Source organism: Quercus lobata, chromosome 6, assembly GCF_001633185.2.
Source record: "Quercus lobata isolate SW786 chromosome 6, ValleyOak3.0 Primary Assembly, whole genome shotgun sequence".
NCBI classification, from domain to species: domain Eukaryota; kingdom Viridiplantae; phylum Streptophyta; class Magnoliopsida; order Fagales; family Fagaceae; genus Quercus; species Quercus lobata.
In genome coordinates, this window is record NC_044909.1 from 16,422,384 (window position 1) to 16,494,472 (window position 72,089).

Genomic DNA, 72,089 nt, shown 5'->3' on the forward strand with positions numbered 1-72,089 from the left:
ACCATTAGATTACATTTTCTTCTTATATCCTTCATACTTACAAAATTTCTAAAAAATTAAAGATAAATACTATATCATCAATAAATTATTTAAATTGTAAGTTTTTGTAGTTTAAAATTATGCATAAAATATAAACTTATAGATCATATATTAAATAATATCTGATTGACACAAAATTTAACTTATATATTAAGTGTGTAAAAAATATGCAATTTAACAGTTAAATTTTCAAATATACAGTAATGTTTATTTTATTGAGTAAGGTTGTAAGTTAAGGTTACAACCAATTTTGTAACTAAATTTTGTCCATAAATAAATAGAGTCTCAACTTTTTCCATTCCATTGTCACTAAAAGGCAACTTATAAATAGAAGTTATTATTCAAATAGAGAAATGCAATATCAAGTTCTCAACAACATTTTCACAATAAATAATATGTAATAGCAAATTGTTTTGGGTTGTTATTGGTAGACAAAAAAATAATTTTAGTGGTAAGTTTAAATTACAACTAATAACAACTTACCAAATATGATTTATTATGAAAGTGTTAGAGAAATGTTGTGGACATAACACTTCTCATTCAAATAAGTTACCAAGAGTATTAGCATTGGTGTGCTAAAAAATAGTGATTTAGCACACCAAAATCTTATTTGTGCTACTTTAATACTACACAATTTCATAATTCACCCTACAGATCATTTCTTACTTTAGTACATCACCCAATAAAATGACCAAAAATAAAATCACCCGCCACCACTACTCCATTGCAACTATATTTTGAACCCAAAAATCCCACAAAAACCACAAGAAAAATGAATTCAATGGATGAGATCATCAAAACCCATATCACAATCAATATGAGAGAGAGAGAGAGAGAATACTGGTAGTAGCATATTACTATAACTAGTTGCCAAATTTTTTTAAACATACATACCAGATGTAGTAGGGTTTTTGTTGATTTGCTTGCTAAAATAGCATTTTAAGTATTTTAACACACCCAATGCTAATGCTCTAGCTCTAAAAAAGTTCATACCACCAAGTAAAAATTCCAACTTGGTCATTGTCTTGCTTATTCATAGTGTATTGAGAGTTAAATATTATAATTTTAAAGATATATTAAAAACTATTCTAACTTGGCCACTGTCTTACTTATTTATGATATGAGAATTAAATATTATAAATCTAAAAATGTATTTAGTGGTATGTTGCATATAAATCTTAACTTTGATTTCTCAACAGCAAAAATAATTCCTTAACTGTGAAACGGGTTATCTCATTCAAATAAGATGAAGAGAATTCTACTCCCGCTTGCCAACAAACAACCTAGTAGCTTTTTTTTTTTTTTTTTTTTTTTTTTTTTTTTTAAGTTTTATAACATTAAATTGTGCTATAAATGTGTTGTTGTTTCATTCTCTTGCTTGCAAGTCTAAGCGAAAATTTAAATTTAAATAACAGGATGAAAATAATAATACTAAAAAGTCTCTCTCCCTCTCGCTCTCTCTCTCTCTCTCTCTCTCTCTCTCTCTCTCTATATATATATATATATGATTTTGCCTTCAGAACAGTGTATTTTTCTAACTTCTAACTTCTAAGCCAACAAAGATTTCATAGAATTACATTTGCATATTTTTAGTATCTCTGTGATAGTTAGTACGTACACACAAAATGAAAATGAAAAGGTACATAGAGATACAGATACGTATAAGAAATCTCTATCATTGATATATTGTCCATGATTACCTATTACTGAGACTACCACGGTTTCCATGTCAATGATATATGAGTTAGGTCATTGGATGCTTTACCCAAACCCTGATGGTTTGCATGTTCCCGACAATGTGTGGGTTCCAAAGGGTATGATGGATTTTCCTTAAATGGAATGAATTTTTTTGGTCAGTTCAAAGCATTTCAGAGAACTGAGAGACCCCAAACTATTTCCCAACATAGAACTCAGTCAGGACACACTCGCATAATTACAAACCCACTACCCCACAACCCTTAACTTCCACTTTTTCTTCTTGTCTCTTTCTTTTAAATAAATCCTAATTACTACTGTACTTATAAAACTTCCAGTTTTATCGATACCATTGTGCATTTATAAAGGTTGCGATTTGGTTGTTGCACAACAGGATTGTGCAAAATTTCAAAATTTTGACTGCCATGGGATTCGATGTTGAAAGTAAGGTATAGAATTCAAAATTTTAAAATAGTGCCTAAATGATTTCGGATCTTGCACAATCAGATTCTGAATTAGCTTTAGGTTTATAGCATTCGAAATTTAAAAAATTGATAAGCACCATATATCTGATTTTTTTTTTTAATAATAATAATATGAGAATTAAGGGAGGTGGGTTTTAAATCTTGATAATCATAATTAATGACATCTCCGTGAAAAAATTAGAAGTTGTTAATTAAATTACATGGTTCTTGGTTATCGTTAAAAAGTTGGATTGTAACATGACACAACAAATCTAACGTGACAAATTGAATGCCACATATGCACTAAATTAAAGTATTTAACAACTGAATTACATGTTATTCGGTATTTCCAAGTTCCAAGTGCTCAATCTGCTGATATGCACAAAATTCGGATGTTTAGCAACTGAATTGCAAGTAATTCGGTACTTCGAAATATCAAATCTTTCAAATGTTTCAATTCTTTTAACGTCACCCTAAAAACTTAGTTTATTTCTTCTTCTTTGTATAATAAACTGCCATTTGACTTAATGAAAATAACATCGTACTTCATTTTATTGGCAAATATCAGGGTTTATAGTAAAATAATCATAATTTTTCTGCCCTCATGTGCACATTGTTATCCATACTACTCATGTATTGTATTTTATATTTTAATGTATATTCACATACGTAACTTTCTTGCATGCAGTGGTCAACTACTATAGTGATGAAATGGGCTCAAAATAGCTTACCTAAGTCTAGTTTTTCAATTCTACAATTTAAAATTGTTTAAGATTATATAAGAAAAAAATAATTCACCTAGATTATAAGAATCATTGAAATTTCAATTTGTAGCTATCATGATCAATAGTTATTTTATTGAAGACTCGATCAACGAATATGGATGAAATTATTGACCCTTGAGGTTGAAAAAGTTTAGCTCATCATCTAGTTTCAGGTACTACGGTGTGAGATAGGTCATGAAGGAGAGACTCTGTTAATTAGGTCACTGTCTCACTCAATTTTATTAGATAGTTGAGTAATTATTAGCTTTGAAAATCTTCTCTAATATGGGGGTTTTGGTCAAATGGAATGGCCATATAAGGTACCTAAAAGCTGGAAGACAATGATAAATGCAAGAGACTCGAAGGTAGAGCACATGGAAACGTTCAATTACAATCATGAAGAGTACAACAAGTTCCTCATTAAGTCAGATACTGATATGACCGTGTGCTAGAACCTTAGGAGGGGCAGTTCCCTCACTCGTATTCCCATGATACTGACTTTACCCAGGACACACACACACACACACACACACACACACACATACACATATATATATGCCATTAATAAGCTACCGACACAATATTTTTATAATAATTTCGCAACAAAACTTAAGTGATAACTTGTTAATAATAGATAAAAAAAAATGATATTAGTAATAAATTCAAATAAGAACCTATAAAACTTTACCAAATTTTGTTATAAAAATATTGTGTCAATAACATTACTCATTTGCTAATATGCTAAATTAGTCACGGTTAATAACCTTTGCTTTGGATATAATCCCCATTGCTTGCATTGTACAACTGGTCTAGCCTTATTATTTATATTTAAGACTTAAATACGCATAACCATGCCAAAAATCTTCTAATCCAATTAATTGGCAATTAATACTTTTTTGTATTACTAGCAGTAAAATTTAAAATTTAAAGTTTAAATCTTTATTTCTCCGGTTATCGAAATAAATTAAATAAATAAAATACAATATCACTTGAATCGCTTAGCATTTTTAGAGGATGGAAATTAAGTCTCTGACAGATTGTTAATTGCAAGTTGAGATTATTTATTATTTTTAGTACTTTGGCTTCACTGACCAAAATTTTGGGTAGGGCTCAAAATCTCATGAATGACCATATAGAGCTTTTGGCATACCGCATACCCAGACATAATTCGGCCTATTCTGCTACAGACTAGGGGTTTGATCAAATTGACCTTTTTTAAAATACAAGGTGACATAGCATGAAGAATAAAGTTACATTTCCAAAGAAAGTACAAATAAGTAACATCAGCATTATGCAATGTGAAACCATCTGCCACTCCTCGTCCAAATTGTCCTTATTCATAGTGTTGTTTGTCATTTTTCATCACTCCTTATTTTCGTACCCAGAACTGACAACATTGAACCATTCCTCTTGAAATCCACCCCAACCACATTGGTGCGAACCCATTAAATTAATTTAGACAATTACACTGCCCTAGTTTTTATAGCTTGAAATTTTTGAAGGTTTTCGGTTGATATATAATGTAACTATATAAATTAATCATCTATTTTAAGTAATTTTTTTATGAAAAATTAAAAAATTTGTCAAAATAAGTTAATCACTTTTTTATTTTTTCATAAATTTTTTTTTAAAATAATTTATTAATATATGTCTTAAAGACATTCGCTAATAAAACTCATTTTAAAAAGTTAGAAGAAATCTGAAAAACATTAATGTCTATAACTTATTTTAACTAGGTTGGATATATTTTCATCTCCAATGTGCGGTTTTGCTGAAGTTTCTAACTAATCAATATTTGCTCGAATGATTTATTCATAAATTATTTTTAAAATAATATTTAGGAGAAAAATACAAAGCCCTATAATGTGCTATCATGTCAACTGTCAATTGTCAAGTATAGCAATGTTGGGGAAGATAAAATTTAGGGGGGAAAAATCTTTCCTTTTTTTTGGGGGGGGGGGGGGGTGAATAAAGTCTTTGCCATTTCTTCAAATGATTAACACCCTGAAAAAAATGGGAAATTGATAAAGTAAATGGAAATTTTTGATTTTGTCTCGTATTAGTTTATTCATCAATTCAAAATTCACCTTTGCTCTTGATAGAGAAGGGAATTACTTACAGCTTTGAGTGCTTTCTTGATCACCAAGCCTTGGACTACATTACAAATAAATAAACTGGCAGTCAACTTAGTTTGTCCTGAAACTGAAAATTGTTTTTCTGCTCACAAGGCAGAGACCTTAAGATAATAAAAAACTTACCAAACAAAGATATAGTGTGTCATACACTCAAACTTGAACTAAATTTAAGAGTATGGTACATGTTGATTTCATATACTGTATATACTGAATAATTGAAAATGATGATATAGGTGGGTAATGTGGTAGGTTTAACCTTAGTTATTGAAAGGATATCTTGGACTTTTATAAATAAAAGTTAAGAAAATATAGGGCAATGAAATGATCACCATGGAAAAGGGATTCAGTAGTAGTACTGTTGGGGGTCCTTTGTCCTCAAACAATGAGTGTGAAAGTTGAGAGAAATGTTGGTAGACAAATGGAATGGAGAGGAAGGTGTGGAAGTGATAATTTTAGTGAAAGTGGATGATGAGACTGGGAAGCATGGCATAAAGGAACACAGTCGGCGCTAATTTGTAATCACCATTCAATTCTTCGCTCACATTGTGCATCATTCACTCACCCATTCCTATCTTGTGCATAGCTTTCATGAGTACTAACAAGGACCTACAGGGGGTGTTTGGCAGAGTAATTTGAGAATTGTTGTTTGTAGTTTTTTGAAATATGTGTGAGTGAAAAAATTTGTAGAAATGTGTATAATGTTGTTAAATTGTGAAAATGTGAGTTTGAGATTGATAACCAAACAAACCCTCAATTTATTACACACCAATATCTGGATGTACGAAAACAAGTCTACATAAAACTGATTTTCTTTTTCTTTTTATTTTTGAACCAGCTCAATTTGTAAAGGTTTTTTTTTCCTGGAATAAAAGATTTGTGGTTTGTACCCACTTATACCAAACCAATCAATATCTTGGTTTGATAATTGAAAAAAAAAAATCGTAGAACAAACGCTATAAATTGAAATACTATCTATTTTTTTTTAGTTTCTTTATTTTTACGGTAGAAGGTGCGGCTTTTTAATTTTTTTTTTCTTTTATTAGGTATGATTGTATTTTTATCTAATTTAATAATAATAATAATAATATTATTTATATCAAATAGGCCAGTGAATTGAAGATATCACAAAGGAACAGCAGGCATGATTATAGATGGTCCATGCTGTCCTTTGAACAAATGTATTGTTATAAATTGCTACTCAAGAAGTTCAAAACATGAAAATGCACTGATACGAATCCTTAGAATTGGTGGTAAGATCTGTGAAATTTGTCAACATTTAAGTGAATCGATTCGACATAGGATCAAACCTTACGTCCTATGTCCAAATGTTTACCTATGTGGCTATGTCAACTTTAGGCTACATATTCCTTCGTTTCGGTTTGGCTTTAACAAATTTGCTATTAATGTTACCGTTTCCTTTTGTTACAACTTTTTTTTTTCAGAGTATGAATAAGGTTGTGTCAGTTCTAAGACGTTTCTTAACGTTAGTTGTATTAACTTTTTGTTATTTTCTCAATGTTTACAATTTTTGGCGATTGTTACCATTAATTGTCGTAATTTTAATAATTATGCTTAACACCAATAAGGTTTCATGGCTATCCTAGCTATTCTCTAATGTTTTCTTATATAAGTTAGTGGTTCAATCCTTTTTCATAATAAAATTTTAGGGAGAATTTTATTTTCTTTCTTTGGTGAATGTTCAATCTTTTTTCATAGCATTAAGTATGTTTTTCTTGAGGTAGATGTTTTCTTATTAGCTGCTACGTCACATAGCCATAAGAAACCACCTTGACCACGATTTCCGTTTATCTATAACTGTTGATCAACTATGTAGTTTGTGATTATTACAGTTCAGAGCTAGAGAGAAACGACCTCCACTATCGATACCGGATTTGTTCGTCTTCGATTTTGATCATGAAAATAATCCAAGTTGAGCTCGAAAATTTTCAAAAATAATATTTGCTTTATTCTAAGGCCAAGTGAATCACATATCACAGTGATCAAATAGGTGTATCCCAATAGGATGGTGGAATAATTAATGCTATGAACTGAAAGCCAAAATTACGAAATCATCATCTTTAATCAAACTTGGCTGGATTTGACCGACGGTCAAGCAATCCAAAATTTCATCGGAATAAGAAATTCCAACTCATTACACCCAAATACATGTCATAAAATACTTTGACCTTCGCAGAGTATGACCATGGTCAACCAAAGTTTGCTCGAGAGTTGCCTAGAAATCAGACGGTTGAATCAAAACAAATATAAGATTTTATGAAAGATTATCAAATTCCCTTTGAAATGACTACTTACATGCTCAAATAGGACTTAAAACGAGTAAGATATCACAAATAAAATACTTAAAAACTGGCCATAAACTTAACCATTTTGAAAAATAAAAAATAAAATAAGATGTCATAAAACTTGATTGCGGTCAAATTGTAACCAAATGACATTGACAAAAATAAGATGTCATTGGAAACATCTCATGACAAGCTCCCGTCTAGTAGGGTCGGAGCACAAAATTTCCACGCGAGTAATGACTAAAGAGAACTCATGAAAAAAGAAATTATATATATATATATATATATATATATATGTGGGCAAAAACTTGAGTTTGATGCCATGTTCCCCTGCTTATAGGTTTCCAAATCTGAAATAAAAAACTATAGTTAAGGTCTATTTGGGATCTGCTTATTTTGCAGAAACTGAAAACTTTTTACTGAAAGTATTAGATAAAGGAAAAAGTTAGCTGAAATAGTATGGTGAGACCTATGAATAGTACCAAAAATAAGCTGAATAATAAAATAAGCTGGTAAAAATACTTTTTTACCAAACGGACACTTAGTATTTTTAGAGAATTGGCATCACAAGCTATCCGATGACACTTAATTTGAGCCAAATGGAGGTCCAGAAGGCTCAGAACCAAGTTAACAAAAGTCGAAAGAATTTTTTTGAAACCCATGAATTTTTTCGCAAGATTGGCTTAATGTAATCACTATTAGGGTACATTTTTTTACACCTATTTTGATTTAAATACCACCTATTTATTTCCAAATATCATTAACAAATTATTGGACTTCTCTAAATATTTTTGCCTATTATTATGCTAGCCCACAACTATTTTTCTTTCCACCACAAAATTGGGCTACAGATATAAAACGTTATAAGACCCAATATTTTTGTAAAGCCTATAATTTAGACTCATCCCCAAATTATTTATTTTATTGAGCAAGTTAAAATCTCATTCTTTTATTTTTTTAAGCCCAAGAATGTTTATGCTTAGCAATATTTGAAAAGCTCATGATTCAAATCCATGGCAAAACAATTTTATCAATAAAATTCAAATCCATAATCGAAACCCATGATTCAAATCCATGGCAAAACAATTTTATCAATGGAATTCAAATCCATAATCAAAGCCCATGATTCAATCTCAAGACAAATTATCAAAAAATCCAATTCTCAGTGGCAACATTAAAAGCCCAATTTTCAGTGACAACATCAAAAAGCTCAACTCATATTAATACTATTTAGTGAAAAACCCAATATTGTTAATACTTGGGAAATTACCATATGATTGAATTACCTATGCCCATAACCATAATTGTTTTGAAAAAAGTTTGAATGCTCATATGTTTCCAAATTCATGAGAAATTATGATTATTCTACGGTCATTAATCATGTCTAAATTATGACATGATTATCGAGAACCATAAACATTACTTACGATATGGAATTCATCATTTTAAAAATAGTAAATATTATTTACAAAAGCATTTTGAAATAATTAAGCTTATGTTATTATTATTACAACTCATTGTCCAAAGATCCATTACAAATATCTATCAAAACCCAAAACATTCACTAACAATAAGAGTCCATGAGGGATAAAAAAAAACCATGGCAATGTGTGTCCATATTGTAGGTCCAAACATGTTATAAAGGGAGAACAAGCCCAAATGAAAAAGGGATAAGCACAGCCTAGCCAAAGGGTCCAGCCCACATGGACAAGCCTTATCCAAAAAATTCCTACAAAGGGAAAGGACCAAACTAGACAACCAGCTTCCTTCTTATTCATCCTTAACCAAGTTACAGCTGGAGGTCTCCACAAGAAAACCAAATCTTCAAAGAATGAACTAAGAGTTGTCCCATCAACTTTCTGTCACTCTCTCCCTGACATGAACAGTGCCCAGAGGTTGTACTAGCAGATAAAGTCTAATGGGTAAATGGGACTTCATCATTTTCCTCAAGACTCTATCTCCAGCGAAAGGAAGCCAAGGACAAGTTACACAAATCTCAACAAATCAATTATATAAATGCCAAAAACATTCAAGAATAGGTTCATGTGCCAAGCCCATGAATCCTAAAGGGAAAATTTTGGGAAAAGTGGTTTAGAGGGCATAAAGGGATCTCCAGCGGAACCCTCTGAAATGGGCTTAGAATTTAACACTTGGCTTAGGGTGTTAAATCCTACTTTTTGGGGTCCAAATCTCAGTTGTAGCACCAAGACTATCCCTTAACACCTACATTAATCCCATTGGTTGAACACAGCCTTAAATATCTTGGCATTTAATGCAAGATTACACAAATATTCACCCTTGTGTCATGTTGCCCAAAGAAATAAGACACCCCCAAAAGGAGATCAACCATTTATAGCCAAATCTTAGGATGTATAGTCAGTCATTCTGCCTCTGACTAGCCCTACGTTTTTGGATTTTTTGCTAATCACCCCCTAAGCTCCACTATAAAAGGTAAATCACATCACCCCCACAAATACACACCGACCCCTCTAAAAAATCTGCTATTCTTGTCACTTTGCCATATTTTAGCTTGTAGTTTAACTCTTCCCAGCTCATAAATCACCCCTCTTAGTCCACACTCACTTAACCTCAAACATTCCCTCCCCTTTTTTTGCATATCCTAAGTTCATAAATGCTTCTGAATCAATCATAAACAACCCTTTTCCCATTGAAAACTTAGTTTTAGCATTAATTCTACCATACCATCACAAGCTTACACGCCCACTCACTCAAAAACAACCCATACTACCCCACTCATACCCCACATACATGTTCCACAAGAATCTTAGTTTAAATATCTGCTGCACTGAGTTGGAATCTCTCTCTCCCTTCACACCATGCCAAATAATCCATTTATTTTCACTATGGTGTCATTAGTTTTTACTTTTTGTTTAAAAATTGAAGGATATAATGTGTTTGTAATAATGAAATTCTTCCCTCACATTGATGTAATGATGGCTGAAAGTACCTTAGACCCTTCTGACCAAGACACACAAGGACTTCCAGAAGTGAACATCTTCCTAAATTTGTTCAATAATTGATTGTTGGTCTATAAGTATATTTTTACCCTACCACTGGAGAATTTTATTTTCTTGTATTGTTGTAATATGACCACTAATCTATTAATTAACTATTATAAAGTATTTTATTAGGCCTTAATGTTGTTCTTGCTAAAATGCAGCCTTTATTTCTTGCTTGGATAGGCTTATCACTACACCAAAAGCCTTTGCGTATCATCTTAGAACCCAACGTTGAGTTTCAGCTTGGCCTTCCCATATTTCACTCGAGTACATCAATTTCCCCCTCAACAATCACTTTGTGCACAAATTTGCCACAAAACGCACATGAGTTATGCAAACAAAAAAAAGTTTTTTAAGAAATTATGCACGTTTCTCTATGCACTGGAATAAACAGCTTCATCATATCTTTTCTAGATAATCAAAATTTGCTTTCATAACAAAATTTAAATTTGAAAATTTCTTATTTGGACCACCCTACTTCTAATTGAATATCTCTCCAATCATATCACCAAATCCTGCAAAGTTGAAACATTTTAAAAGTATATAGCCTAAGCTTTCCTTTAGTACCAATCAAGTGTGCAATATTTGCACCACAAAAATGGGAAAATGAAGGAAATTTTGAGCTACTACGTGGCCTCCATACTGTTAATGCCTCAAGCTCATACCATGAGCCTAGTTGTTACATTTGCCCTATTTTTAGTTTTCCCACTCAAATTTTATCACTAAAAGCACTAAGAAAATGCCTAGAGTTTCCAAGGCATGGCTTTAGAGTAGTGGGTGGGGAAACCAAACCTATTTTGTAGTTTTGGTGCTAGGAGTTTGGTCCAATTGCAACTAGACTAGAGCAAGATATCACCAAACTCTCAAAACTTCCAATCTAATTTGAAATGCTGACCCCCCCCCCCCCCCCGAGGGCTCTGGCATACTAGCCTTCATACCTGCCTTGTTCACTGAAGAAACTAAATACAACTTTGGGCTTTTATCTGCCAGGTCATCTACATCAATCAAACCAATTTCATTCTCCTTTTTTTCCAACATTGCATTGCATGTGTTAAAGCACCTATTGCTAGTGGTTCAAAGTTGGGCTTTTGCTAGCACTTTCTAACTCCAAGCTAAAGGCTCCATGCTTCGCGGCTTTAACCAAGGGATCCACCATGTTTGAGTTTTGTAAGCTTCTCAAATTCAAATCCGATTGGAATTTGTTTTCATTTTCATTTTCCCTTACCCATTTACCATAATTATCCAAGAATATACCTTCCTTTCAATAACCACTGATACTTGGATTCCTGTAGTTTTTCTACTCATGGCCAAGAAGCATGCAACCAAAAAAAAAACTTCTCAACTTTTCATACTTAAAAGGAATCCATAGGGCTGGTTAACTTTCCCAATCTAAAGAGAACCTGTGAAATTAGTATATGCAGCATTACCCACATAGCTTTCTATCTTGAGAAGGTAGTCCTTGGGTAATTTGTTGTGGGGAAGCCCATGGACTTGGGCCCAGAGCTATGTGAAAGAGATGTCCACTCACTCAAGCTCAACTATGGGTTATGCTTCTTGAGAATTAAGTATTCACCTTAATTGACCAAGGCCTATTGTCCAATGCCCTATGAACATTTACATCATGTTTAAAACCAAACACAAAGGTATTTCTATATGTTGTATCACCTTTAACATCATTTATTAGATTCTAGACTTTTGATACAATATCTATAACAAGCTGGTAAGAATCACTTTTGGTTAACAGAATCTTACCAGCCAACATTACTTTGGTGCTTTCTAAGGAGGAGAGGACCAGATTAGGTGCAATTTTACTCTTCTTTCAATTAAGATTCTTTGTAAGCATGGTAATCCACTCTACTCCCTCATGAATATGGTGTTCCTCCATTATACATCAGTGTCATTTAAATTAAGGATTGGGCAAATTTTGGGGCAAGGGTTTATAGGGAATATAATTGGGCAAAATGATGAGAGTTGTGTTAAGGGTGGAGAGGCAAGAAGGTTTTTTTTTTTTTTTTTTGCCGGCATTCTGCATTCTAATTTTTCAATATTCTCACCTATCCCTGCACCTATCATCTTCTTGCTACATTTAGTCCGTTTCACTACAGCCGTCATTTCCTTTTATTGTCAACCGCCTTTTATTTACTCCTTTTTGTACTTCTAAACCACCCTATGCATGTCAAAGTTGTGTCCCTATTTTTACGCTCCTAGTTTATCTGTACCTTCCTTTCTCCATGCTTTACCCATTTTTCGTCTATTTTGACTTCTTTTCCACACCTTCCTTTTGTTTCTTCCCTTTTGTACCTTTTGTTCTCAAATCTAGTCAACTTTTCCTTTCTTTTTTCATTCCTTGCATGTAACTTTCATATTCTCTTGTATCTTGTGGTCCTCATGTCTGATCCTATCAACATCAGAGAATATGGGTGGACTCAAAGCAGCGACTCAGATGTTAGTACAAAGTTGTTTGCAGAGGAAGTTCAGTCAAAGTATCGATCCAATGAGGAAGATAAATTACCTTTTGCACGCCATGGCCCCATAGTTGAAGCAAATCCAAAGGAATTAGCAAATCAAAGAGAGTTTTGGAACTCCTGTGCTATTGGTTTCATTTTAGATTATAGAAAGGTCTCGGCCAGTCACCTCCAACACATTCTTAACGCTACATGGAGGCTTCGAGAGTTAGTGACTATTGTGGATAGGGACTCCTACTTCTATCTGTTACATTTTGACTCGATTGAGGACTTGAATGATATATGTAATGATAGCCCTTGGGCTGTTGATGGTGTCCTGTTTGTACTAGAAAAGTGGCAATCTAACTTAGTGCTTGAACGCCTGCAAATGAACTTTATATCCTTGTGGGTTCAATTGCATGGACTGCCACTGGAATACCAATATCCAGAAATGGCTGAGAGAATGGGACAGATTATGGGGATTGTTGAGCAAGTGAACTAGGAAGACCTTATGCCTCAAAACGTACGCTTTATGCATATCAGAGTTAGAGTAAATCCTTGGATGCCTGTGGTTTTAGGATTTACGTTAAAGCTGGATGATGGATCGAAAACCTAAATACAATGCAAGTATGAGAGGGTTCACAAACTGTGCAACAGATGTGGGTTGATTGGTCATACACGAGGATACTACACTAGAGCATGGATGATATAGAGATGATGATATTTAGATAGCACTACCAAATTCAGAATTTACACCATGTTAAATACAATTTCGATGCACTAGAACCTTTGTTTAGTAATTATTTGAGAGCTTTTTACAATCGAAGAAGGAGATGGACTACTTGGCCTCATTTTGGTAACATGCAACAACAAACCCAGCCTCCAAATTACCCTCACCACCCACCGTATAGACCAATACATGTCCCCACCTCACCATCTAGCTCATCTAATACACTTGCAACAAGCTTTCGAAGATATCCTAGCCCTAAAAAACCCTATTTCCCCAATTCTGTTCCACCTACACCATTACAGAGGAACCCACACACTCTAAACCCTCCACATGTAGGCAAAAATCAAGACTCCACCTAAGCCACCCTTAACTACGCCATACACTCCATGCACTTGGGCAATCACCCATAACCTAATACTCCCTTTAACAATCCAGCCCCCCCCCCCCCCCCACATTCCACACCGTCACAGCCTACCCAAACCACTCAATTCCGCTACCCACCAATAATCAAACTTCATTACACATCTTCACCCAACATCCTGCAAGGTTCCCCCCAAGATCGTCGAATTTAAGATGGATCTGGATTGAAGGCGCTAGTCCATTCATCACCAATGGTGAATTGAAAGGAACAAAGTATTTAAGTTTGGACACAGAGAGTGACTCGGTCACTACGTACGGTGATGTTTAACCTAGATAACCTATATAAGGAACATCCAAAAGCGATACCAAACTCAACTTGGAATAGAGGGCAAATACCAGAATCACCCAACTCATTGATCGAGTCACTAGTTCAACGGGTGGATAGAGGTAGATTTAGGTTTGAATCAAGCAATGGGCCACAATTATTCAGAACTGAGGCCCAATCCAATAACCCAAGTAATCCACAGGATACGTCAGCCAACATCCTGAACCAACCCACACAGACCATTGACCTAATACAAGTGAGAAGCTTGGCCCATGCCTAGTCAGAGATGCAGGCATACGCACTCTAAGCAACCCAAGCCCAATATCTTTTGACTCTAGTAACCCTTCCCCCATCTCTATGAGATCAAACCCCTACCCCCTATCCTGCTTTAGTGGAGGAGAGAGATCAAAATGTGGCACTAAACAAAATCCTAGAAATAGGACACACAGGAAAAGATTAATTTCATAAGGAGATTGGTAGATTGAGGAGAAACATCCGCCGAAAATTATTGTGTGGCTTTTAACAAAAGGAATCTACCAATGACAGTCACATTGAAGATACATAAATTGGTGCAAGAGAGGTTGGTGATACATAGGTAGAGGATGAACTGCTAATAAGACAAGAAGTGTATAATGCTAAAAATGGGTTCTAGGAAGCTAACCCACATCAACTTCCCCAACAACCATGAGAGTCCTCATTTGGAACTATAGAGGTTTGGATAAACCCTCTACAGTTCTACAATGCCAGAAAATTGCCCTTAAGTTTAAGCCAGATATTCTATTTTTAATGGAAACTCGATTGAAGATGGATAAAGGCAAAGAAATTTTGGATAAGTGTGGTTTTATTGAAGGATAGGAATACCCAAGATAAGGGCTCAATGGAGGTTTAGTGCTTACTTGGATGCCCAAACAGAAATTAAACATCGTCCATACATCAAAGCATCTCGTACATACTGATTTATGGGATAATAAAAGTAATCCACTATCTATTACCTTCATCTATGGCCACCTTAAAGAGTTGAAGAGAGAGGAGGTTTGGATTAAATTGAGGAGTTTTAAGTTGTTAGCCCATTCTAATTGGTTGTGTATTGGGGACTTTAATCAAGTCCTTAATGATTATGACAAATTTTCATTCAACAGGGGCACTGTTTCAGGGGCGGATTCCTTTCAACATCTCTAACCTTGTGTGAAGTAATAGCTTCTGGACAAAAATTTACTTGGATGAATAGGAGGGATGGTGGAGATTTTGTAATGGAAAGACTTGATAGGACATTTGCTAGTATGGAATGGGTGAATACCTACCCTGGTTACTCCCTTAGAAATCTCCCTATTGTTAGATTAGACCATGGCCCTATTTTACTAGATTTTGAACTCAATCACTCCTTCATGCGCAAACCTTTTAGATTTGAGAGAATGTGGATAACACACCCTTCATGCAAAGGTGTTGTCTAGAAAGCTTGGAATTTTCAGGTAGTTTGTTCTAGGGCATACCAACTAAAGAACAAATTATTAAATGTGAGGAAAGATCTCATCAATTGGAACAAGAAATTTTTTGGTAAAGTTGAGAATGAAATTCGACTCAAACAAGCTCAATTGCAATCCATCCAAAACTCTATTCTTACAATTGATGATGTTAGGAAGGAAAAACTATTTAGGGAGGAGCTTGAAACACTTTTGCACAGAGAGGAAGTAATGTGGTCTTAGAAGGCTAAATGCAATTGGGTGATTCTAGGAGACAGAAATACGAGGTATTTCCAAACTGTGGTGAAGCAAAGAAGAGCAAGAAGTAGAATCTTACAACTTAAATCTGATGATGGTGAAGTTATTGAAGATTAGGAGGGAATTGAACAACTACTCTTACAGCATTTCAAGCAAGCTTATGAGAGAACCACTACAACTGATGTTGACCATATTCTAGAGGAGATCAAAACCTTACCTATCCCTCAGATATCCAATCAACAGAACTTGGCTCTTACCACACCAGTGACAAATGAAGAGATTGAATTCACTATCTTCCAACTTAGACCTTACAAAGCTCCAGGACTAGATGGAATTCTAGCCTTCTTCTACCAGGAGTATTGGGACTTGGTGAAATATGACATCTTTAACTATGTTCAGGCCTTCTTCCATTTAGGTTCTTTACTCAAAACACTCAACCAAACCTTCATTACTCTTATTCCTAAAAACTCTTGTCCTGATAATGTCAACGATTTTAGGCCTATTAGCTTATGCAATGTCATATTCAAAGTTATTTCTAAAATTCTAGTTAATGGGCTTATACCCTTAATGGATTGTCTCACCACCCCCTTCCAAAATGCCTTCATTGAAAGGAGAAATATTTCTGATAACATTTTAATTGCACATGAAATTTTTTACATGATGGGCAAAATGAAAGGTAGAAAAGGTTGTTTTAAGGCTCTAAAGATTGATATGAGTAAAGCCTATGATAGGCTATACTGTTGGCCATGAACTTTAGTCCTAATTGGGTTAGGTGGAATATGGAATGTGTTACAACTATGCAATACACTTTGCTGGTCAATAGGTGTATTACTCAGTCATTTACACCATCCAAAGGCTTAAGGCAGGGGTACTCCATATCCCCTTATCTCTTTCTTTTATGTGCCAATGTTCTTTCCTTTTCCTTTTTAAAAGCTGAACAAAGAAAAGAGATTTAGGGGATTAGAATAGGTAGGAATGGATGCTCCTTTACACACTTATTTTTTGATGATGATGCCATTCTATTCTTCAAAAAGCATAATAGATCTCTAAGTTGTATCCAAAATATCCTCAACTGGTACTGTGCTCTTTCAGGTCAAAGTATAAATCTAGCTAGATCTGACCTATTCTGCTCCCCCAATATGTCAAGTGATGATTAAACCTCTCTTGCCATGTCTTTACAAGTCAACTTGGTTCAAACTCCTAGTAAGGCCTAGATTTTAAATTAAGGGGGAAGAGGGTAGCTGATTTCCATTTTTTGGTGGATAAATTAACTTCTAAGTTACAAGGATGGAAAGCAAAGATACTTTCCCAAGCTGGCAGAACTACTCTTATTTCATTTTTCTTCAATTTATCCCCTTTTATACCTTTTTGTGCTTCAAAGTCCTTGACACTATTTGCAAGAAATTGGATTATGTTATCAAGGACTTTTGGTGGGGCCATGATCAAGGGGTGAAAAAAATGCATATGTTGAATTGGGACAAAGTCTGTATGAGCAAAAAAGAAGGGGGTATTGGTCTTTAAAAATTCATTTTAATTAACCAATCCATGCTTGCCACTCAGTTTTGGAGGACAAGTCACAATCCCCAGTCCTTGCTAGCAAAGACTCTTAAAGCCAAATATTTCCCTAGGTGTTCTATACATGAATGCTCTCCTAAACCCTATCATTTCTGGTCTTAGAGGAACATTATAAAACAGGAAAATTCAAAACTTAGGGAAGCTAGATGGTGGGCTGGTAAATGGATCTAACATTCCCCTAAATCTTCCTAACTAGTTCAAATGCCTTATCCAAAATCTGCAAAATCCAAACCTTGTTACTGGTTCTGTTGCAAACCTTATTAACCATAATAATGGGGTTTGGAAGGCGGATCTGGTCAGAAAAATTTATCCACCTCCTCAATGTACAGAAATACTAAGAATTCTCATCTCTAAGACAAGGATTGTCCCGGATAAGCTTCTATGGAAACATTCAAGCTTAAGGAAGTACAAGGTTAAAAATGCTTACAGGATCCTACTTAAGGACATTGCTCAAACCCCTCCCATACAACCAAGGCCATTTTTGATCCCAACAGAGGTGTGGAATCTTATTTGGAAAGTGAATGTACCTCATAAAATCAGCCTTTTTGTGTGGAAGTTAATGCACGATAGCCTCCCCACCTATCTCACCCTTAGGAATAGAGGTATTGCAACAACCAGTACATGTCCTATGTGCAAGGGAGAGGATGAATCTTCTTCTCACCTGTTTCTTTACTGTACCTTTGCTAGAGCATGCTAGCATGGATCCACACTGGCAATACACACTTCTGAATTGGGAGACTCTCCAATCCACCAATGGATTAGTAATTTATTGATTAGGCATAAAAACTTGGAGCAAGATATGATGGACTACCTACAAGTTGTCTTCACCTTTCTTTGGACTATTTGGAATTGCAGGAATCTAGTCACTCAGGAAGGCAAAAATCCTAATCCTTTGGAAGTTATTCTCACTTCTTAAAGCTTGTTTTGCAAGTTTAAGGAAGCTTTCAGCATGGAAAGGAACCAAGACAGAAAGTCTATTCAAACTAATTTAGGCAAACAGAGCATAGGAGGGCCTTGGGAGGTGATCATCAAAATCTCAAGAGCAAAAAAAAGAAGAAATGGTAAAACAACCCTGCATATGAAGCCATCAATCTCCAAGGCTTGATCATTTTCTCGGGAGGTGCCAGTAGTGCAGTAGCAACAGTAGTTGAAGCAACACAAGAAGCTCTAGTGGAGGCTGCTTTGAAAGCCAAAAGTCTTGGTTTCTACAGAATTTTGTTTCTCTGTAGTAGCAAAGGAATAATTCAGGCTTGTAACTTGAAATGTTCAAATAGATGGCAGGATAAAACTATGGTTGCAGATATTTTGACACTACAACAATAGGACATTGTGTGTAAAGCTGTTTTTGTTCCAAGGGCCATTTTGAACTCAATGTATAGTTTAGCTGTCCTAGCATCCAAAAGCCCTGGCCATCACAGTTGGGTTCACCCAGCTCTTTTGTAATCTGTCTCTGACTTTTATCTATTGGTATAAAAAAAAAAAAAAAAAAAAAGGATAATTACAATAAACCCACCTGAGGTAAGGCCCGTTTGCACTTTGCCTACTCGTGGTTTAAACTTTACACTTTACCCACCTGAACTTCAATCCGTTACCCACCTCACCCCCAGCCGTTAGAAAAACACATTTTTAAAGAAAAACAAACATAACAAAAATCAAAAAGCTAGGGTTTTGATTCCTTAAGAACTTCTATAAGAACAAAGTACATGGAGCAAGGATGACTTAGATGCCGATATAAAGTCACGAGCGTCCAATAAGAAAGGCCAGGCACGAGATTGAATGGAAAAGGGGCTCTGGAAGTTCTTACAGCACTCCAAAACCTCTTGGGGCAGACCCAACTCAGCGAAGGACTTCAAAGGAGCATACTTACCCAATTTCACATTATGCCAGCTCACCACAACCAGACCATCTTTCACAGTTTCATCCTCTTCTTTTCCTTGGTGGGTTTTGCTTTCCTTGTCATCCTCTTTCGGTTTCTTATTCTTACTCTTCTTCTCTTTGGCCTAGATTTCTTCATGCTTTCGCTTGAGATTATTAGCTTCAAGTTCTTCGGCTTTGTCCTTGTTCCTTTGCTTATTCTTCTTCTTCTTCTTCTTTATCTTACTTTCTAGGTTTTGTGGGGGTTCTGAATCACTAGGAAGAACACCGGTGGTGGTGGAGTCCTTGAGTTTCCGACCCATCAAAAAGCTAGGATTGCCCTGAGTTTAGAGTGAGAGAGAGGGCTCGATGAGATTTATTGTGGGAGCTTGAAGGGTCGGCCATGGAGGTCCAATGGAGGCTCGGCTTGGGAAAGCTTCAAAGATTGGAGTGAGAGCTCGGGATTGGTGAGGGCTTGGTAAGGTTTTTTGGTGAGGAGGAGCTCGCCGCTAAGGTGGCGTCAATGATTAAGGGAAATGAGCTTTAAGGGTCAGCCATAAAGTTTCATTTGAGGCAGCTCAAATGAAACCCAACCACAATAGCAAACCCAGCCCTGGCCAATTCCAACTTCAAACCCACTTTGAATCCCAGCCACAGTGGGGAGAGAAGCCAAGATCAGAGTGGGATTTGTGTACTATTCCTTCATTTTGTTCTTATAGAAGTTCTTTAAGCAATCAAAACCCTAACTTTTTTATTTTTGTTATGTTTGTTTTTCCCTAAAAATGTGTTTTTCCAATGGCTGGGGGTGAGGTGGGTAACGGATGGGTAACGAATTGAAGTTCAGGTGGGCAAAGTGTAAAGTTTTAAACCATGGGTAGGCAAAGCGCAAACGGGCCTTACCTTAGGTGGGTTTACTGTAATTATCCAAAAAAAAAAAAAGATGTGTCTATACAAGAAGGATAATACCTTCAAAGAAACCCTAGGATGGGAAGTGGGCTTCCTACGGAAGAAGTAACCCGCACAAAGGAGGATCCCTTTCCCCAGAAAACTCCTGAATCCCATTCCCTAACTTAATTAACTCAGTCTTTCACATTCACTAGGTCTCAGTCTTGAATCCACAAAAAAGAAATCAAATAATAATAATAATAATATTATTATTATTATTTAGTAATCTAACCTATAGTATTATACTTACGTTATTTGCAAGGTTTTGCGAAAGAATGTATAAGGTGAAGAGTCGTATAATTTAATTGATATTTTTATATATTTCCAAAAAAAAAGTTCCAAGATACAAATCTGCCCTCCCCTATATAACATTCAAATTGTATATACATATTTAAAATTTTACTAAAAAAAAAAAATCTATCAGAATTTAGGACATTCCAATTTAGACTGACATGCATACCAGGCTTTTGTGGCCTCCAATCACTATTCAACAAGTTATATACTACATTATTCTAGCACAATTTTAAAAGATAAATATATAATCGAGTTGAAAGACTCACTTGTGCATATGTACAACATGCAAAAAGACGGTAACATAAAATATTTTTTTTTTTTTTTTATTTATATATATATCGGGCTCGCATGATTTAGAGTTGTTTATGACGATGTAAGAAACTTTTATACAATATGCTGATATGTCTTCTTTTTTTTTTTTTTGAGAAGGATGTCATTTTTTAATTGATGGCTATGAAAGCAACGTTTTGTCAATGATTTATATTATAAGATGTTAACTTTCTACTTAACATACATTTTTCTTTGAAAGGACTGGTTGTCAAAAGACTTTAGAAAAAAAAATATGTATAAACGATGACCATGGATTTAAAACTAATTTTTACGCTTTTTTTTTTTTAATGTTGTAGAGTTAGTTGTGCTGGGTTTTTTTATTTTTTTCTTCTCTAAAAAGAAAACTCTTTAATTTCTAGATTGGTGTAAAAGGAAAATTTAATTGAAATCAAAGATGCGTTGAAATCCAATTCTCATTGATTCGGGAATATTTCGGATCCATCCAGAAATTTTGGATCAAGAAGAATGTGCTTTTTTTGATGAGGAATATTGTTGCATAACATTAATGGGAAATTAAGTACAAACAGCAACATCGGAGGCAATAGCAACTTCTAAACAGCTGGGGGTTTCCTCAACCCATGCCTCAAAATCAAAAACAAACTTGGCATATTCAGCTAAAGATGGGCAGACCTATTGGGTTGGGGCCATTTAATGGAGCTGATTTTGAACTTTTTCAGACCCATATTCAAGCTCAGTTTGAAGCTACTTTTGGGAAATTTCTCTTGCCTATTAGGTGGACTATTTGGAATTGGGAATTCTAATTCCTTGAAAATACACATGAAATTCGACTGGGGTAGGGTCAACCCTCCTTCAACCTTATGTTATAGTGGCCAATTAAGAATGAATTGGCAGTTGAAGACGCAGTAATGTAGTACAGCACTCGTGTAGTTGTCATTGACGCCCTTCTTCCTTTTGTATAAGAGATTGTTTCATTTGGCTATATATGATATAGTTATAATTAGGGTTAATATAATCCTTGAAGTGTTACATAAACATGAAAAAGTAGCCGTCTCTCCTGGTAAGCACTGATAATATGATATCATTTCAAAGGCAAGGACAAAATAAAGATTTTTTTTTTTTTTTGAGATAAAAATTTTATTCTAACTTAATATAAATGTATATGTGTGTGAAGTTTTCTACTGAAGACTTAAACTTCGGTTTTTGCCTCCACACCCTACAAAAACTTGTACTTGTAGAGTGACCATCATGTTAATGATATGCGGTGTTAAACTGAAGTATTATTTGATGATACTGGAAATGTAATCTTTTTGGCCGCCTTCAATGATTTTTAATTAGCTAAAAAAAAAAAAAACATTGTTGCTTTAACGTTAAAACAACTACTACACTACACGACATATAGTATGGGGGAGATTTTCAGTTTAAAAAATAAATGAGTCAATCAATTCTTTTCCTTTTAAACTGCTCCCTCCATTGCCATCTTATGCGCCTGATTAGCTTGTAGGTTACAGCTAGCCATTAGTTTAATTAGAATTCTCTTGTTTAATTTAATAACATATAGGCCACATATGGCTACCTATTAGACCTTGTTAATTAGTATAATTTAGTGTATGATAGACCCCATTATAAGGGGCTTGGCTACCAAATAGGGTAAAGCTTAGCCAACAAAAACTTTCAAATAGGGTAAAAGAACGACTCTATGTGCAGGGAAGATATCTCCTTTTTTTTTGCTGAATTTTCAATTTTGTAGAATATCTCATTCATTTATGGTGTATGAAAAGAACTGCAAAGATACTTCAACGCGGGTTTTATAGCATTAATTTGTTTTTCATGGCCACGAACTAATTTCTTAACATGGTCAACATAACCTCTTAAATGTGAGAATTATTATCACATGTATAAGATGAAGATATATACATGTGGGGTATGTCCCGTGAACCAGTTCTGCAGTACCCAATTCTAAGTTTGGCAAGGCAGTTTAAATCTTGGTAAGGTTTCACATTTTTTCTTGAGAGTGCAAACAACGTCCTTGAAAATCCTTTTTTGATTGTGTGTGAGGCGTGTGTTTAAATATATATATATATATATAAAGAGATTTGAATTATCTAACCTAACCCCATCTCACCCTTTACCATGCCTAGCTATCTAAAGTTAATGAACAATGTATTTAATTTAGACTTAGCATCACCAAGACGTGACAAATTTCAGGTTATACTTGCTATTAGTCGCTAAGTCACATGGACAATGTTGTATTAATCCTTGAGAGAAAGAGATCCCAAATAACAACTACATCAAGAAAACTTCAATGAAAAAAACAAGAGCACAAATTATAACCGAATCAAAGGACAGAGTAGGGAGAAAGAAAGCATTTAGGGTGGTCCCATTACAGAGCCGGCTAAGGGGAAATTTTTTTTTTTTTTTTTTTTTTTGGCTGAATTTTCAATTTTGTAGAATATCTCATTCATTTATGGTGTATGAAAAGAACTGCAAAGATACTTCAACGCGGTTTTATAGCATTAATTTGTTTTTCATGGCCAAGAACTAATTTCTTTAACATGGTCAACATAACCTCTTAAATGTGAGAATTAGAATATGTTTGGATACCGTTTATTTGTTGAAAATTGAAAACTTATTACTGAAAACACGGTAACAAAATAATTTTTAAACGTATGAATAATGCCATAGACCCAAATTTACCTAGAAATTTGCGTTTTGTTGAATTTGGTTGGGTCATGAATAGTGTCGTGGAATCTAGCCAAAAACGTAAACGCACACTTATTATCACATGTATAAGATGAAGATACATACATATGGGGTATGTCCCGTGAACTAGTTCTGCAGTACCCGAGACTAAGTTTGGCAAGACAGTTTAAATCTTGGTAAGGTTTCACATTTTTTCTTGAGAGTGCAAACAACGTCCTTGAAAATCCTTTTTTGATTGTGTGTGAGGTGTGTGTTTAATTATATATATATATATAAAGAGATTTGAACTATCTAACCTAACCCCATCTTACCCTTTACCATGCCTAGCTATCTAAAGTTAATGAACAATGTATTTAATTTAGACTTAGCATCACCAAGACGTGACAAATTTCAGGTTATACTTGCTATTAGTGTCTAAGTCACATGGACAATGTTGTATTAGTCCTTGAGAGAGAGAGAGAACCCAAATAACAACTACATCAAGAAAACTTTAATGAAAGCAACAAAAGCACAAATTATAACCGAATCAAAGGAGAGAGTAGTGAGAAAGAAAGCATTTAGTATGGTCCCATTACAGAGCCGGCTAAGGGGAAAAACTCTTCAAGCAAAAGCCAAAAGTGTGTGTCTCACTTAATAGAAATCCATTAAAGCCACATTAGCAAAGCAAATGTCTTCTAATTGTCTCTATATCACACCTTTTACACCATTTCCTCTATATAAATCCCTTCTTTAATTTCCTCTCCTCTCTCATTCTCTCTATAATTGCCATCCCCATTTCAATATTGCATCAAACCGAGATTCTTAGTCCTAGTGATTCCTAGTAACACTTTTCCTTCTGTTATTCTAAAATATCTATCATACCAAGTTCTTTCAATCTCAGTATGGAATCCATCAAACAAGGAAGCTCGGAAACCTCAAGTGAAGAGAGTGATCACCTTGAACAAGTCAGAGACGACACGGGCAGTAGGCGCTCCTATGAATGCACATTCTGCAAGCGAGGCTTCACCAATGCTCAGGCCTTGGGAGGGCATATGAACATACACCGGAAAGATCGAGCCAAGGCCAAGCAACTCACAAGCTCTTCTTCATATTCAAACAAATCCAACGAGGATTGCATCCCCTCTAGATATATTTCACCAGTATCACACGAACCATCAGAGTATTTCAAAGTTTTAGAGGCTCAAAGACAAAGGAATTGTCATATTTATTTTCAGCCATCATCGGCATCTAGCCCTAGACACCCACATACTAATTTCCATCAAAGTGATTTTATTGCTTCAAGGTCCCAGTCCTTGAGTATGAACCAGGACCTTTTCGGTGTAAATTTGAGCCTGCAAATTGGCCCCATGCATGTAGAAGATGATGGAATGAAGAGGGCAGTTAGCGAAGCTGATGAATTGGATTTGGAGCTTCGACTAGGTCATGATCCATATTGAATTTGTTTTATCAGTGAATTAGCTTGTTATATATGCATACAGTGAACATCATATATTGTACAGGCAAAACGGATTTCATGAATTTAGTTATATATTACTTTCTGTCCTACATTTATTTGTAAAGAATTCTCTATTTTGATAGAGGAGAGCAGAAAACAGAGATTATTGTTCAAAGCTACACAAAAGAAAAAAGAAGGTACTGGGAGATTGAATTTTAGAGGTAACTAACTATTCTGTAACATTTATTTTAGTGTCGTGGTTTTTTTTTTTTTTTTTTTTTTTTTTTGCAGTAAAAGTGATTTTCTTATAAACCTAGCATCTTTATGAGTATAAAAGATGAACCTAAATCTTCAGCGTTCGTAAAGCCTTCTATGTTTCACCATGATCTTGAATTACTTTTACTTGTATCTTTTCCCTTCATGACGTAACTAGCTTCAAATCGTTGATATAAACTCAAATCAAATCCCTTAAGATCAGGAAATAAGATTTGCTATGACAATACTGTTTCTATCTTTATTTCACATTGTTCATCTAAATAATGTTGCAGATATTTTCTTGCAATCACATGCTTACAAATTATCAACATTGAAAACGTAGTGGGACATATTTTCTCGTTGCAAGTGCAACTCCCTGCATTACTTAAAAATTGAACTATAACCGACTAGAATATGGTATGATATCTGCAATTTCGGAACACCATTTTCAGTATATAAAAATATAAGCAAAAAGTTTCATATTGTTAAATTAGTTGGCATAAATGGAACGTCAAAGTTAACGTTAAATTTTATTGTGGGTTACTCATCAATTGTTGAAATCTGTTGAGTACATACGCATTGATGACAAATGTATTTTGTTCTATTAGCTGGCAGATAACTAAATTCAGTTTCAGAATATTAAAATTCAACACAAGTTGGTTATTGGGCTAATAGTGATTATGTTACTTCTTTGAATTCTATAGTGCTTTGTTACATCATAATTAAATGTCAAGATGCTTCTCATGTGGTGCATATGTAAAGGAATTCAATTCCCCTCTCTTTTTCTTTTTCATTTTTTCTTTTTTCTTTTTTCTTTTTTTTTTTTTTTCCTATTTTTACTTCTTCCATGTGCATCATGGAAATTTCTCTAATTTTAGATGCTAGCGCTAGCCATTGCTTACCCAAAAGTAAGTTTGAAAGCCAGACTTCTTCTAGAAATCGTGGTTTCCCTTTTTTCTCTTTCTTTTTTACCCCTTCATTTTTAGTCAAATTGGATATTTTATTTCAGTTAAATTCTTGAATAACGAGTGACATGCATGTGAGGTCCTAAGCATGCATGATGACAAAAGATTAGGAATGCCATATAAGTGAACTGCAACTTTATCGATATTTATAGTCAAGTAGTAACTTTTTAATACTTTAGTTATTGCATATAGACAAAATAGTTGAAATTTTATATATATAAGTCAACTATATATATTACACTTTCCAATATGTATTCTCAGATGATGGCTAACCTCATTTCGAAATACATATCTAAGGTTCAAAGCGTGAGAGATGAGGGACAGTTCTTCCACTAGTCGACATTGTTGATGAGTCGTAAGAGGAAATGATCTCTTTACAATGCTACTGCATTATAACTATATGACATAAAATTCAACTATCCAGATGCTTGTCCTTGCTCGCATTGTAGAAAATTAAGATCTATCATATAGCTAACCAAACTTTTCTGCTAATTTTTTTACTATCCAGGGGCATAGCTATACGTTCTCTAGCAGTAGAATCTATGATTGGTAACACAGCAGATTACCAATTTTACTAATTTCTCAAGTTAAATCCAAGTAATTAATTTGCCAGATTTAGTAATATAGATAAATTATAAAATCAACCACAAAAAGAACAATTACACGAGATGAGGAATTATTCACAAAGTGAAAACCCAGCAATAAAAAACGCTCCGGGGCCTAACCTAGTTTCGTTGAGTCCACTTTCAAAAAAGGTAGAAATACAATCAAGACTTACAAGATGGTAACTCTAGTACATATAACCTGACTTGTATCTAAACTCCTAGCTCTTTTTGTAACCGCTTCAAGCCTTTGAATTCACAGTGATTTGTCACCACAAGTCGAGACGGCGACTGCCAAACCAATCTCTTGATTACTTCAAGGTCACTTGAGATTTGATGTAGGCTGTGTGATTATAATATAGCTTTCCTAAAATACAAATGGTGATATTGTGTTTTGTATGGCTAAAATCTCTTCTTAATGGTTTTGTCGATACGATCGAAGAGGGTTGCATGACAAATAAGGCTAACAATGTTTTTCTTTTGGTTCTAGTAGCTGTCTTCCTTCTTTATGCATTAAGGTTGATGTAGTGTAGGGTTTGGGCTAACTGACAGTTTTTAGACCCCTTAAACAATTGATTAAACCTAGTTAATTAGTCAAGTTGTTACTTAGTCAGATTAACAAGTCTAAGTTATCACAATAATAAAGATCAAATCATGCAAAGCAGCGGAAAATAAATAACACACGATATGATCACCCAGGAAACCAAACCGGTAAAAACCTGGGGAGGATTTAACCTAACTATCCTCAAGGTAAACTTGAATCCACTATCAGAAAGAATCGAAGTTCATACAAAAGGACTTACAAGCACCCCCGCTCAACTTCCTAATGCTACCAACCAGTAGAACTTACTGACACGACCACGTGCAAGCTCCAAATCCACGAACTCCTTCTTTCTTTGGTTTCCACCAGCTACAAGTACCCCCGCTTGTGTATTCTTTAAGCTTTAATGGCAGCAACTGTTTTGATCATCAAGGTTTAGAGAATGTCTCTTCCTTGAAAACCTTAAGTTTGTGTAAAGGAAAACTCCTCTAGATCTCACAAGAGATTTACACAAACCGCAATATGAGCAACACTAAAACGTGGCTAGGGTTTGCCTTTTATACTTAGGACAAATAAGAAACCCTAAAAACGTTTTGAACACATAGGGCTGAGTTGGACGAATCTGCAAAAAAGCAATCTGCCCGACGTTCGATCGGTCGAGCCTAAGCTTCGATCGATCGAGCCAGGCCGAAAGCCATACTGCTTTCTGCTTTCCACTCGATTCCAACTTTACATTGGCATACAACTTTGAGTTAGCTTTAAACACTTCTAAACACATTGTTTTGATCATGGTTTGCCAACATTACACATTAGAGTTCTAAAATACATAAAGTCCTAAACTTTAGAACCTAACAAACTCCCCCTTTGGCAATCCATGACAAAACACAACTTAGAAGCTCAAAGTTTACAACATGAAAAAGCCCTTTACAAAATAATGCTCATAAACAAAAATTCAATCCTAACTACTATCCATCAGTTGCAAGTGTAGACAGCAGCTCAATTGAATCAACCTGTATATTTCTTGAAACACTAAACAAAATGCATAACCGCATGTATGGAAATAATACAAGTAAACAAAATAACTTCTTGAATTCAAACAACACACAAATAAAGACATATATCAATGAATAACTCATGAATATAAATCAATAAACAGCTTGAAACAAAAACAAATAAAGTACTAACAAAAAACACAAAACTCCCCCTAACATGAATATCTATCAAAAACAAGGAAATAGCTAAAAAAGGTTAAGTACACAGTGAAGCACCTAGATACAATCTAAAAACTCCACAAGCTCCAACCAAAAACAAAAATCTCCCCCTGAAAGCAAACTCTACAAGTACTTCCCCTTTTTGTGACGGAATGTCAAAGGGCACACAAGAAATCCATCATCAAAAGGGAGGTGGTCCAAACTGCGCCAACTCCGCACGCAAGGCACGGATCTCATCAAGCACGTCCACCAAAATCTGTCCTTGAGCAGCCTGAACGGTCAAGAGATGATCCAACGTGCGACGAATGTCTGAATCATCCATAGCAGTCGGTGGAGGAACAGCAGCAGCAGCCATACCTGAAGGCTCAGCAGCATCTGTACCTGTAGAAGAGGGAGGAGGGGGAACACTACTAGACGACGCACCTCTAAGACGAGAAGGAGGACCCTTCAACTGAGCAGCCCTCTGACGAAGAAAGGTGGCACTTATAGGAGCTATCACATGAACAGGCTCACCTGAAGGAAAACCATTTAAACCAAAATAGAGCAGAATCCTATGAATGAAAATAGGATGAATCAGCGCATGCCCTACGGCAGAACTCCTATAAATCTCGTTCAAAGAATGAAGGAACAAGTGAGGAAAACTGATAGACGCTCCAGAAGCTAAGGCAAACAAAAACACACATCGCTCTAAAGGGATGGTGTGGAAGTGAGAGATAGGCCACACAGAATGACACGCATTCCTAAAAAGGAGATAAGCAGTCTCAGTAAGCTCAGCGGACGTGATCCGAGGATCAGAACCCCACTGGATAGATGACCCAGTGATATAAGACATGACTACATCTAAAGAGGGTGACTCCTCATAGGGATAGACAGCATCCCGAACTACCGGCACCCCTAGAGTATCAGCCACCACCCGAGGGGTAATGGTGAACTCTACACCTCGTATCCAACTCCTAACAAGGGTGTTGCAATCATAGATGTGGCAAGAGAGATTCGCATAGAACTCTCTAATTAGGGCGGTCGGAGGTGGATGATCTATCTGTACGAGAGGCAACCAACCCCTAGACTCAAAGTTAGCCCTAATGGCCGGATCAAGCGCATCTAACACAACAGCTCGCTCAGACCAGATCTTACGCCTACAGATCAAGGTGTCATAGGCTTCTCTACACTTATCATTCTTAAACAGCTCTACTCTAGGTGGAGACTCAGAGGAAGTGGAAGTGGTCCTATTAGCTCTAGTTTTCCTAGGCATGGTGCTAAGAGAAGGATCAAAACACAGAGCGAAAGAACAAAAACCACAAAACAAAAACCAAAGGCAGACTGCAAGTTAGCACAAAAACAACAACAACAAAAAACTATATGATGCATGAACAAGTTAAAATGTCATGATGCATGTGCTAATGCAGTGAATTGAGTCAAAAATATTCAAATTATAAAAATGGCTTGCACATAAAGATTTTTAACACAAAAACCCCAAATTAAAGAAACCACTTGATCAATTTAAAAAAAAAAATTGACGAATTGATCATTGCACATGATAGAATAACAATAATAATGACCAATTACATCAATTGGAGAAGCCAATTTCATCAATTTAAACCTAATTTGACAAAATCCCCAATTCGGATCAAATTCAAAACCCTAGAATTTTCAATTTTTCAAAAACCACCAAATTGATCAAATTAAATCATAGGGAACATTAATATAACATCATGGCATAAAAACTCATTGATCAATTACACAAGAATTGGCTTGAATTATCAAAAACCCCAATAATTTTGAAAGTGCCGAAAATAGACATGAGAATGCATGAAAAATGCATGAAATCAAGAGATAAACTTGAAAAAGATGGGCAAAAAAGTCTTACCGGCTTCTAAAGACAAAAACCCAGCAAGAATCTTGAAGGAAAACGAAAAAATTGATGGTGGAGCCAAGTGCCAACGCGGAGAGAGAGAGGAACTTTGAAAAAAATTGAATAGTGACTTTGAAAATGTCCTATTCTACCTTTTTTAAAAACCAGAAACACGAGTTTCGATCAGTCGAAAATCAGCATCGACCGGTCGAAACAGACAGAGGCTCCCTCTCTTAAAAGAAATTAAAATTTTTAAAATTTCGATTGGTCGAAAAACAGGATGGACCGATCGAGTCAGGCAGAGGCTCACCAAATTTTCTGGAAAAACACAATTTTTGAAAAACAAAAAGATTTGACTCAAAGCATTAAAATTTAAGACCAAAAATGCATGAGTATGAGATGATATGTTTTTCCAATCAAGAATTTAAAACCCAATATCCCCAAAAACAAAATTTTGCATTCTTCACAAATTTTTAAGCAACAAATTTAGTTTGCACATAATTCAAAGTGATTGCAAAAACTTGGTTGGTCAGACCATAAACACACACAATAACATGTACAATGTTTAGCAACGAGTAACTCGTGTAGTGTGTGCGACTAGCAAAGACATGAGATACATGTGAGGTGATATGTGAATAGCAATCAATCACAAAGTCTACAAAATTCATCACACAGAATTTTAAAAGAGACTATCACCTAAAGAGGTACATCATATAACTCCCACATCTCCTAGATCATAAGCTTGCAATCATGTAATTTTCTTGTACTTATGCCTCATAATATACATTCCAATTTTAAGTTTATGTGAGTTTGGCATCAAGCCTAATAGTACACACTAATTAGATTTCAAGAATTAAGCACTTTTACTGAGGCTTCACCTTATGTTCTTTTTGTGCATGTGCTACACTTTCTCGAGCACAAAATCTTATGATATGCACTAAGGTGTTCATGATTGGCTAGTGAACAGTGGTGAGATGGTTATTTATGTCTTTCTCTAAAAGTTCAAGTCCAACATTTAAAAACATGTGACTTCAAGATTAAGACATAGTAATCAAAAACCATACACATCTTTCCCACACAACATGCACTACAAATCTTCAACTAGTAGAGTGCAATAAATAAGCTCATCAAAGCTAAACAAGGTACAAACAACATGTTATGTGAAAATATTTTGACCAACCTTGTTCTCAAAAACCAAGAAGAATAGTGCAAAAACAAAATGTGCTTCCTTTTCCCCTTTTTTTTTTTTATTATTATTTTAAAACAAATAAAAACACCTAGAATGAAATGCATGAATGTTATGCGGTGCAAATCCTAGAGACAAAAAAAAACCAAATAACAATGGTCACAAAGGGTATAGCAATGAAGCACAAGGACCATGTCAGAAAGACTCAGTTAGGTCGAGTCTTTTGCATCCAAAACTTTTTAGATGCACCACGAGCATTGGAGTTCTTATTCACTTGAGAATGATTTCCAACTCCAGGATTAGAATAAAGGTTTAAAGCCATTACCAAATCACCAATAAGTACCATAGGATCAAGTGCTTGAGGCACAGGTACTTTTGGTTTATTTGCTCTCTTTGCAGCTTGCAGCTTGTAGCAATTTGGACGTATGTGTCCAGTCTTTCCACAAAAATGACATACCCATGCAGGTTTATCATGTGTCTTGTCCTTAGATAGGGTAGGCTTCTTAGGCTTAGATTCTTTCAGATCAACCCTAATCTTCCTAGATGGCGAACCTTCTAAGGGTTTAGCAACCTCACTCATAGGGGGTTTGACAGTATCACTCACTATCTCACACACAGAAGGTTCAGAGGAAGAAGATGAAGAAACAAACTTAGTGGAATGAGGAGCGGACACACAGATGCTATCAATATAACCTAAACAAATTTTGTCAGAAGATGACTTTTGAACACTCAGCATTTGATCAAATTTAGAACTAGCAGATCTCGCAACAGATAAATCAAGTTCTAAGGATTTAACTTTATCAAGCAAAAACATGTTTTCAGTTTTCACATTGTTCAAAAGGTCATTAGCATCAAATAATTTAACAAGCAAATTTTTCTTTTCAAGCTCAAGAGATTCAATTTTCTTTAGGCCAAGTTTAACATTCATAGCATCCTTTGCAGCAACTTTGCAAAGTTTGTTATAGTCCTCTTGAAGATCTGCATCTTCAGAGAGTTCCCCATCAGAAGGGTTCTCTTCAACAGATATGCTCTCATCAACTACAGTAGTAGCAGTGAAAGTAATGAACTTTCCATCCTCATCACAATCAGAATCATGATCAGAAACTTCACCATCACTAAGGGTTATAGCCATAACTTTATCCATAGACTTCAAATAGGTTGGACATTTAGATTTCAAGTGTCCATACCCTTGACATCCAAAACATTGAGAGCCCATGGAATTATTGGAAGTTTGACCTACCCTTTCTCTAGGTTTATCATTGTTGTTAACTTTAGTGGGATCATACTTCCTAAAATTTCTAGGTTCAGCAGTGTTTGTGCCTCCTGCCTTTCTATTGTTATTTCTGAGAAAGTTTCTAAAATTCTTAGCAAGATAGGCAATCTCTGTAGCAGAGAGCTCATCATCAAATCCACCACCATCAACATCATCAACTGACTTAAGAGCCATTAATTTGGATTTGGAAGTTTTGGGTAGATCCAACTCATAGGATTGAAGAGATCCTACAAGCTCATCAACAGGGATGGAGTCCACATCCTTACTTTCAGTAATGGCAGTCACTTTGGGTCTAAAGTCTTCAATCAAAGATCTAAGAATCTTCCTAACAATTTTAGGTTGATCATAGATTTCACCCAAGTTAAAAGCAGAATTAACAATATCATTCAGTTTAGCATAGAATTCATCAAAAGATTCATCATCAGACATCCTAATGCTTTCAAATTTTGAAGTCAATTGCTGCAGTTTATTTATTTTGACAGCCTTTGTGCCTTCATGCACAGTCTGGAGGATATTCCAAGCAGTATGAGCGATCTCAACATTCGAGATTCTCTTAAATTCCTTCATAGAAACAGTATTAAAAATCGCATTCATAGCCTTGCTATTAAACGAAACTGCTTCTTTCTGAGAAGTTTGCCACTCACTAACAGGAGTAGTGGGCTTCTCCCATCCGTATTCAACGGAATTCCACACCCTCTCATCAATGGATTTCAGGAAGGATTTCATCCTTACTTTCCAGTAAGCATAATTATTCCCATCAAAGTGAGGAGAAATAACTAGAGAGTGTCCGTGTTCCATGACAACAGGGGTCAAGGATCAGCTCAAAGATCAAAAGACCAACAACAAAAGAGCTACCCGCTCTGATACCACTTGACAGTTTTTAGACCCCTTAAACAATTGATTAAACCTAGTTAATTAGTCAAGTTGTTACTTAGTCAGATTAACAAGTCTAAGTTATCACAATAATAAAGATCAAATCATGCAAAGCAGCGGAAAATAAATAACACACGATATGATCACCTAGGAAACCAAACCGGTAAAAACCTGGGGAGGATTTGACCTAACTATCCTCAAGGTAAACTTGAATCCACTATCAGAAAGAATCGAAGTTCATACAAAATGACTTACAAGCACCCCCGCTCGACTTCCTAATGCTACTAACCAGTAGAACTTACTGACACGACCACGTGCAAGCTCCGAATCCACGGACTCCTTCTTTCTTTGGATTCCACCAGCTACAAGCACCCCCGCTTGTGTATTGTTTAAACTTTAATGGCAGTAACTGTTTTGATTATCAAGGTTTAGAGAATGTCTCTTCCTTGAAAACCTTAAGTTTGTGTAAAGGAAAACTCCTCTAGATCTCACAAGAGATTTACACAAACCGCAATATGAGCAACACTAAAACGTGGTTAGGGTTTGCCTTTTATACTTAGGACAAATAAGAAACCCTAAAAACATTTTGAACACATAGGGCTGAGTTGGACGAATCTGCAGAAAAGCAATCTGCCCGACGTTCGATCGGTCGAGCCTAAGCTTCGATCGATCGAGCCAGGCCGAAAGCCATACTGCTTTTTGCTTTCCACTCGATTCCAACTTTACATTGACATACAACTTTAAGCTAGCTTTAAACACTTCTAAGCACATTGTTTTGATCATGGTTTGCCAACATTACACATTAGAGTTCTAAAATACATAAAGTCCTAAACTTTAGAACCTAACACTAACGTTTGGCACACAATCACTCATAAAAAAAAAATAAATAAAAAAATTTAAAAATTTCCTTCCATAGGTTTCAATTGTTCAAGTGTCTAATGAAGGTCTAGAGAGTTTTTGTGTGAATCTTGCATAACCAAGTGTTTTTGTGTCAACTGTGGCATTCATTACCCAAAACACTTGGAATTTTTCATGGAATTAATCTACACTAACAACTACCCATTTAGTAATTCTGTGACAAAACAACCGTAATATAAACTCAAGTTCTAAAGTACAAGTTATGAAATATTGTTTAATCAAACTCTAGATGAGGTTTTTCTATAAGCTCGGCTTTTAATTTTTAACTTTGTTTAGTTTTTATGTACAGTTTTTTAAAATCTTACATTTTTATGCTTTTTCTCACTTTGTCAATTTTTTTCAAGATACAAGTTTGCTTTAGTACACTTTCAAAAAAAAATTAGATAAGCTATTCTCAAACAGATACTAAATTGTGGAACTCTAACAACAGTGCTTGTTTTATAGAAGGCATTGAACAAAAACATCAAATGCATGGTATTCAAGTAATAATGAAATCACAATATCAATCAAGTAAACATTTGAAGGGAAAAATTAATAGATGCCCTAAGAGCTTTGATTTAGAAATAGGAGAAATTACACTTTACCACCTTAAACTATATCACATATTATACTTTGCACCCTAAACTTTTCAAGTGCATGTTTTACACCCTAAACTATGATCCTTGTTATACTTTGCACCTCGACGTTAAGTTTGGTGTTAATTTGGATGAAAATTCAAAGTTTATGGTGCAAAGAATAATAAGGAATATAGTTTAGGGTGGTAAAATGTAATTTTTCATTTGTTTTTAATGGATTGAGAAAATGGGCAATTATGTATTTTCATATAGTGTCATGTACTTTTCCATCCTAGTTAACACCAAACTTAATATCAAAGTGCAAAATAAAACAAAAATCATAGTTTAGGGTGCAAAATATGCATTCCAAAAGTTTATGGTGCAAAGTGTAACATAAGATATAGTTATGGGCATCCGAACATGTTAAGCATTTAAGGCTGAATACCAATTACAGTATGATAGAATCAGTACATGCCAACATGTAACAAATAACTCAATGAGCTCAATGCAAAAACAAGTAACACAAGTAATAGAGAATATTTAGAGATTATAAATGTTTAATTTTCACTCATTTTATTTTATAAAAAAGTTAAAATTATCAACTTTGTAGGACAATTTTCATTGAGCTATATAGAAAGTTTTATGAAAAAATGATTTCTAATTAAAATTTAAAATGTTAAACATTTGTTTATATAAAAAAATAAATAAATCAAATTGATATGTTTAAAAGAGAAATTAAACTAATAATCTTTACATGGTGTTCATTTATACCTTTCTCAGAAAAAATGATATTTTTTCGCTCACACACATGCATATAAGCTTAAGTTTTCCCTCAAAACTCTATCATTTCATGTCACTTTAAAACTAAAGCTACCCGACAAAACAAATAAGCTAGCCAACTTTTTTTTTTTTTTTTCTCATCTAGATTACTTTTACATTACATTATTTTTGTTTTATTTTTGTGAAAATAAGCAGAACTAAACTCATTGCTCAAAATGATTTATTTTGTAGTCACAGTCAAACAAAATTCTATAAAATTTATTTTTTACTGAATATATTCATATCTGTTGCGGGGCTTTCAAAAGTACCGGTACAAGTGGGGGAAAAAAATGATGGTATAGACCAATTTTTCTGTAGTGATACTTGAATCAAGGTTCACCTTCATCAATAATGAGACTTGAAAAAATAAACCAGTTTTTTTTTTTTTGTCACATGCACCTAACTTATCTTTACATTACTTTTAGGCTTTCAGAAATAAATTAATTTAATACACCCCATTAATACTAAAAAATTAATTGGTGTATTGGTCTGATGATAAAAACTATCATCAAGAGTGGACGTCATAAGTTGAAACTTTCTCTCAAAAAAATATATATACTATCTATATAGACAAAGTTTTTCTCTCTAAAAAATTTTTCAAAGAAAAATCAATTCAATACAGGAATTGCTTTCTGCTCACAGTTAAACGAAATTCTCAACCTTTTTCATTTTTAAAACACCAAATACTTTAATCAAGAGTTTTTTTTTGGAAATATTATTAAACACAAAAGGAGAGACTACACAGCAACAGAAGCCATACTGGCAGCTACCAGTCTACAATAATACAAGCCATTGATGTCCTTAGCTAATAAAGTTTCTAGTTCAGCAGTAAAAGGAAAATCAAACACAGCAAAATCTTCCTGCATAGAACAGCCCCATTTTGCCAGCCAATCCGCACAGTTGTATCCCAATATGATGAATGAACCACTAATCAATGGACTAACAAGTTTAGTAATAATTCAAACAAGGACCACAATGGGCTCTGTTTCCATGAGATGGCCCGCCACGAATATATCACTGAAATTATATACCAATTGGCCCAACGTGGATAAAATCAGATTTTTAAGTTTATATATACAGCCATAGAAACCCTTGGTTATATAACTTTCCAGATTTCAACTGCCATGAATTGACAGTCATGTGCTAAATAATAAGTGCGAGTTTTTTGGAAAATGGAAAAGAACTGGCTTAAAAATTAAGTTAAATAAAAGTATAGCTGTATAATAGAAAATAAAAAATAAAAATCAAAGAATTATACTTTACGAGTTACATACATTTTGCTGTAAAATGTTTTCAATTGAAAATATTTTTAATAAAATATTTTCAGATGTTTGATATGATATGCAATTTTTTTTCAAACACGAACCACCAAAACTAGAAACTTAGCTACCAATGCCAAAGGTTCAGTGACCAGGCCGCCACTTCGACTACCAAACCAACGACTCCATTGACCTTAACATTGGCATCAGCCATCTGACCGGGGGCTCTAGCGACCAAACTGCTGACACTGGCCATCAGACAAACGATTCCAACTGCTAAACATTTGGCTCGAACAACTAGATCACCTATCGTTAGAGCCTGAAACAGCGACTTCGACGACCAAATCGTCGGCATCAATGGCCTAGCATACTGGACTGACAACCTAGCCGCTAGATTTAGGGGGGGAGGTGCACTATTTGTTTTTGTAAAATGTTTTACTAAGTTCTTAAAAGTAAAATGTTTTTCAACCTTTTACAAATGATTTTACACTTAAAATATTTTACAAGTTTGATCACATTTTACATGCAAACAAACACCTAAAAATGAGAAAACATTTTACAAAAAAATATTTTAATTCAAAACAAACAAAGCATTAAGGTGCACCTACATTGAACTTTAATAACACAGGGTCCAACTACAACCACCATAAATTACATAGAATGTGGTTGTCATAAATATCTCTCGCCCTACAATAACCTGACACAACTGTTATTTTGGGCTCATTTTCAACAAGAGTATTGTTGCTCAATTAATTGACACCTCCGGGTTTTTCCAACAAAAACATTTAGGAATCCCTCATCTCCAATTGTAAATATTGAATTATCATCCCAAAAAAAAAATTAAAAAGAAGGGTAAAATAGGAAATGGCTCTTTTATGATATACCTGATCAATTTCCAACCCCAATTTCCTTTAGACAAACACAAAAGATATTGTGACTATTGATGTGATAATATATATATATCATGGACCTTAGTCAAGATGGACGTATTCCATACCCTCTTTAATTAGAACGAGAAATAAGAGCCCTGTATATTATTAAAGCCCTAGAATCAATCAAGTTGAATCATGTTTATTTAAATATATCTCTTTTCCGACCCTATTTTCCATGCTCAAGCCAATCCTTAAGGGAAGTCCAAATCATGTGGGCCCTCATCGAGAGGGATAAAGTCCAAACTAAAATATTGGGCTTTATCCAAACGGAATGCCCCCAACATCAAAAGGTAAGACACAAGGAATTCCATAGAAAGGATCAACAGTCCTAAATTGGGCCCCAACAGATGCCCATGGTAGCCCAAAAACTCAATCAGCCTATAGCAATTAATCGCATAAAAACCATGGCATGCATGAGCGTGACTTGGCTTATTCTTCTCTTCCTCATGGATATCACCTACTTGTGGATTCTTCCTGAAAATACTATATTCGTTGTTGCGGCAGAAAAGGAAGGTTGTGTTTGAGCAAACCCCAAACCTCGTAAATTTGAACAAACCGTTTGATAGTCTTAAGTCTAAAGGAGTTGGGATCCATGCCATTGACAAACAAGAATTAAATTTATGCAATGTTCAATCTTTATTTTCCATTACTGCTAAAGAGGATTATTCACTAACCAATGTTAATTATTTTAGGATAAAATACTATTTTGATCTCTAAATTTTATTAAAAATTTATTTTCCATCCCTAAATTTTAAATTTTTAAAAGTTCTTTTTTTCCTCCTTAGATTTTGTAAAGAGATTTTTTTTTTTCTTCATTAGTTTATAGAGATGATTTTTTTTTTTTTTTTTTAAGTTTAAAAATGAAAGTGAAACATTTTCAATAGTTTAACGATGAAAAACAAATTTATTAAAATTTAAAGACAAAAAAGAAAATTTTTAATAAAATTTAAAGACCAAAAAGAAATATTAACAGAAACCGTAAGATATTCATTAAAGATGATTCATCTGCTGTATATTTTTGTTTGGACTTTTAGCTTGAAATTTGCTTGTAGAGTAGTACATGGCTGAATAGAACCTAAAAAAACTCCTTGTGCTGGAGTGTTAGGCATAACTCCCCATCTTCTAAAGGAGAAGTTATATCTTGCAACGGATATATGATATCTGTGCCTCACAAATGATGTGTCGCACTCCTTAGGTAGATGTTACCTGTGTCTCACAATTGTGAGACACAGGTAACATATACCTCGTTGCAGGGTATATTTTTCCCTTCTAAAAGCCCGAATTATCTGTTGTCCATTCCTTTAGTGACACGTGTTAAGGGCAGAAGAAGGGGACAAAAGAAGCCCCAAAATCTTCATCAAAGAGACAAATTGGCCTGGAAATAATCTGCTTACTGCTTTATCTGAATCGATCTAAGGTAAAGTAAAGTACATTGCCAGGAAACAATTATATTACTACCACATGTCCAAAAAGCACAGGGGCAAGCAAAGATATCAAACCTTTATCACTGTAGTTGTTGCAGCTCTCACTCCCCTCCTCAGACTCTCACAATTCACAAGCAATAAACAGGTCCCTTATTCACTTCTGAGTCTGACACATGGGTTGTTGCACAAACATGTGCGTTTGGTTTATGCATGTCCATATTTTGCCGGAACCTCCATGAGCTCTAATTAAACCATACACCATTTTTTTGAGTATTTGAGTACATGGAAGGAAAAAGAGATAAAGATCATGCGCCATTTTTGACTTTCACAACTTCAATTATTTTTTTTGCCCATGAATACCAATTATTGGTGATACTCCTCATCCCGTTTCACTGTTTATAAGAATATTTCACTTTGGATATATTGTCTTGTAATATATGAAACTTTTTTAAAGTAAAAATTAATTTTTCTATATTATCCTTTTTATTTCTTTTTTCAAAAAAATAATCAAGACTGTGTTCATCACCTCTAATATTTAAGAAATGATATTTTAGAACTATCACTTAAAAAAAAAAAAAAAATTAACTTTTTTCATTAATTGTATTGCCATTCCAAAATTTTCATAAGAAAAGTAAAAAAGGAATTGGTGAGTTTTTTTTTTTTTTTTTTTTTGCTAAGAAAAGAAGCATTAAGCAGATCTTGTATTGGTTAAAAAAGTACAATGCCAACTTATCCAAATTTACTTTGAAATTGATGAATAGTATTCATAAGAGATACAATAAAAGTTGTACAAATGTTCATGTTCTTCTGATGCATTGTTTCTCCCGTTGAAAACAAAGTAACAAGAAAACATGGTCCCCTTGCCCCCACGTACTAAGCTCATTGTTAAAAGTTGCTAAATTCAATACACAGCAGGAGTTCGAATTAACCTAAAAAATAATCATAATGTCTCTCAGAAAATTTAGCCCACAGGATTTTGATGGAAAAATGGTGGGTTAGACATGCTTGAAACAAGCGTGATTCGACATTTCTTACGCAAGGAGAAACCCTTGTCTGCGTGCTTGGTACATAGCCTACAAATAGATATATAGCCTTGAGCGAATTGCAAGGAGAGTAATTCTCTCTCTTTACAGATTTGATGTTCATGAACATTCCTTAATTAAACCTTTTTTTTTTATATATAAATATAATAGAAATTCAACTTATGATATCGTCCACTTTATGGTAATGGTTCTTTATTATCTAGCTAAAACATTAGTCGATTTTTGCTACACTTTATGATAATTATTCTTTATTATCTAGCTAAAACATCAGTCAAATTTTGCTATAGGCGACGTTCAAACTTCAAAATTTCTTGTTCAACAATAAGAGATTAATTTTATGAGTTGAGTTAATTGGAACTCACAATTAAATATTTAAATATAAGATTTTACAAAAGAACCTAACTTTCCTTTCATCCACAATTAATTTATTAATTAATAAAAAATATGTAGCTTATTTTATTTTCTTAATACATTGTACCCATCCCCTTTATTGTTAGGATCGGTTCAGTGTATTTTGGAGCCTAAGGCAACGATTGTGACCTGATTCTTTATTTTATATTTAAATATTAATTAAATTATATTTATTTAACTTTTGATAATGAAAGTTGGAATTAATTAATTTTTATTAAAAAGAAAAACTATTACTTTTTATTTCAATTTTGATAGAGAAGGAAAAAAAAAAAAAAAGAGTATTCACCTTTCACATATTTGGAAGATTAAAAAAAAAAATAACTATTACAAATACAATAAAACATATTATTACAGTACACATCACTCAAAGAGAAGATAATTTAAAATATATATATATATATATATATATTTATTTATTTTTTTTTTGTTAAATAAATTTTTTGAGCCTTAATAAAAATTTACACCATGTGATAAATGGACAATTTATTCTATTGGCCAATAGAGAGTGCCTAAAATCTTTCTTTTGCCAATTTTCCCTATATTGTAAGACACATAAATATAAGAGAAAGACTTAGGTACAGTATTTAGGTGTTGTTGCTTAGGTTCCCCTTTTAAAATTCTGCCATGTGGATTTTTTTTCATAGGAAAGAAATGTATTTTTTAATTAAGTAGTCACATGGCTAAATCTTAAGAGGAGAACCTAAGGAATAAAACTTAAAGTACTGTACCTAAATTTTATCCTAAATATAATATTCTATTATTTATTGGGTTTAATTAATGGGTGCTTTTAGATCATTTGTTAATGAACTATTTAAAAAAAAATACAGTTGTTATGAAAAATATAAATTAATTAATTAATTAAGTTTTTTTTTTTTTTTCCTTTCCCATAAAACGTTTTAAAAGTATTTCTGAAAAGAATGCTCTTATAATATCAGTTAACAAAATCTTTAATTAATTGGAGACCTTCTTCCATTCGGGACCATGCCTTAAGGCTTAAGTCGACTAAAAGTTGAGTCGGCACTGCTTGCAGTTCACTTTCGGTTTTACTTCAAGGGAGCACAATAGAACTGAACTAAAAGGAGGCCATTTTCCATTTTTATTTTTATTTCTATCCCACAAATTTTATCAACTCCTCACATGATTGGCGTTGGATTTTATCATTTCCAATTATTTCTTTCAACACTGAGGACCAAAATATATTATTTGATAATATATAAAAATTCCAGGTATATGCGTACGGTTCAGAATCATCATTTGGAAAATCAAGTGAGAATGAATATATCTTGCGATAAACGATTTTCACCGCATAGAATTTGATTAGACAACTTTGATTATATTACCCACGAGGCCACGATAAATAGATTATGCTTAAAGCTAGGTAAAGATAAAATGTTCTCTCTTGCTCTTCTTCTTCCTCTTTATATGCGAATATCAAAGTATAGGCTCATCAACAAAAACAAAAACAAAAATCTAAGTATAGAATGGGCAATTGACCTTTTAACAGGTGAGAAAGTTGCTTTCCAATAGGGAATAATAAGACAAGCCATTTTGGCAATTGACTTAAAAGAGTCATAAGAGACTTCAAAAAATTTGAAGCATTTGCACAATTGGTTGGTTGATACCTAAAGGGGGCCCAACCCTTGACCAAAAAAATACATTTTGAGACATGAAGCTCTCCAAAACCATTCGATTGGCGCCGCCCACTTGATATTCATGAGCAAATTAGCTTTGTTTCAAAAGAAACATCCATTAAGAAGAGAAAATTTTTGTGTGCGACTTAAGATAAGAGTGTCTATGGGCAATTTGGCAGGCATTCTAGATGTTCAAATTTGTACATTTCCAACATTTGATTCTATTTTTCTTTTTGGCTTTTGATAGCATTATCAAGTTTGGTACATCTTCTAATCTACCATCTCATAAAAATTTGAAGTCACACCTTCGTTTTATGGTTGACTTCAAAGATGTTTAATTGCGAAACCAAAAACAAGATATATCTCCATTGGATTCTAATGGATTGATCAAAGAATTAACTTCCCCGGCACATCACATGTCACTTAATGTATACAGTATTTGTTAGGTTCTAAAAGTTTAGAACAATTAGCAAATCATGAACCCAAACTTGTCTAGATATAGATCCTAGAATCTATAGGTATTATTAGACAATACTCAAGGTGATTCAAGTCAAGATTCAAGAACAAGTAAGTTATAGAAAGAAGATTTCAGAATTTGCCTGGTTCGACCAATCGAGAGATAGGCTTGATCGATCGAAATACGGGTCTACAGAATTTTAAGTAAGGAGTCCGTGGATTCGAAACTTGTACATAATCGTGTCAGTAAGTTCTACATGTAGTAGCAATAGGATGTTAATAATCTAACTCTTATTGTAAACTTCAATTCTCTATAGTGGATTTGCTTTTTACCTTACGAATAGCTAGGTTAAATCCTCCCCTTGTTTTTTACCGATTTGGTTTTCCTAAGTGATTATATCATTGTGTTCTTTATTTTCCGCTGCTTTACATAATATAACTTTATTGTTTTAACCAAGATCTAAATAATAAACCTAAGTATTCATTTGATTAATTAATTAGGTTAAACAATCTAGTTTACAGAGGTCTAAAACCTAACAAGTGGTATCAGAGCAGGTTAGCTCTTAATTTAGGTTATTATACCTAGAGTTGATCCTTGATCCCTATCATCATGGATAATTTTAAGTGTCTTACTGTTTTTTATTGTGATGATTTGAATAAAAAGGATACTATTGTTTCTATTGATCTTTTTGAGGCTTGTGAAAGGAATTTGCAGGATTTCAGCCTTTCTCAGAAGATTGGTGTAATCCCTCAAATATACTCTGCTTCTCATGGATTTTCACCTACAAAGCCAAAGACTCGTGCTATATGGGTGAGAAAAGATTCTCTAAGATGAGTATTGTTTAGTTGTCCCTAATTTAATTTTTTCAATTATTTGTGGACATGTTTACTTTTAGTTTTTGGTTGTTTTATTTTCTTATATTTTTTTGATTATTCAAAAATCCAAAAACATTGAAAATTTTCAAAAAGACAAAAATATTTTATTTTGTGTTTTGTTTTATTTGTTTTGAGGATATTACATGAGTTATAATATCTCTCTCTTGATTTAGAACATGCTTAACATTGTGGAGAAACTTGAATAGTATGTGTTATATAAGTGTCAAGCTATTTCTAATTTTGTGTGAGTATGTACTAGTTTGTACATGTACTCAAGGGTTAATTAAGAAATTGATATTTCTTATTTGTGTACCCTCTATAGCTTAGTTAAGCACTATCATGCATTGCATTTGCATTTTTAATCATTTAGCATAATGTGTGCTTTTAGTTTTGGTCATAAAATATTTTTTAGAAACCAAAAAGATTTTTATTTCTTTTGTATTACACATGATGGATGTGTAGTTAAGGTTGGCCATATAAAGTTTACATTTCATGCCTGTGTATCTTGTTTAGCTTTGATGAGTTTATTTTATATGCACTTTGCTAGTTTTAGCTATGTAGTGCATGTTGTGTGTGAGTTGTTTATAGTTTTTGATCACATGATCTTGATTTTGAAGTCAAATACTTTTGAATGTAAGGACTAAAAAATCCTAAGAGAAATGCATAAATAACCATCTCACCACTGTTTACTAGCCAATCATGAGCACCTTATCGCATATCATAAGATTGTATACTCGAGAAAGTGTAGCACATGCACAAAAAAAGAAAGAAAAAAAAAAAAAAAAAAAAAAAAAAAAAAAGGTGCAGCCTTAAAAGAAAAAGAAAAAGCAAAGAAAAATAATAAAATAAGGCCAAAAAAAATATGATTGCAAGCTTGTTTTCTAGGAGATGTGAAAGTAATATAATGTAATTCTTTAAGTGATAGTCACTCTCAAATTTGTGTGATAAATAATGTAGAAATTGTGCTTGATTACTATCTACAAATCACTCCACATGTATCTCATGCTTTTACTAGTTGCACACACTTCACAAGTTATTATTTGCTAAGTTTTTGAAAGTTCAAATAGTGTATAAAACATCCTTGAACGTTTAGACCCTCAAATACAAATAACCAATTCAAGCTTTATAACAAACAACTAGTGTGCAAAAAATGAATACAAGCTATAAAGAGAATTGGTAAACAATCTAAGCATATTAAAATCACATCCACAGCAGAAAATAAAAGGCAAAGATTAAGGGAAGGAAGATGCAAACACAAGGACAACACAACGATGTGTTATTGAAAAGGAAACCGAAGCCCTTGGCGTAAAACCTCTCCGCCGCCCTCCAAGCGGTAAGTAATCCACTAGAAAATGTAGTTAGGATACATGAACAGCAATAGACCCTCCAAGTTTAATCTACCCAGTGTACCTAAGCCCTCCAAGCTTCTTGCTCCAACGAGGTTGCGCCGAACCTATTTCTTTTCTAGCTTCCCGGATTCCGCTACTTAACCATAGCATCAACCAATGTAAATTGGTTCCTTCCTAATTGCTTCCCAGAATACCAAACAGCCCTCTCACAATAATGGATATGGTGAGAAAAAGTTTTGGTAAAAGGCCTCTCAAAGATTTAACAATGGAGAGGAAGAAAGTAGAGGAATTTGAAGAGTCTCTTATGTGAAAATTATGGATGAATCAATCTTGTTTTACTCTAAGGTTTCTCTCTCAAAATTCTCTCTGGAAACTCTCTTTCTTTCGTAGATATAAGGGGTATTTATACTAGGGTGAGAATGGAATGTGAAGAGTCAGGGTTTTCAAAACAAGGTTGGCTCGCGGCTTGACTGAGTCGCGAGATCCAGCCGCGAGATAACAGAACGGCCAGTTGTCCTATTTTGTCCTGTAATACTCCAGTTAGCATGACGCTTCAACTTCTGGCATGCCTGGCACGTGTGCATCTTCTAGCGGCTTGCAGCCGCGAGTCACCAGCGAGATCCAGTCGCGAGTCTCTGTTTTTCTTGCACACTCTTGAGCATTTTATCACACTATCTCACTCACTACCCTTACAAAAATCTCACCTAAATACAGGGTTACTAAATGCTGAAATACAAGCAAATCTGGCACGGAATAAAGCCAAAAAGATGGTTGATTAAATTCAATTTTACAATCTCTCCCTTTGGCTATTCCGTGACAAAACCCTAAAACAGACTCTAGACTTAACATGTGAGTTGGGAACAGTTAAACAAAACTCACTCACACCTAACTCTAGAAACTGTGAAGCTCTTGAATCATATGAACATGAATCTCCTGAAACACAATAATACACCATGATCATTGTATGCAGAAAAGCATGAAATGCATATGAAGCAGACATGATGTGATCAAGCAAAGATGGAGTTAAGAAACAAACCATGGCTTGATCAAACAAGCAATCACTACAACGTAGTGACCACAATGCTCATTCACACTTGGAATGAACACTTGGACATACAAGTTAACAAGAACAATGCAAGTTACTTGTATGCCCAACACTCAACCAATGCATAATACACTAAGTATATGCATCTAGGAACAATCCTACAAGGGCACAAGAGGGACAGTACTTAACAAGAAAATGCATGACATTTAGTTAGAAGTACTGATTTAACAAAGCATAAAGGTTGCATAAAGCATGGTACAAACCATAAAGCCTATAGATAATAAAAACAAACCCTAAAAGCTTACAAAAGCAACATGGGTACAAACCACAAAATATTGAATATAAACTTAAACAATATAAACTAAAAGTGCTTAAAGTTTCTCCCCTTCAAAATGATGAGAAGCTGTGATGCACTTAGAACATATATATTTGTAACCTGAAACACTTGCACAAAATACTTTAGACTCTCAAGGTAAAACAAGTAATAAAAGGACAGGTATAATGTAACAAGTAAATTGTGGTCAAGTAACCATGATGTGAAACATGTGAGCAACTTGATCATACACCAAAATAGTCATATAGAAAAGACTACAATGATCACATAGCAAAGCAATTGATCATCCGAACATGCATTCAATGAAGCACAATAGCATAAGAAAGTATGCATGTCCAATACACAAACACGATGCAATACAAGAAAACAAACATAAAGGGAAACAAACAAAACAAAGTTTTCTTATTAATTTAATATCTTCTCCCCCCTGGTATATGCATCTCCCTTATGGAATATATCTCCCCCTACAAATGTGCAAGAGAAATAGAATTTCTCCCCCTAAAGATGTGCACGAGAGTCATATAGAAATAACAAAAATACTTCGGTATACTCTCTAGAGTATACTCTCCCCTTTTTTGTCAGGAATAGATAAAAGGTCAAAGAGAAAAGAGGGCAAAAGATGAAGGTATGAATAATGATAATGATGCATGAGGGGTGCGAAATAAATGAGAAAATGAAGCTCAAACCTAAGACAAAGTAAAATGCTACAAAGCATAAGGTAAACATGACATGCTAGGATGAAAAAGTAAGGTATAGACCAATGCATGACAAGGGTAGCAAAGGTGTGTGCAAGAGGTGGCTATGTGCAATGTATGACCAATGCATGGAAAATGCACATGTGGGGCAAGGTGTGTTAAATACACAACCAATGAACTAAACATGTTCCTAATGAGGAAATATAAGAAACCCCAAAGTTTGGTACTCATCAAAATCCAAACAAACAAGAAAATGCCTAAGAGGCATTTTATCAAACACCTAGCATGCACACTATGAACAACAATGTGAAACAATGCATAAACATCATGAAATCCACCCTTAATACATGTTCTTTTTGCCACAAGGGGCCAACATCCAATACAAATCAACAAAAGAAACCAATCCCATGAAAATATTTGACAAAAATTAAGTTTTCCCAACCCCTATAATGAAAATCCCAACCAAGAGTACAAAACTCTCCAAAACATAATCTAAGAATCAAAATTAATGAAAAGAGTTTATAATTACCTTAGAGATGTTAATGGAATGAAAAACCATTTAAATTGATTGGGTTTTGATGTAAAAATGTTGAAAGAGGGATTTAAAAGAGGATGGGAGAGGTTTAAAACAGGTTTCCCATGAAAAGGCTCTTTAAAAAGCTAATTCTGGGCGTTTCGTGACTGGGCGAGTCGCTAGGTTCAATCATGAAAATTTTTGCAAGTCGTCGGTGACTCGCCAAAGCTTCTGGATGAACTCACGACTGGCAAGTCGCCAGCTGAGTCGCAAAAAACTCTGACACCTATTTTTCAACACAGAACATGTTTAAATAATGAAAAACAAAGTAAGCACTAAAACTGAACACAACGAGTGATAAAAATCACTTTCAAAAACATATAAAATGATCAAAAATCTTTTTGGATTAATCCATATATGATTGAGCACACACACATCACATTCAGACAAGTACAATCTAACAAATGAATAAGACATTCATTGAACATTAGGCATGTGTGTTGTGTGTGAGTATCAAGTGTAGAATAGTCCATAGTCTAGAGTGAAGTTTCAATGATCAATTCAATTAAGTCATACACAACTAGTACTAAGTCAAGTGATCTATCTCAATTATAGAAATAAACATATATGACCTCCCACAAGAAAAATGATTACATATCTTTGAAGCTTTTCATTTGGCTTCTTTACAAATCATAACATTTGATCATTTTGAATCAATACATCTCATTTTGAGATCAATGCCTGAAATTTTTATATTTCAATTTAATGAACAAGCCTTTGACTTTTTGGACATCATACATATTCATAAAAGTCGCTTTCCCTTTTCCTAGTCAAATACTAGTATGTGCGACGGCTTTTGTAGCTCATTATCTTTTTTCATTTTGAGATTTACATTTATTGAGCTCTTTAAACAATAAAAATAAAAGAGTGGGAAGAGATATAAGCACAAGTCTACACATGTATCAAAACCAACATGACTATTAACTAATCATTCATGACAAGCTTGAAGATCGATTTACAACAATCACACAAAGATGTCAAGATTTTTTCCACAAAGATATAAGTGCAAAAATAACAAGCTAAGTTCGTAAATGCACAAAGTCATTTGTACAAAGATACAAGGCCAAACTCACATGTGATATATGCTCAAACATATACGATCAAACTTTTTGAATATTTCACTTTTTATGTGGTTTTGGATTTTTCTTTTTTTTTTTACTCACACAAAACTGAAACATAAAAGTAAGATCAAAAACAAAACAATGCATACAAATAAATGCAAGATGCACAAAATGCATGAAGATATGACATTTAATGTAAGAAGGGTTCTACAAAGATCAAAAGAATTAGTTCAAGGACCAAAAGAGCAAAAACTCAAACGGAACAATTGTTTGGAATAAGTGTCTCAAGAGAAGTGAGACGATGGTTGGAAGAATGAGAACCGGAGATGCACATAGTCAAGGAGTTAAGAGTATTAAACATTTTCTTTAACAACATGCTATTTTCACTCAAAACTGGTTTACTCTTTTTAGCATAACTTCCAAGAAGCTCAAGTTTCTCTTTTCTTTTGATTCTTTTAAGAGCATGAAACTTAGAGCAATGAGGGCTTAGATGACCAAAAGCACCACAATGGTGACAAACAATGTGTTTAGGTCTACTAGGTTTTTTGGGAAGGGATCTAGCAACATGGTTTTGTTTTCTCTTCAACTTATGATATTGAGATCTTATATGACCAATCACACCACAATGGTGGCAAGTTGGAACAAACTTAGATCCATCCAAAGCCTTAGGTTGAGACCTAAATAGAGGTTTTTACTTAACAGCCTTTCTCTCCACTTTTCGATTTCTTTTATGTGGAGGAATGTACACCGATTTGTCCTTTGAGGTAGAACACACAATAGGCACAAAATCGGGTACCACAACATAATTGCAACAAATATTATCATCCTTTTTAGCAATAGGTTCAGCAATCAACACTTGGCATGCATCTTAAGAGATTCATTTTCACATTTTAGTTTATCAACAAGTTTGTTAGATAAAACAAGTTTAGCATCCAAGTCCATATTCAAACATTCAAACTCTTTTAGCTTTTCAAGAGAATTTTTAGCAAGCTTCTTATATTTTTCAACCAATTTGTTGGATTCATTGAGTTTAGCAATCAAATCATCATTTTCACAAAATAACTTGCTCAAATCCTTATTAAACTTCTTAGCCTTTTTTTTTCAAGAGTTTGATGTTAGGAATATCAACAACATCCAAAGATTCATGTACCATAGCATCACAATCATGAGAATTATCACTCATAGAGGCATTTTCACAAACACATGGCATGTTACATTCATCACCAACCAAATCACACAAAGAGGCATACAAAGCACTATCCATGGCAAATAAACACAAGGGGTCAAGGATCACACTTAGGAATTTAAACCACAACAAGTGTACCTGCTCTGATACCAATTGAAAGTTCAAATAGTGTATAAAACACCCTTGAACGTTTAGACTCTCAAATACAAAATAACCAATTCAAGCATTATGACAAACAACTAGTGTGCGGAAAATGAACACAAACTATAAACAGAATTGGTAAACAATTTAAGCCAATTAAAATCACATCCACAGTAGAAAATAAAAGACAAAGATTAAAGAAAGGAAGATGCAAACACAAGAACAACACAACGATGTGTTATCGAAGAGGAAACCGAAGCCCTCTGCGTAAAACCTCTCCACCGCCCTCCAAGCGGTAAGTAATCCACTAGAAAATGTAGTTGGGATACATGAACAGCAATAGACCCTCCAAGCCTAACCTACCCAATGTACCTAAGCCCTCTAACCTTCTTTTTCTAACGAGGTTGCGCCAAACCTATTTTTTTTCTAGCTTCCCGGATTCCGCTACTTGACCATAGCATCAACCAATGTAAATTGGTTCCTTCCTAACTACTTCCCAAAACACCAAACAGCCCTCTCACAGTAATGGATATGGTGAGAAAAGGTTTTTGTAAAAAGCCTCTTAAGGATTTAACAATGGAGAGGAAGAGAGTATAGGAATTTAAAGAGTCTCTTATGTGGAGATTGTGGATGAATCAATATTGTTTTACTCTAGGGTTTCTCTCTCAAAATTCTCTCTGGAATCTCTCTTTCTTTCGTGGGTATAAAGGGTATTTATACTAGGATGAGAATGGAATGTGAAGAGTCAGGTTTTTCAAAACAGGGCTAGCTCGGACTTGACTGAGTCGCGAGATAACAGAACGGCCAGTTGTCCTATTTTGTCCTGTAGTGCTCCAGCTAGCATGACGCTTCAACTTCTGGCATGCTTGGCACGTGTGCATCTTCTGGCGGCTTACAGCCGCGAGTCACCCGCGAGATCCAGTCGCGAGTCTCTGTTTTTCTTGCACACTCTTGAGCATTTCATCACACTATCTCACTCACTACCCTTACAAAAATCCCACCTAAATATAGGGTTACTAAATGTTGAAATACAAGCAAATTTGGCATGGAATAAAGCCAACAAGATGGTTAATTAAATTCAACCTTACAATTTTGTACATGAAATTGTGTGTGAATCTAGTGTGGCTATTAGAGGTGTGCGTGGAGATGCCATCACCGATCCAACCAACTAGTGCCGATTGTCCCACACCGCCGCTACCACTGTTCGACAAAGCCGATGCTGGCAATCAGAGCTCGAATGGACTTCCGATGCCGATGTGGAGCTTTTCAAAGAGCCAGAAATCGAGCCCCTATGGAACCAAATTGATATGTTTGAAGCATGTCTTTCAAAGGTTTGGTTTGTTCTTCATACGATGCTGTTTTAAGTATGTCTTTTAATTTTTTTTAACGAAACGGCGTCGTATTGGGTGTTGTAAAAATTTAAATAAAAAAAAAACAAACAAACAAACAAATCAAAGTACAAAATGGTGTCGTGTTTTCTATTTTGCTAGGTTTCTAGATTTTTCCCTCACTATATATTCTTTCTTTCACCCTCAGAGCCTCAAAGGTCCTTAACTCTCTCTCTCGCTGTCGCCTCTCGCCTCTCACCAACCTGAGTAGGTTCTTGCCAGTCACCGCCGCTCACTAAGGCAAACCACCGGTATGATTTATCCGTTTAACCGTTTGAGTTGGTTTATCCATTTATAGCCATAGGTCCATTGTATTTTGTATGTTTATACAGTTACACTAACACTATTTCGGTGTTTTGTATTTGGTTTATACAAAAAGTGGACAAACTGTTTTGTATTTGGTTTATACTAAGTTGGTTTATACTTAGTTACTAACACTATTATAGGTTGCCTATTTGTATTTGGTTTATACTAATGCTAATGTTGTTACTAATTTATAGTTTATACTAAGTTCCATTCCCCCCTGTTATTGTTACCTATTTGTATTTGGTTCATAAATGCTCTGTTTTTTATATTTTTTAGTTAATGAAATGATAGTATCCACTAAAATGTGATATATATTAAGTAGTAATAGTTTATACTGTTTGGGTTTTGGTTAATAGTTTATACTGTTTGGGTTTTGGATCATTACTGTTTGGGTGAACATATTTTTTTTATAAAGTTTTTGTTGAATAGATTTTTTTTGTAGGTTGAACAAATTTTTTTTTATATAAAAATAAAAAATAAAAGCAGATTGTTAATGTTTCAAATCAAACCAACCAAATCGATTAAACCGAGCCTATCAAATTGCATCACTATAAGTCGAAAAATTGACCCTAATCAATATGCATCGGTTTTAATTATTACAAAACCGATCCCTATCGATTCGGTAACAAATTTGAAAAAAAAAAAACGAGTGACCGAACCGCACACACCCCTAGACTAGCCATCCAAGATTATACACTTTGTGATGTTTGATGCAAAATTCCTTAAGGGTTGGTTCAAATTTTTGAGAAGAAAATCAAAAACTTTGGTTTGAAAACTCAAGTTGAATATAATGTGTTTTGAAAAATTTTTGGAATCATTCTCATGCATTACATGTCATGAAAAATCTTTTGAAAATTGATTCTGTAGAAAAATTTCTAGTTTTTTCAAAAATTCTGAGTTTCGATCGATCAAATGTGTTTTTCGATCAGTCGAAAATTTTATGTTTTCAAAACATGACCTTTTTCCTGACTCAATTGATACTCGATTGATTCTCGACCAATCGAAATCGGAGAGTGTGCCTCCTTTGTATCTAGGGTTTTGTACCTAAAAATCTCTCTTATATCTTCTACCGGTGTTATTCCTTGAAGAATCTTAAGATCCGATGTTATAGAAGTTGCTACCTTCTCTAGTGATCAAAGGTGTTGATGACCTAAACCTTCAAGGGTGGTCTTGGAGTCACAAATATGAGAGTTTGTGTTTTTTATCACAAGTGTGGGTGCTTGTGTTGCAAAGGCCTAATAGAGAAAGAATCTGTAGATTCGGAGTTTACACGTGGTCATGTCAATAAGTTCTACATGTGGTAGCAATAGGATGTTAGTGGTCTAAATCTTATTGTAAACTTTAATTCAATATTGTGGATTTGCTTTTTACCTTAAGAATAACTAAGTTAAATCTTCCCTAGGTTTTTTACCGGTTTGATTTTCCTGAATGATCATATCATTGTATTCTTTATTTTCCACTGCTTTACATGATATGACTTTATTGTTTTTGTTAGGTTCTAAAGTGTAGGACTTTATGTATTTAGAACTCTAATTTGTATTGTTGGCAAACCATGATCAAAACAATGTGTTTAGAAGTGTTTAAAGCTAGCTCAAAGTTGTATGTCAATGTAAAGTCGGAATCGAGTGTAAAGTAGAAAGCACTGTGGCTTTCGACCTGGCTCAATCGATCGAAGTTTAGGCTCGATCGATCGAAGCTTAGGCTCGACCGATCGAAGCTCGGGCAGATTGCTTTTCTGCAGAATTTTCCAACTCAGCCCTAGTTGTTTTAAAACGTTTTTAGGGTTTCTTATTTGTCCTAAGTATAAAAGGCAAACCCTAGCCACGTTTTAGTATTGCTCATATTGCGGTTTGTGTAAATCTCTTGTGAGATCTAGAGGAGCTTTCCTTTACACAAACTTAGGATTTTCAAGGAGGAGATATTCTCTACACCTTGATGATCAAAACAGTTGCTGCCATTAAAGCTTAAAGAATACACAAGCGGGGGGGGGGGGTGCTTGTAGCTGGTGGGAATCCAAAGAAAGAAGGAGTCCGTGGATTCGGAGCTTGCACGTGGTCGTGTCAGTAAGTTCTACTGGTTGGTAGCATTAGGAAGTCGAGCGGGGGTGCTTGTAAGTCCTTTTGTATGAACTTGGATTCTTTCTGATAGTGGATTCAAGTTTACCTTAAGGATAGCTAGGTCAAATCCTCCCCAGATTTTTACCGGTTTGGTTTCCTGGGTGATCATATCGTGTGTTATTTATTTTCCGTTGCTTTGCATGATTTGATCTTTATTATTGTGATAACCTAGACTTGTTTAATTGGACTAAGTAACAACTTGGCTAATTACCTAGGTTTAATCAATTGTTTAAGGGGTCTAAAAACTATCAGTTTTAACCTAGATCTGAATAATAAACCTAAGTATTCACTTGGTTAATTAATTAAACTAAACAATCTAGTTTACAGGGATCTAAAACCTAACAGTATTCACTATTCGGGTAGGGATTAATGGCGTCGTAGTCTCTAGTCCAAGTTAAGAGGTGCGACAACCCTCATAGGTGAATCAAGTGAATGACCTGCATCAAGGTGAAGAGTAACAAAAAAGGCAGTGAGGTAGCTCTAAAAACACCTAAAATCCCAAAACTTGAGTGGCACGTTGGGAATATTAGAATAAAACATTACTTTGGTATTATGTAGTTCAATCTTAAATGCCTACAAGTAGGATTAGGGTTACTTTACTTACACTACAAATAAGATTAAGATTACTTTACTTGTAGGATTACTTGCACTCTAAGGGGGACTAGATATAATGAACAAGGACAACAAACTTAGGCCTTGACTATTATTGGGCTTTTATATCTTTAACATGGGAAAATAAGTAATTATTCTAATCTCACATTGTGTGGCTCATTTCCTCCTAACCTAGATAGACAATGAATTCCTTATTTATTGGCAAAGGCTTAAGGAGTCTGAAAATTAAATTTATTCAACGTGATAGGTATCACAATATTCAAAAGACACGTCACTTGGCAAAACATGTTAAGCATCAATATCAATATACCTAATTACATTATTAAGATGCAAATCAAAAGAATGAGTTTTGACATGTTGCCTTCACATTGTCTCTTTTGCCTCAATCCCTCTAAATCACATTTATCATGATTCTCAATGCAATTTCAAGCCTAATATGTTGGGCTATATGGAGTCTAATTTGTGTTTGATCTAGTCTGTTACCCGATCAACCCAACTTGGAAGTGTTACGGTTTTAAATGGGAGATTTTTTTGAGGCATAGTCCATAGAGCAGAGGCTTTTGGCCCCATTGTTTGGAGAATTCATTTATCGCTTCATATTAGGGTATTTTTTATGTTTAGTTTGTAAGTCTATAACTACCACCTATATATTTTCTCTCTGACATAGTTAAAACACAGCAACTCCATAGACATAGCAAATTGTTGAACCACGTAAATCTTGTGTCATGTGATTATTTGTCTTTCGCAATTTCTTTCTCTATTTTTGTCTTTCACAGGTTCAAGAATCAGGTTGAACTTTTAACACAAGAAACATTAGTCATTGCCCAAAATCAATGATGGAGCTAGGATTTGAGCTTGGGGAAGGGAGGATTTTTTTTTTTTTTTTTTCTCTCGATAGGGTACAAAGTTTATAACACAATGTGTGTGTCAATATATAATTTTTGTGTCTGTCCACACATGTGCACACGTACACATAGATATAAATAAACATGAGATAAAACACCGATATCAATAATTATAGATCTATAATTAAAAAAAGAATTATATTATAAACATATAAAATACTATAAAATGTAATTGTTTATACACAAATCTTCATGAAGAAAACAAATTTATCATTTTTCAAAACTAACAGTAATGTTCTTTTATATATTTATATACACACACACACATCACACACTAAAGAAGAATAAAAGGAAATTATAGTAATAAGAGGGTTTTTTAGGAGACTTGTGTTAGGTTCTAAATATTTATGTATAAATGTTTAGGTTTTAAATGACTTGTTTGTTAGCAAACCATGTACATAAACTTGTCTAAGAATAGATCTTAGTGTCTATTAAGTGATTAGACATTGCGCAAAGTGTATTACACATTAGTTGTAGGTTCAAGAAGTGAAAAACTGAAGAGCTCGACTGATCGAGATGCAATGTGCATAATTTTAAATAAAGCCCGTTAACTCGTCAAACATTTAGAGTTTCAGTCCAGACTTACTTGGTAGATAAGGAAAACCCTAAATCACGTTTTTCAAGTCTTGGAGAGCTACTCTTTTGAGATTGGTAAGGTTTTGTGTCTTTTACTCTTTCAAGCATCTACTAGAGATGATTCCTATACTACAAGTACTGGTGGAACAAAGTTGAAGCCCAAGCTTTAGATATCAAGCGTACTGAAGATCAAAGACATGAACTTAAGGTTCATGTTGGAGCAAATTCACATCAAAGAAGTCTGAGGGTTTCATAGCTAGATTTGGTAATCATAGTTAAATTTACTACGAATTAAATATTTTTTTTTCTGTAAACTTCTATTTGATATAGTGGATTGTTCTTCTTAAGATTGGTTCCCCTAGGTTTTTTACCTTGAAACTGGTTTATTTCATTGGTTTTTCTAGGTCATCATATTTGTGTCTTATTTACTTTTCCGCTGCAAGATATGTGTGATAAATGTTTAACCTAGATTTACATAATTGACTTAAGTATCAACTTGGCAATAAAATTAGGTTAAACACTATGTGTTCAGGGGTCTAAAAACTAACAACTTGGCTTGATTCCAGTGCCTCTAGTGCACTGGCCCCATTGCGATGATGATACATGTTCAAAAGTAGATATGTGCATCATTACAATTGGTTTAGTGCACTAGAGCATTGGACTAAATCTTCACTCTTTTGTAGGTGTCTTTACATAGGGGACAAAGTCAACCATAGGAGGAATTTAGTCTTTTCTTATAAAGGGGGAAGGGGCAATTGCACCCCCCCTCAACCACCTTGCACCAGTGCCCAAATCAAGGCAAGCAACATGATTTATGCAAATGGAGACAATGTGAATTAGTCCTAATGCCTGTGCCCAAATCAAGGAAAGCAACATGATTTATGCAAATGGGGACAATGTGAATTAGTCCTAATGCCTCCAATGATGCAAAACTAAACTAAGCCCTAATGCTGGGCAATCTAGAAGGAAGATGCCATCATCAACAAGGCAATTGGTCTTTAAGTAAGGTCTTACAAATTTTTTTCTTTTAAAAAAATTTTACATTTTTTTTTTTTATGAATCATGGGTTTTCATTTCTTCCATGAATTAGGGAAAGAGACTTCACATTTTAACCATGAAAAATACTGTCATTACAAAATACATTATAATATCCCAATATTCCTACTATATAATTAAAAAATTTTAAATAAAGGATTTGTGATATGAAGAACATGTAATAATGTTTTTCATGTGGTTGCAATAACCAAATAGTTGTATTTAATTTTCTTTAGAGAAAATGTTTTTCATTGATTAATACAAAAATGTACCAAAATTGAGCCATTGTCATATTAATCTGCAAAAGCAAAACATGTCATAACATTTGGGAGCATTTGGTTTGCTATGATATGAATCACATTAAGATTACATTACCATAATGTGACCATTATTGTATTTGGTTTTTTTTATTAACAAAATTATAGTAATCTTAGATTACAAAATATCTCACATTGCCCTAATCTCATTACCTTATTAAATGAAGGTAATCTTACATTACATATTTTACATATTGGTGGGAGGTATATAATTATTCAATTGACAAACTAGCTCATACTGATAAATTTTATTTACAAAATTGTCCTAATATATTTTTAAACCCTAGCCTTTCTCTCATCAAATTCAAAGTTCAAACCTAGCCCCCCCCCCCCTCTCTCTCTCTCTCTCAAACCCTAGCCTCTCTCTCATCTAACCCTAGCCACTAGAACCAAGACTTGCTCATCGATTCTTCAACTAAACAAACTCACCGGAACCCTAACCGTTCAATTTGACATCTTATGGTGTTTGAGGAAATCATCATATGCAACGCATACATCATGTCCATTTGGAGGTAGGAGATCTCGAAGGTGATATAGAAAGCTTAATTTGTTAAAGTGTTACAAAGTCATATTGAAAGAAATGTGAACCAGAACTTTCTTTGAAGCAATGAATGAACTTGGAAACTTTAACAACAAGTTCACACACAAGGATAGGCATAATGTTTTGCTACAAGTTTATGAAATCGCTCAAGTCAATTTGTGAACTGCGGATCCTATTTGACCCAACCCGTTTCTAAGGCTAATCTAGAGCGTGGTGGACACAACAAAGGCTATGATTAGAGTGATTGCTAATAAAGAGAGGAAGATTTGAGCTGTAGTGCGTATTCATGGATTTTTAGGGACAAAATTGCCTTATGCCATTTTCACCCAAATTATATAGCCTTATGTCCCCCTTCCCAAACTAATTAGGGAAATGCCCCTCTTTTGAAACTCGACTTTCTCAAAATTAAATTAAGCCCTATAGTGACGTTTTTAAGGACCTATAGTGACGTTTTTAAAGACTTATAGTGGTGTTTTGTAACTCGAGCTCCATGAAATCGAGTTATAGACAATAAAAGTATTTCAATCAAGTTGTAAAACCATAACTACTATTAATAGAAGAGTTTAAATTCTATAAAGATATGGTGTAAAATCCAAGTTTTTCACTCTCCAATTCTAACATACCATATCATCTTATCACATATTAAAGAATAAGCACAACTGCATTCAATTAATTCTAATACCCATCTGAAAATCTAACCAAATTAGGAGTTTATTGAGATGTTATTAGGTATGATAGGATGTATTGTGTTTTAAGTAAAAGCTAATATGACAATCTTTTATTTGATAGTATAAAACATGGGTTTTACACCCCATCCTTACCAAGGACTCTTAACGGAAGAATGGTTTCATTATTATTACATGTTAATATTAATTTTATAAAAAATGATTAAAAAATTTAATTAATTATAAAAGATTATAAATTGCAGTTGACATTTTTTTTTAGGAACAAAAAAAAGGGGGGGCTCGCGTGTGTAATTATTGCCCTTACGCCTCAATGTACAATTTTGGGAAAGCCCAAGGGTACCACCAACGCACAACAAGAAATACCACTACTCGCGCCCACGTTTTATACCGTCAAGCCACCTTGGGCCAAATGCCAAAACAGTCCACAACACAAAGTTGCATGAGCTAGGACTCAAACCTTTGAGCAAATGGGGCTTTCAAGGGTTTCCTATAGTTAAGCCACACTTGCTGGTGGTTGCAATTGATATTATTGGTGTCATGTCAACAACCTAACTAAAAAATTTGAATGCATATCATATATTTTTCTCCTATAGTATCTCTTTTGCCTATTACAATGAGTTTGAATTTGGTAAGAATGGAGTGTAAAATTGATGTTTTACACCATCTAATAAAATATTGTCATATCAACATTTTACTTAAAATTCAATACACCCTACCACGCCTAATAACATCTCAATAAACTCTCAATTTAGTTAGATTTATATATGAGTATTAGAATTGATTGAGTGTAATTGTATTTATTCTTAAATATGTGATAAGATGATGTGGCATGTTAGAATATAAAGGGTAAAATATGGATTTTACACTAAATCCTTATAGAATTTAATCTCTATTACAATTTCGTTGAAATTCCTCGGCCATAACTAGAGCAGCCCACACCTTTTGGTTTGTCATATATATGATAGATTTGGATGACATTATTGGTATCACATCAACAACCAAACTAAAAAATTGGATAGAGGATTTCTACGCATATGATATATTTTTCTCCAGTAATATCTATTTTCCCTATTTTGTTTTGGTTGAATTTTCTCAGTGACAACTATAACAGCCAAACGGACATTAAGGAAACTCAAGCCTTTTGGTTGGTCATGAATCATGGTTAAAGCCTCAATGTTACCAGATTTGTTTTTGGTAAACTATGTATTTATTCTCTATCTTTTACATCATATTTCAATTTGATCTCTAATTTTTTAATTGTATTAATTTGGTCCATAATCATTTAATGTCGTGTCAATTTAATCGTTGCCATTATTTCTTGAATGGAAATTACCGACTTAGCAAACGGTCAAAATATAAATTAATTTTATATTTTGGTTGTTTGCCAAGTCAATAATTTCTATCTAAAAAATAACTGCAGGACCTATTGATACGGTACTAAAATGTTAGAAACTAAATCCACACCATTGAAATATGGTTTAAAAATAAAGAATGTAGTTTACTTTTTTCTTTTCTGTTTTATTTAAGCCTCAACGTCACATTATGCATGATTAGACTGCCTAAGAATAGCATTTTTTTAAAAAAAAATTAAAAAAATCATTCAACCAAAGACTAAGAAAGTGTTTAGATGTCGCTTATTTTGCTAAAACTAAAAATTCATTATTGAAAATATTATAAATAAAAGTAAAAGTCAGTTAAAATAATACAATAAAACCTATAAATATTATAAAAATATATAATAAAATTTATAAATAATAGTAAAAATATCCTAAATAATAAAATAATTTTAACGTTTCATCCTTATCTTAAGACACACTAAGAATAGCCGAGACATCAAATGCCTCCATTCATGTACTCATGTGGATTGTATTCCCAGTGCAATGTATCATCTTGGTTTGACTTGTCAGAGCCCCACTTATTCCAAAGCACCGCCCCCTAATTCTATTCAAAAACTCCTCCTTTAACGTCTCATCATCCACGTACCAAGTATGCGAGCGAGTTCATCCGGATTATAACCGGTCCTATCACTCGCTACGTGCTGATAAGATAATTGTTAATAAATTATTTTAAAAAAAATTTATATAATTTTTATTAAAAGTTAAAACAACTATAAAAGTATTAAATGTTTTTTCACTTTTTCTATAAAAACTTTTTTTTAAATGTTTCATTATCAGAGCATTTACAGCAGTAGAGCTAAAAAGTTATAATGCTATTTTAGCTCTACTAATATAGCAAAATAAGCTTGCAGCAGTGGAGCTAAACCCATAAAATTTAGCTTATTTGCTACAGTGCACATCTATCTATAGATGTGCACTGTAGCACTCATCTAAAAAACAAAAAGTAATTTTTTAATCCTACTCCCAATTAAAATAATAAAAACCCAGTTCTCTCACCGTGGACTCTCCAGCTCATCTTCCAGCTCTCATCTCTCTCAAGCTCTCCGTCTCAGCCGTCCCAGCCCACGCCGTCACCGTCCCAGCCCACGCCGTCGCCGTCGCTCCTCACCACCATTCTTCCTTTGTTCACGTCCTCGCCTCCGGCGAACGACACTGAAGGGCACCGCAAGAACACGAACCGGCTAAACGGCGTCGGACTGGTGAAGAGAATCCACTCCCCGACATCGGAATCGCCTCGATGTCTCAGCCGATCCTTGGAGTGGCGGTGGAGAGTGAAACCGCTGGTGAAACCGAGTGCCGAAGCGATGAATTCGCGTCGTTTGCTTGAGCCTTGATTTGGGGTTTTTTTTTTTTTTTTTCTCTACTGTGGACTGGTGTTTGCTTGAGCCTTGATTTGGGTTTTTTTTTTTTTTTTTTTTTTCTCTGCTGTGGACTGGTGGTGGTGGTGGTGGTAGTGGTGGTGGATGTTTGTGCTGTGTGGTGGTGATGGAGGATGTTTGTGCTGTGTGGTGGTGGTGATATGTTATTTTATTAAAGTAGAGATATTATTATTTTATTGTAGTAGAAATATTATTTTATTGTGATGAATATATTATTTTATTGTGTTGAAAGCTAAAATAGATTCACTGCTGTAGCATGTGTGTAGGTAAAATAGATAAAGTAACTTTTAGTGGAGCTAAATTGCTAAAAATTTAACTCCACTACTGTGGATGCTCTCAGATGTCTTATTATATTTGTTAATATTTCTCGTAGATTAAAAGTCTATTTAAATACCATTTACTTTATTGAAAACTAAAAACTTATTACTGAAAACACTATAGTAAAATAATTTTTAAAACGCAAAACATTATAGCAAACTTATTGCTGCGTTTTTCACAAATTGGTTGATTTGTAAACAATATCGTGGGACCAAGAATTTAAAACGCAAAACGCTGTTGGCAAATGCACTCTATATCAGAGTTTTCTAAAAAGGTTTCCTCCCATGTTGGAGCATCTAAACTTTATTGAGACTTTACATATCTTGGATTTCCTCCCATATATGAGCATCAAAATGATAATTGAAGATATACGTATCCCTAATTGAGTCTAAATCTTCTGTCCCATTTTTCATACTCCACTTTATACTCCACCAATAAAAATTTGTCACATGTTCACCTAACTAATTAAATACTACCATTATTGACTTATTAATAGTACCATTATTAATTAATTGTAGTAATTAATTAATTAATTAGGTGAATATGTGGCAAGTTTATATTGGTAGAGTAGGAAAAATGGGACTGAAGATTTGGACTCTTCCCTAATCACATGAGTTGTGAGTTGATGGTAGGAGTCTTGTTTTAACACATAGAGAGAAGCGATTCAAGCAATAGTCCCAGCAAGATCCGTGTAGTATATATGGTATTATCAATTGTCGTCACGTGGCATAAGATTGATAAGTTCACACAAAAAGATATATATATATCCTCACAAAAATCTTGTAATATTGTTCTTCTCATTCAATAAAGCACTTGTTCAGTCAAAAAATACAAAAGTGAATGAGAATATGAATATGAATATGCAATTTAAAAAATGATAATATTGTCATAAAATTTACCCTAAACAAAAATATCATACTTCTTTTTCTTTAGTCTTCTGACATATTGAGTTTGTCGCATGCTTTTGTGTTAGAATATCACTCTCTCTTGTATGTGTGTTTGTTTCTTCTATTTATATATATATATATATATACACACACTATTAAAAATATAAATTGTAATGATTTTTTTTTTTTTTAAGTTTTGTACTATTATTTTCAAGGTAATGCGATAGATAGACTCGCTATAGAAACATGCTAATTATGCGCATCTAATATACGCATTCCTCTTGTAATGTGTGGCCAGTGGCCCTCATAATAAAATCTTAAAATTATTTTAAATTTACTTGGCATAGTGCCTGGAGCACCACATCCCCCATTTATCTCCCTTGAATATTAGTTCTGAGACTCAACAATATGTATTTGCCTCCTTTAGAATTCTAGGAGAATTACTCCCGAAGTCTAAATGGGAATAAATGCTCAGATTTAATAATATCAAACGAATAGCCATCATCTAAGCATATTATTAATTACAATCCCATTTCAAATTAACCAAAGTATCAAGTAGAAGAACATGGGAAAGCAAGCTAACTAAAATGTACATATATTTTATTATGCAAAACATTAAATTAGAGAGTGTAACTAAATGGGTAGGGCAAATATCAAACTGGATATGACATATAATGGACATATAATCCAAAGTATCAAGTAACACCTATATTAAATATGCATGAACATGCTAATCTGAATATAAGAATTAACATGTCAATCACATTCTTGAATTTAAATCCTAGCCTAATCATGCCTAGCAATACCCACTGATAATCAACCAAACATGTTCAACACATTAATCACATACACATACATTTATTCAAGCAACTAAACTACAAGAACAAGAAGAATTAAAGAGAAGAGGCAGATATTATACCGTAGAAGCTTGAAATGGGGTTAAGGAATTTTACTTGATGATGCCAAAAAATCAACAGTAAGTCACACAGTTCTTACGTGCTCAAAACAATAACTGGACAACACAATAAAAGAATATCCAACAAAGAACACTAGTGTGGTGCCGGCCAAATACCCTTCGACGGTCAAGTTAGAACTTTTCACCTCTCTAGAGTGCCAGAGTTAGGGTAAATTATGCGTACCTTAATTTGTGAGAGTCTCGGGGCTTTTATAGTAGTGTAGGGTTGGCATCCGTGCCTTGATTAAGAATATGTTTCATTATAGGAGAGAAACTCTTTATTCCGCGCATCTTGTGGAATCCTTTCCTTGTAGGAGTCTTCCTTATTAGGGTTAAGTGTGGGGCGCAAGAAATTTCCTTATATACCTATGCGTGTGAACCACGTAAAAGACATGTCGAACTCGTCAGCTTCATCCCGTCAACTTATCCTTCTACAAAACGTCATTCTAGTCGTCTCTAACCCATGCATTGATGACCTTTAGTTGCGCCCGTCATCCCCAATATGGGTCGTCAACCTTTTGGGATCAGTCACAAGAACATAAGCAAAGTCGTCAGCTTCCTCAGGATCATCAGCTACTACAAGGTAGTCAGTTAGTACTTATGCTTCAGGATTTATACTTATCAGTTGCCCCCTACTCCATAATCCCGTCAGCTCCAGCTGTTAGGTTGTGGAGTACTTATATATATATATATATATATATATATTTTTTTTTTTTTTCTTTTGGCAGATGGGACATTTATTGCTTGACTCCTCGAGCAGCCATAATTGTCAGAACACGTGGCTTGAGTTGATTGGCCTTGCTTTTGGACGAGGGTGTCACTTCGTCTTCTGTGCGTTTTTACCCTATATATATATATATATATATATATCTCATTTACTCCTATTTCATTCTCACTAATCATCAGAGAGAACCCGTCACTTCAAGGACTTCACTCATGCCATCATGCTTTCATTGCTTTTGCTAGGATCGTCTCTTTTCATGAAACCGTCTGCTTTACTTGGTAAGTCACTTTTACTCTTACTTCCTCTCATTTTTTTAATTTTATCTTAGTTGAATGTGAAACTTCTTAGAGAGGCCGTCAACTTAGGTTCTTAGAATACCTCTGTCGCTTATAGGTAGTCAGATGTCTAGAGAAGCGACGAATGAACAGTTGTCAATCCGCAAAGGAGCGGGCTACGACGAGGTCTTCCCATTAGGTCATGAGCCCGAGGAGGGCTTCTCTTGGTCGTCAGAGAGGGAAAAGTCAGCCTAACCTTCTGATGAGGAAATGGAAAGTTATAGAGAAAAAGATGAGATAGTAAGTGAGGGCGAGAAAGAGGATGATGAGTAGGAAGGGAGAGAGAGTGACAAGGATGAAAGTGACAGTGACGAGGAGGTCATAGAGAGTACCTCAAGAGGCCCAGGAGATGATCGTCTCTTCATTCTTCCTGAAGAATGGACAGTTAATGACTTTTTGCCGACGATGTCGGAAAAGATTTTCAAAACTTTACGTACTTGTTTCCAAATTCTGGACAACATCCCAATTCGTCTCCTTGGAAAGTTTGAGAAGTGTTATACAAGAAAGACCGCAGACATCGGCATGTATGATGCCATGTTCGCAGCAAGATTAAGGCTACCTCTGACAGCACTTCACCGTCAGTTGGCCAATTTTTTGGGTTTGTCCGTCAACCAGATTACTGCCAAAGCCTGGAGGATATTCATTGGGGCTGAAATTTTGTGGGGTTGTTTAAGTGGAGGGAGGCGTCAACTAACTCTTGACGAGTTCTTTTGGTGCTATCGTCCACAACACATTGTCTCGTCCCAAGGAATTTATCATTTCTTTGCAAGGAAGAAAAAGCTAAGGTTGATGTCTGATATGCCCGATTCCAATAGGAATTGGAAGGGCATATATTTCTTTATTAAAGGGACGAACTGAGTATGTCATCAAGAAGAGTGGGAGATGATGCCTCATGGTTTTGACAACACTTGGGCATTTGTCAAGGATTCAGGTTGACCCCGTCTGCTTCTTTTTTTTTTTTTTTTTTTACTTGTTTCGAATTTCTAACATCGTCTGCCTTTCTTTTCTTTTAGCTAGTGTTCGTCCACATATTACAAGCGAGCAGGAGGATTTTATTCGTAGGGTAACAGAGATCCTGTTGGACGAGCGGAAGTGTCGGGATCTTATTACACTCGATACTTTGCACGCCTACTGCAGGGGACCCAAGCCAACACAAGAAGCCCGTCGTCTTAACGCTTACTCCTATCAGCGTAAGTCAACTACTTTAACACTTTTCTTTTTCTTTCTTTCTGTCGACTTGTCTAAGGCCGTCACTTGTCTTAATAATCCTTTATTTTCCTTTTTTGTAGAAATGAAGGCAGCTAGATTGAGAGCGCAGGTAAGAGCTACAGCCGCGCGCAAGAAAGAAGAGGGGAAAGGTAAGAAAAATGAGGGGACGTCCTTGTCAGCTCCCAAGGCCGTCACTAAAGGAGCGGCTAAGAGGAAAGGTGACAGGAAGGATGACCGCCCGTCCAAAAAGGTGTCCGTCACTATTAGGGAGAAGCTTACCACAAAGTCGTCGCCTCCCCAACCTAAGCACGAGGCAGGCAAAGGGCTAATGACGACGTCAGGCCCCGTTGTTCAGGATCCTGACCGTCGTCTTCTCACTCACAAGGATTATGCCTTGGAGATGGTGGAGTCCATCATCAGGGACAAGGATGTTGACCCTTGTGCTGAGTAAGGGACGGATGAGCTGGGGGTGTCGGGTCTTTTTGACCTTGCTCGGGTATGCTTCTTCCTGTGTTTCTTTGTTTATTTCTCTCTTATGCTTAAAAGCTAACTGAAGTCTTGTTTTGTAGGCGCTAGTTCCTATGAAGGCGTTGCAAGATAGGGGCGTCGCCAAAGAAGGGGTGATCACCCGTCCGCATAAGCGCATCAAGAATATGACTGATGGGCAAAAACAGTATAAGGAGGCCCTCCGAACCCTTAACCAGGAGGTGAAAGAGTTGAGGGAGAAGCCGGAGAAGGAGGATCGTTAGAAGAAGAAAGAGCATGAGGCTAAGGAGACAGCGGAGAAAGAGTTGGCGACCCTTTTAAGCCAGGTGGAGACGGCCAAGGCTGACGCCGTGAAGGAATTCAAGGCGTCACAAACATTCATTGATTCCTGTGCCGAATACTATGGTAACGGGTTTGAGGATTGCCTTAAACAAGTCAAATTCGTCTACCCTCACCTAGATTTGTCTAAGGTTTCAATGGATGACCATTTGCCGTCAACACCTGCAGGCGACGTTACTCTTGAAGAGAACAATGACTTCACTGAGTCCGAGGTGAATTCAGAGGATGATGGCGTCGTTTTTGCTCAGCTTGCTGCTGTGGATAAGCCTGTCATTCTTTTGACCTCGTCGGCCAATACTCCAACTCAAGAAGCCCAAGACCTTCCTTCCAAGGGCGATGAGGTCCCACAAGACCCCCCGGCCTCTTGAACCTTGTTTTTTGTTTCCTTGTTGTAAATTCAATCTAATTTTTGAACAATGTTTCAATGCCCTTTTGTTTTTTAGGCTCTGTTTGTAAAACACTGTTTTATTTATGGTATGTTATATTCATCGCTTTCAATATGTGTGTATGTTCCTTTTTTGCCCTTGTGAATCCGTTTATTTTTTTACTTAAGAATTTTGTTTCGTCTGTTCCAAACTCACCCATTTGTGGGCCAATAAATTTTACAATGGACTCGTCCACTTTGTGGGCTAAGAAACTTCTTCCCTTGTGGATTTTAATTTCTTCATGTGATGAATCTTGTCCATTTGTGGACTTTGTAGTATTTAACTTATCCTTAGGAGATGAACCCATCATCTTTATTGACTAAGTTATGAACCCGTCTACTTACGGATTCGTCCACCTTAATTATGGGTCATATTAAGTCATGTTAAGTCATTCTTGTAGATATTAAGTCATCCTTGAATAATGAAGCCGTCCACTTTCGCGATGAACTTGTCCTCTTTCTGGGTTTTATGAACTCGTCTATTTGTGGACTTCACAATATTAACTCATTCCTACAGGATGAACTCATTCGTTCTATGGACCCTTAATCATAAATTCATCCACTTGTGAACTCATCCACCTTTATGGACAATTATTAATTCATCTTTTTGGAATGAACTCGTTTATTTTATGAACTTACTAATAAATTCGTCCACCTTATGGATCTAGTAATAAACTCATCCACTTTATGGATCTAGTAATAAACTCGTCCACTTTATGGATCTAGTAATAAACTCGTCCACTTTATGGACTAATGAATTCGTCCACTTTATGGACTTAGTAATAAACTCGTCCACTTTATGGACTGGATAATAAACTTGTCCAATTTATGGACTGATGTATTTGTCCACTTGCACAGATTGATGAACTCGTCCATTTTATGGACTTGATAATAAATTTGTCCAATTTATGGACTGATGAACTCATCCACTTTATGGACTTAGCATAAACTCGTCAACTTTTATGGACTTGATAATAAATTTGTCCAATTTATGGACTGATGAATTCGTCCACTTTATGGACTTTATAATATTTTGTAGAAAAACACATTAGTCATATCTGAATAAAACTCCTATTATTATGATAAACCATGCATTCATAGAAAAGTAGTTCTCTTAAAAAAAAAAAAAAAAAAAAAAAAAAAAAAAACCGCGCTTTGGGCTTAAAAAGTATTTGTAACAAAAATTAATTAAGGTAAACTGGAAAACTGAGGAGCGTAGCTAAAATTAACTAAAGTAAACTGAAAATGAAAGGTGTTGCTTTCCCCCTTATCAACTCTATTGGTAGTACTTTTGTGGTGCTTGACGTTCCATGGATGGTGCAATTTCCATCCGTCCAGCACCTCCAGGTGGTAGGTGCCCTTCCTCTGCCATGACGTGATTCGGTAAGGTCTTTCTTAGTTGGGGCCGAGCTTCCCATGGGTAGGATCTCTGGCAACGCTCATGACCTTTCTTAGAACAAGATCTCCAACTTGAAAGTCTCAGTGTCGAACTCGGGAATTGTAGTGTTTAGCCATGTAGTCCTGGTACCGTACGAGTCTTTGTTCAGCTGTCGCCCTGACTTCGTCAACTAGATCGATTTGTAGGCGCATAGCCTCATCGTTCTTGCTTTCATCATGGTTGTCCACCCTGTAACTTGCGAGTCCGACCTTGGCTAGAATGATTGCTTCGCTCCTGTATGTTAGTCTAAATGGTGTCTCTCCTGTAGGTGTCCTTATTGTTGTCCTGTATGCCCATAGTATACTTGGCAGCTCTTTGGGCCATATACCCTTTGCCCCCTCAAGCCGAGTCTTGATAATTTTGAGCAAGGATCGGTTCATAACCTTAGCTTATTCGTTAGCTTGAAGGTGGGCGGGGGAGAAGTAGTGATTTCTGATCCCCAACTACGATCGAAAATCCCGGAAGGAGTCGTTATCAAATTATTTCCTGTTGTCTGAGACTAAGACTCTAGGGATCCCAAATCTGCATACGATGTATCTCCAGACGAAACTTCACACGTTCTTCTCCGTAATGGTGGCCAAGGCTTCAACTTTCACCCATTTTGTGAAGTATTCTATGCCCACTATGAGGAACTTCAACTACCGTACCACTATTGGGAATGGCCCCATGATGTCTAATCCCCACTGAGCGAATAGCCATGGGGTTTTCATTGGTGTCAACTCTTTGGACGGCTGTCTGATGACATTGCTAAACTTTTGACACTGGTCGTAGGCTTTGACATAAGTCTGAGCATCCTTCTGCGTGGTGGGCTAATAGTACCCCGCTCGAATTAGTTTGTGTACCAACAACCGTGATCCTGAGTGGTTTTCGCAGATCCCTTCGTGGACTTCTTTCATAACGTAGTCTGCTTCTTCAAGACCCAAACACCTTAGGTATGGGCGGGAGAAACCTCTTTTGTACAAGTCGTCCTTTATTAAAAGAAATCGTGCTGCTTGGACCTTCAGCTTTCTTACTGTCTAGTAAAACACCATTTTTTAAATATGAGACTAATGGTGTGGTCCAGTCGTTTTCAAAACCTATCTCTTGCACATCAATGGAGTCTATTAGTGGAGCGAGTTGAACAAAAGAGAGTACATTATCAAGGACGATCATGTGTTCTGCTGAGGTGGCTTTGGCAAGGCGATCGACTTGCTCATTGTCTCCTCTAGGGATTTGGACGATCTTGGCATGCAGGTCGTCCACCCTTCTCCTTACTTGCTCTAAGTACTTTTTCATCCTATTGCCCTTGCATTCGTAGTCCCCGTTCACTTGGTTGGTGATGACCTGAGAGTCACAATAAAGAACCACGCTTGCGACCCCCGCTGCTTTGGCGAGATCGAGTCCCACCACCAAAGCTTCATATTCTGCTTCAATATTAGTGGTAGGGAAGTCAAGGTGGACCATACATTCAATCTTGTCTCCTTCAGGAGAAAGAAGTACGATACCTGCTCCGTCGGCTTGCCTATTGGACGACCTGTCTATATGTATGCTCCATTGAAGACGTTCATCTGCCCCCTTATCTTCCCCGTTAATGAACTTTGCTATGAAGTCAACGACGACCTGTCCTTTGATTGCGGTGCACGGGCGGTACTGAATGTCAAACTCACTCAAATCTATTGCTTATAGTGCCAATCGACTAGCAGCTTTCGGATTGCTCATTATCCGTTGTAAGGGCTTGTCGATTAGAACGATCACCGTGTGGGCTTGAAAGTATGGTTTGAGTTTTTGGGCTTCCGTAACTAAAGCGAAGGCGAGCTTTTCCATGGGTGGATACCTTTCCTCTGCACCGCGAAGTGCTCGGCTGGTGTAGTACACAAGCTTCTGGACCTTGTCTTCTTCTCTTAACAAGGTCGCATTAACGGCTATCAGGGAGACGGCCAGATAGAGGAAGAGCTCTTTTCTAGGTCGCAAAGGACTTAGCAACAGTGGGGAAGAAAGGTAAGCCTTTAGATCTTCAAATGCTTGCTGACATTCAGCAGTCCACTCGAAAGACTTCTTCAGCGTGCAAAAGAAAGGTAAACATTTATCCATCGCTCTTGACATGAACCTGTTCAGGGCAGCTACTTTATCGTTTAAACTCTGTACTTCTTCACGTTCTTTGGGGGGGCCATTTCTACTATGGCTCTGATCTTGTTCGGGTTGGCCTCGATACCTCTTTGAGACACCATAAACCCTAATAATTTTCCCACTATCACCCCAAACGCGCACTTACTCGAATTGAGCTTCATGTTGTAGGAGCGAAGGGTGCCAAATGTTTCCTTGAGATCCTGCAAATGGTCATCCTCCCTTCGACTTTTTACTAACATGTCGTCGACGTAGACCTGAACATTCCTGCCGATTTGGTTCGCGAACATCTTGTTCATGAGTCTTTGATACAACGCGCCCGCATTCTTGAGGCTAAACGACATTACTTTATAACAGAAGAGGCCTTGACTGGTAACAAATGAAGTTTTCTCCCGGTCTGCCTCATCCATCCATATCTGATTATAACCTGGAAAAGCATCCATAAAGCTCAGTAGTCTACTAGTACGTCGACTCGAGGGAGAGAGTAGCTATCCTTGGGGCATGCTTTGTTCAGGTCCGTGAAATCTATGCACATTCTCCATTTCCCGTTGGCTTTCTTGACCATCACCACATTCGCAAGCCAATTGGGATAGTATACTTCCCTAATGAAGCTTGCCTCCTGTAGCTTGCCAACTTCTTCTGCTATTGCTCATTCTCTTTCTTGGGCGAACACTCGCTTCTTCTGACAGACGAGTAGATAAAAGGGCGACACATTTAGCCTATGCACCATGACTGAAGGGTCGATTCCTAGTATGTCTTCATGACTCCAGGTAAACACGTCCTAGTTCTCCTTGAGGAAAGCTACTAGTGCTTGGCGAACCACTGGGCTAGCGAGAGTGCCGATCCTTGTGATTCTATCCAATCTGGAGCTATCGAGGGGTATCTCCTTGAGCCTTTCTACGAGTTTCGCCCCCGTTCGTTGTTCTTCTATGCTCATAGTTTATAAATGGTCGTTCATCTCCAGCATTGCAATATAGCATTTACGTGCAGCTAGTTGATCTCCTCGCAATTCCCCTACTCCATATTCAATGGGGAATTTGATCATCAGGTGGTAG

The 72,089-nt window shown here is 35.2% G+C and overlaps 1 protein-coding gene across 1 annotated transcript; it reads left to right on the forward strand.

Annotated features, from left to right (window-relative positions):
- Positions 1-24,537: 24,537 nt before the first annotated feature.
- Positions 24,538-25,092, forward strand: LOC115994080 (zinc finger protein 10). Its single transcript, XM_031118105.1, has one exon. It carries the CDS (start codon positions 24,538-24,540, stop codon positions 25,090-25,092), a length of 555 nt encoding a protein of 184 aa, XP_030973965.1.
- Positions 25,093-72,089: the final 46,997 nt, after the last annotated feature.

Bases quoted from the DNA above. Each gene is read 5' to 3' on its own strand.
- LOC115994080 (XM_031118105.1), top strand. From the start codon at position 24,538: ATGGAATCCATCAAACAAGGAAGCTCGGAAACCTCAAGTGAAGAGAGT.